Genomic DNA, 60948 nt, shown 5'->3' with positions numbered 1-60948 from the left:
ATTTTTCCGAATTTAGGGGGGTCTCCAAGGCAGGAGAAACCCGCGCAAAGCCCGTGAAAGGGGGGTTCGGAAATGTTGGCAGTCTTCAGATAGGGGGTGCTTTCAAAAAGAGGGAACAAGCATACGCGTACCCTAAATAACACTGAGTTGGGGGATCCCTGTGTCTTCTAATTTCTCCCTGTCTCTCTGTCTCTCTCTTTCTCTCTCCCTCTCTCTCTCTCTCTCTCTCTTTATCTCTCTTTCCCTAATCCTCTCTATCTCTATCAAACACACACACACAAGAACACACCCGTACACACATACGCACACCCTATCTCACTCTCTCTCTGTCTCTGTTTCTCTTTCGTTCTGTCTCTATTCCTCTCTCATATTTCTTTTATTAGGCCTAGATCATCATTTTAACTATCCTTTATTCAAACGCAATCGCGACCTCTAAACAATGTTTACTCGCCGGCCTGTACACAGCAGTGCGATTATCTACGCCCATGAGTGTGTATTTAAGAAAAAAAAAAAAGTAGATTATGATGAGATAGATTTCAGGGTGACATTATGCAAGCTATACCAGACTTTGGGTATACATTTTGTTACGGACTTACGTAATCCGGAAAGGGAAGGCTTGTCTGACCTTAACTGTACTTTGATTCATTTGCTTAGTTACGAGGGAGGCATGAAGACATCTGTCCCCACCCCCCATCTAACGAAAAGAGAGAGGGATAAAAATGAGAAAGAGAGAGAGAGAGGAAGAAGGGATACAGGGAGACAGCGTGAGAAAGGAGACCCCCATCCTATCTCCCTCCTCACTCGGTAGCTGTTTTGTTTCATATTGTATACCTCGAAAGACCGATTCCCCCCTCTGATTCCAGCCCACCTTAAATGCTGGACTCATGGTATGCCACTCCTTGCCATTTTATCACGGTTCATCAATTGGCTAGCCAACGCCTTATAATGATGAGTATATAATCTTGCCTTTTGAAACATTGCACATTAACTCGTCTTGCGGTTCCGATCGAATCTCCTAAAGGCCGATCTAGCTGGTAAGATTCATTCTACCTTTCTTTTCATTATTTACATGGCTTTCGTAATTTCTCAAATCAATTATCCGTTTTACTTGTTGCTGATGATTCTAATATCTGTTTTCCCCGTCGCAATCTGGCTCGTTTCATTTACCAAGGACTAGAACACGTCCTTTTTACCAATCATATTTTCTCTTTTACCGGATTGAAGCCGTTGAATCCCCCCCCCCCCCCCACCGATCTAACTCAACTGAATTATGTATTCCTTTTAACGCAAGCTAGTTAAAGGGAAAACTTCTTGTTAATCATACGTGATTTTTTTCTCGGCCTATTTATCGTGTCAATCTCAGCTCGGCCTATTCTTCTTATTTTGGAAACAACATTTTCTCGATTCTCTTTTTTTAATAGCACAACCTCTGTACGGTATATACTTTATGTTCAGATGGACCGATTTAATGTAATTGTTACTTCTTATGATCCAAGTCATGTTGTACATTTTTTATTTATTGTAAGATCTAAAAAAAAACATATTATCAACCTTTCCCTGTACATGTCATCATGTAACATTGCTTTATTTTGTGTTTCTAAATGATAGATGAAATGAAAATGAAATCTATCAATTAATTAATTAATTGATTGACTGATTGATTGATTTATCTATTTATTTATGTGTATATTCATATATTTATTCATGTATTCATTTATACAGTCAAACTTGCTTTAGTGACCACCTGTCTGCAAAAACCACATTCTTTGTTTCCTTTGAAAATGGATTCTCATTGAAATGTGTACTAAAGGAACCTGTTTACAAAGACCATCTGTCTACAGTTACTACTTTTTGTGTTTCCCTATGGTGGTCGCTATAGACAGGTTTGACTGTATATTTATTTACCTATTTACTTGCTTATAATGTTATTGTGTTACGTTTATCTCAAAACAAAGTTGAAAATTCGGGAGGGAGTCGGACAAGTTCGCCGACAATTTATTTTGTAATGGCTTGCTAGCCAGCATGCCTTTTAACTACCACTTTTTATCTTTCGTTTAAGTTCTGGAATATAGCCAGGATGCGTTTCGATGATATTCTTGGTGAGCTGGGCTCGTTCGGTCCCTATCAGAGACGCGTTTATCTGGTCGTATGTTTGATGGCAGCTTCCACCGCATTTCACTCCATGACACAGGTTTTTATAGCTGGGACTACAGATCATTGGTGTAAGGTAAGGAGAAGGGAGGGGAACTGCGAACAAACAAAAAATAATAACTTTAACAGGAAAAGGTATACGAAAAGGGGGAAAGATTTGACACGGAAAATAAGAAGGAGAAGAAGAGGTAATGGGAGGGGATGGAGAAGGAGGGGGAGGAGAACAAGAACAAGAACAAGTAGAAGTAGAAAAAGAAGTAGAAGAAAAAGAAAATGAAGAAGAACGGAATTTACAATTTTGTAACTTTTAGAGCTGGAATAAATGTTAAAATTGTCCTTCACTACATTACAGAGACATTTCCTATTCAGCCAATAAAAAGAGCCCATATCTGCAGTGATTACAAATTTCAATAATTTATAAATAAGTTCTTCTCTCTATATAAACTGATGACATCTGAAACATACCTTGTAAATATGATGGTTCATTTTATAGTTTTGTTGGGGGAGGGGAGGGGAGATTTCGTATTGAACTCAAAATTGTATTAAACTCAAGAATGAAAGATAAACATGTCGAATTAGGGCCTTTGTTGAATTCTTTTAAATGTAATCTTTAATGTGTCACATTCTCAAAAAACAATAATCAGGACAAATAATATGTTTTAAATACATAAACTAATACAAAACTCGGTAAGGGTATGAATAATTCAGTTCTTACTTCATGTGTGTGTGCGTTGTGTGTGTGCGTGTGTGTGCGTGTGTGTGTGCGTGTGTACGTGTCTGTGTGTGTATTTACGTATGTTACAAATATTACAATGAGCTTTATTTCGATAACGCATTCTATGTAAATTCACATATCTTAGTAAATGACTGATACATATTTAAAACTTTTTCTGTAAAGTGAAAACAATTCGAGTATCTGGATAATGGTCCGATCTGTTCACCCAGCCAAAACTATTTTGTTTTAAAGCCAGGTGATGGTGTGATGTTTTGAGAGGGAGGAACGTGTTGGGATCCGGTATGCATGCTTGCCTATCATTATGTCGGGCTGACGTTTAGTGTTCTTTCGAGTTGTCGGGAACGCCCTTTAGGAGTTTTTTTTACGGAGTGCATACAAAACGATCAGGTGTGTGAGCCTATTCATTCATGGGTGAGGCTTATTATGCAAATTATAGAACTTGGTAAATGATAGCATGATGGGTTCGGTTTGCACGAACAGTTTATTAGGTTGCCGAACTGGTGTCGTTTGGGGGAATTTGGTTTATTGGGATCGTGTTTTTATTTTTGATTAGAAGGTGCGTATTGTAATTAGGTACGCGGGCCGGTCAATTCACTGTAATGCATTTTTAGGAAAATCATTCAACTTAGTTATGACGAGCGGGTTCCGTAATACAATTCAAGGCATTTGTTAAGGGATAAAAGCTCTTTGTATTTTTTTTTTGTTTTGTTTAATTAGATTACGGTTATATAACAATACAACGTATTTCTCATCGACTTGTGCAAGAAGAAATGTTCATTGGTTTATTCTGTCATTGGTCTAGTTAAATTGACAGGGAAAGGGGGAGGCTCTTGCTCTCGGATGTTTACGTACACCGAAGAGCAGATTTTGGTTGTTTTGTGTGGGGGTGTTGTGTGTGTAGTGAATATGCTTGTGTGTATGAATGCGTTGGGTTGTGTGGTACGGGGTGGATTCTGCTTGCATTTTTTATATTATTCGACGATAAGTATGCATATATGTTTGGCTGCAGATAGTTTTTTCTATACATTTGCTCACGGTGGAAATAGATTGTGTGGAAGTTTCTTTGGAGTTTATCGATGTAAGGTTTTGGATACAATTACACATAAAATAACATGGCAGTGAAATTATCTTTCATGACATTAAATGTAAGAGGAATAAGAGATAGGTTAAAAAGAGTGAATATTTTTGAATGGTGCAAAACTAAAAAGAATAGTATAATTTTCTTACAAGAAACATATAGTACAGTAGAGATAGAAGAGCGGTGGAAACAAGATTGGGGAGGGCCAATGTTTTTTAGTCATGGGTCAAACCATAGTAGAGGGGTTCTTATTTTATTTTCTAATCATTTAGATTTTGAAGAAAAAAAAATTAAAGTAGATGAAGAGGGGAGATACATTATTTTTAAAGGTGAAATACAAAGGGTTAAAATGCTATTGGTTAATGTTTATTTTCCAACGAGAGATAAAGAAACTTTACAAATTGAATTTTTGAAGAAGTTAGATGAAAGTATTTTTGATCAGTGTGATCGGGACTATTTAGTTTTATTAGGAGGTGATTTCAATAGTATATTGGATGGAAAATTAGATTATGTGGGGTCAAAAACACCGGTGAAATCTCGGGTTATTGATTTGATTAAGGAATTTTTAAATAAATACGATTTAGAAGATATATGGAGGAAAAAAAATCCGAATGTAAAGCAATTTACTTTTCGACAAAATTGGCCGGTGGTGCAAAGCCGTTTAGATTATTGGTTTATACCTTGTAGTGTTGAAAAATTGGTGGGTACGTGTGAGATTTTGACATCTATTACGCCAGATCATTCTGGCGTTAGGCTAGAATTTAATGATCTTGTTGATAAGTTTGTTTTTGGGAAATCATATTGGAAATTTAACAGTAGTTTATGTATGGATAAAGATTTTGTTGAAGAGATGAATAAGGAAATACAGGAATTAAAAGCTGAATGGTCATTACAGATTTTGAATAAATTAGTATTTTGGGATTTTTTAAAGATGAAAATTAGAGAATTTATTATAACATACTCGCGGAAAAAGGCAAAAGCAAGGAGGGTTGAAATAGAACTGTTAGAGAAACAAATCAAGGATTTAGAAGGCGAACTGGTAGTGGGACCCACTAAATATATTGTTGATTGTATTGAGGAGAAAAGGGATAAACTAAATAAATTGTATGATTTTTCTCGACAGGGCATTAAAATAAGATCAAGAGCACCTTGGTTTGAAGATGGAGAAAACAATACGCAATATTTTGAACAGTTGTTAAAATCGAATAAAAGGAAAAGTGTAATTAGGGAGGTGTACAAAGAAAATGGGGAAACTACTAGAGATAAGGAGGAAATTTTAAAGGAAATTAAACTATTTTATAAAGATTTATATTCTTTAAGGGCTGATATAAATCAAAACGACCCTTTCTTTTTCAATGATATTTCAAAGTTAAATGAAGACAATAAGGAAATCTGTGAAGGTAAATTAACTAAAGATGAATGCTTGAAAGTTTTAAAAGAAATGAAATTGAATAAAACCCCGGGAAATGATGGGTTAACAGTTGAATTTTATTATACTTTTTGGCCAGCTTTGGGTGATTTGTTAGTAGAAGTATTGAATGAAACATACGAAAGGGGGGAATTAACGGCATCTCAAAAACAAGGGGTAATTACCTTAATTGAGAAGGAAGCGAAAGATACTCTCCATATAAAAAATTATCGACCCATCACGCTTTTGAATGTAGATTATAAAATTGTATCTAAAGTTCTAGCAAAAAGAATGAAAGAGGTTTTAAATGAAATAATTCATCATGATCAAGTTGGATATATAAAAGATAGAAATATTGGGGAAGCTGTACGATTGATAGATGACATGTTATTTTATTCTATGCATTATGGGGAACAAGGGAAAGGGTTTTTGTGTGCAGTGGATTTTGAGAAAGCTTTCGACTCTGTATCTCATAGATATTTATTTCAAATATTGAAATTGTTCGGTTTTGGAGATTCATTTTGCTCTTGGGTAAAATTATTGTATAAAGGGATAAGTAGTTGTGTTATGAACGGTGGTCACTCCACGGGGTATTTTGAAATAGAAAGGGGAGTAAGGCAAGGGGATCCATTATCGCCATATTTGTTTTTGGTTGCCATCGAAATTTTGGCGCATGCAGTAAGGAGGGACAACGGTATTAAAGGGATTACATTTGGAAAATCTGAAATTAGGCAAGTGTTATATGCAGATGATATGACAATATTTTTGAAGGATATTGATTCGGTTAGAAGGTTGCAATATATTTTTGAATCATTTGAAAAAATTAGTGGTCTTAAAGTGAATAAAACAAAGACACATTTTATGTGGATGGGTGAGGATGAGAACAAACCTGATGGGCCTTTATTTGGAAATTTGGTTAAGGAAATACATATTTTAGGGGTTAGTTATTCATTAGATCGAAGTTTAAAAGATGATTTGAATTATAAAGAAATTCTAAGTAAAATAAAAAAATTGCTTGTATGGTGGAAACAAAGAGATTTAACTATTATGGGTAAAATACATTTGCTAAAAACTTATGCGCTTTCAAAATTAAATTATATTTCATCTCTCGTTATTGTCCCTCATTGGGTATATAAAGAAGTTGCAAAAATTTCATTTGAATTCATATGGAGGGGGAAAGATAGAATTAAACGGGCAATAATGTATCAGGATTATGACTTTGGAGGATTAAGAATGATTAATTTTGAAATGTCCGTTAAAATACAGCGCATAATGTGGATAAAACGTCTTTTATATGGAGAGAAAAGTTTGGGATGGAAATTGTTTTTTGATCATTGCTTACAGTTTGTGGGTGGTAGATTTATTTTTTTATGTGATTATGATTTAAACAAGATTAAACTCGTTTTAGATATTCCACCATACTATATGGAAATGTTGCAAGCATGGCAAGAGACAAGTAATTTAAGATATTTGGAGGGTTATATTAATCCAATTATTTTTAATAATCAGAATATATGTATAAATGGAAAAAGTATATTTGATAGATACTTGTTTGAAAGAGGGATTGTTCAACTGAATCATTTGGTTGAGAAAGGTCATGTTAAGCCTGTTAAATATTTTATGAACCTCGGTATGAAAGGTAATAATTTGCTTATGATTATTGATATTTATGATGCGATACCCAGGTTATGGAAGGATGATTCAGGGTTAATAGAATTCCTCGAGGTTGATTTGATAAGCTTTAATACTTATTTCCATATTTCTAGTAAAAAAATACAGTTTGTGGATGTGGGTTCAAGAACAATCTATGATTATTTCATCAAAGCACTGCAGCGAACGTATGATTTGCAGGTAAGGGATGGGCAAAATGACTATGATTTTATAGATAAAGAATTAAAAGAAATATTTGTGAGACCAAGAATTACTATACTCATTAGAAAACAACGTGAATTTCAATTTAAATTATTGCATGGAGCCATATACACTAATGAGCATCTTCATAGATTTGGTTTTGTTGGTGATAATTTATGTTCGTTTTGTAAGCAGGAAATAGAAACATACAAACATTTATTTTTATCTTGTGGGAGCGTTCAAAGGTTATGGCAGGCTTTAATACAACTTTTTGAGTTAGATGAAATTAAAGATTTAGAATGGCGAGATATATTTGTTGGGTTGGTAGGTAGTTCATATAGAATAAAAATGTGTAATACTATCATTTTCATGGTGAAGTATGTTACATTTATGTCAAGATCGGGGGGGCGAGTACTAACTTTAGAAAAGATGAAAAAAAGCATTTTTAAGTATAGGGATGAGGAAAAGAAAATAGCAATTAAAATGGGAAAGCTAGGATCACATTTTTTAAAGTGGGAGCAGCTTAAGATTAATTAAGATTTGCTTTCTTCTCCACCGTGAGCTTGTTAAAAGCGTAACTCGATTTTGCGGCCTGGATAACTTATTTAGTATATTTTTCTTAAGTTGAGAATGTTGGCAGACATCCACTGAGTGAGTACTGTGTGTGTGTGTGGGGGGGGGGGGGGTGGGTGGGTGGGTGGGTGAGTATGTGTGTGAGTGGGTGAGTATGTTTGTGTGATAGAGGGTGAGTATGTCTGTGTGATGTAGGGGGCAGGGAGGGGGCAGGATTGTTTCAGTAAAATTATCTCCAGATTTGTTTTTTTTTGTAATATATAAGTAAATAACATTTACAATTGACATATTATGTTTAGGTACTTATACGTTTACTTTGTTGTTAAGTTATATTATACTGCAAATAAGTTTGTGTTTAATTATGTTTATGTAAAAGCATCAATATTGAACACGTTTATTTTATTCAATTGTATGTCATGGTTTGTGTTACACATCTGGAGAAATAAAACAAAATTGTTAAAAAAAATAAAAAAAGTATGTGCGTGTGTATGTTTAATAGACAGATTATTGGGACGCAAACTGCAGCGAGTGGAACTTGTCACCCACGGATTGCAAGGAGGCGAAGAAGAACGGCAGCATCCCAGTCAGTTACGGGGACGATAGTGAACTGGTCTACGATCAATGCTATATGTATAACATCACAGGTAAATTCAAGTTCAAATTAAAGTTTTATTTCCACATCTGATTTTAAAAAACACAAATACAATTTATATGCATATATACAATAACAAACGTTAAAATGAAACATCTTCAATTTAAATCCTAATGTATTGGGGGAAACAGAGGCCAAAGGCCTATCAAGGTTATTCCCAAAGATAATACAATTTACATAAAAAGTTTCTTAAATACACTAAAAACGAGATAGAAATACAGAGATTAAAATAACACAAAACATCAATATCAAGAATAACACTAGACAAATCCATTACATTTAAAAAAAAAACAGAAAAGGCATTCATGTAAAAATAATCCTAGTTATACATATTCATTAACAAGATATTTCTTTAAATAAGATCGATTGAACGATCCGTAATTGAAAAAACAAGTCAGAAAAAATCCTGGAACCAGCGGGATTTGAACCTGCCATCTACTGCTTGCCGGGCAGCGACTCTACCACCAGGCCATCACTGGTCCATGGCACAGTCACGATCAATCGATCTTATTTACTGGGTGTAAGCCACAAATATGTTAAAACTATTGAAATTTCGCCCAGGAAGCAATACATTTATAAAAAAGATATTTCTTAAGCTTTCTTTTGAAAATTGACACTGTTGGGCATTTGAAGTTGTTTGGTAAACACAAAATGGTTTTGAAAAAGCGGTTTCCTGTCTTAATTCGAAATGTCTGTAATATTGCTGTTTGCAAATGCCTCATATTGTTGAATACGTTTGCGATAATCATGATTGATTGATTTCGTTTATCAGCGTCAACGTGGAAAATATATAGAGGTCATGGTTTTTTTTATTATCCTTTTTAACTTATGAATATAAAGACCGTTCTTGATGTGAATTCACTTAACGTAAAATTGTGGAATACAAGCTGATTGATGCTTCCTTTCAATCAAAAAGATCTCCCCACTTATTGTCTATCATATTATTTTCATTTTTTCCTTTCATTCTGACATCAAGGCATAGAGTTTGATCCTTCCTATGACCCATCGATGAATGGAACCGCCAGGACTATCCCGTGCCAAGATGGTTGGGAACACGATAAGAGTCAGCTGAAGTCATCCATCATACAAGATGTCAGTTGTTCCTATTAAATGTTTGTAACATTCTATCCCTCTCATGAAAGCATTTTTCTATCCCCCTTAAATTCAAAATGTTGAAATGCTTACATAGTGCAGACATCTGTCGCCAAGAGTTGTGTGACAACTCTACTGATGGTAGAAAACATCATTGATTTCTGTTTTTTCTCCTCAGTGCCTTCTCTATCCCTTCTCAAAATATATCCTTCCAAAAAACAGGCCATCCTAGTACATTTTGAAACATTGACATTTGAGTCATTGTGTGTGTTGAAACAAATTGGAAAGTTAGCCGGCACTACATCACAGTGATATTACCCATTCAGCTAATTTGAAGAGCTCACACGTATAGTGATTACAACTTTCAAAAATTCATTCATTTATCTTTGGTGTTGTTCTTCGATATTGCTTAAACTTTCACAAGGCTCCTTCTTTTATTTTCTACCCCTCTCTTAAAGTAATTATCTATTGAGGTTTGGATTTCCATTTAATCCTGACCCTAAATCAAACATTGTCATTATTTTGCAGTGGGATCTAGTATGTGACAAGAAACACTTGCCCGACTACGCTCAATCTGTGTTTTACTCTGGCTATTTATTTGGATCTATTTCCTTTGGGGTCCTTGCAGACAAGTAAGTCCACAGTTGTCTTTTTATGTTTTCAATTTTAGTGTAGTTCATATCTAAATCCGTTCAGTCATGATGGTATTAAAATAGCTAGTGATACAGATCTTCATGCGAGACATGCTAGAAAATGCTGTGACTGATTGTTATCTAAGATAATGTTTTGTATAGCCTATGACTATCGGGCTTTTCTTCTTTTTACATGTGATATTTAACAGCAAAGAACGTGACTATACGTATTTTTGACTCCGTATTTTACAAGGCTACAACCAAAGAGGCCGATGTGTCAATATCGCTGTCCTTGAAGGTAAAGACCAGTATTGGAAACGCCCCAATTTCAAAAAATGAAATGGAAGCTTTTATTACCACTGACGTGAAAAAATATGTTTTGAATAATACACGATGATGAAAATTTTGCCGGGAAGCCGCCTACTAATTGATATATTTGGTAAATTAGTTTATCTATTGGGATGTGAGAGATAAACGCACGTGTCGCGCACGTGTGCGTAGTCCCATATAACTCTTCTGTGTACAGTGTTTGTAACTTTACGAAGACTGGGCCAAATTTCTTATCATTTTGATGATTCCAGAACCTTGCAGTACACACCAATACTTATATGCTAGATCAACCTTTTCTGATCGATTCCACAACGTTTCTTTCACAATGCAATCGCATGACCATAACTGGTCTTTATCTTTTATTCTGACAGTTTATCTGTAAGTTCGGTAAACAAACCTTGCCGTTATCGTGGATTGTCGGTATCATGTGATATCAGCTGTCTACTGAGAATGTCCCGATATTTCACTTGATCGTGTTCTTCCGATTTCTTGATATCGCTGAAAATGTCAAAACTAATGGTTCACATGTACCCTTTAAAATCTTACCAATCCATCATTAAATCGAGATGTGAAGTACACCCTCAGATAATATCAATGATTTTGATATCGTTACCTTTTAGTTTAAAACCCCTTCACTTCCCTTTTTATGCACCATTGTCCCCTTAGAATTGGACGATACCCTACTCTGTTCATTTGCCTTGGTATCCAGGCTGGTTTTGGTGTTCTCGTCGCTTTCTCACCCAATTTCTGGGTGTATAATGTCCTTAGATTCTTCCAAGCGGCTGGCAACAAATCTGTGGTACAAGTTGCCTTCATCATAGGTAACGTGCTATTTTCAAAGTGAAGCCACATTGTTGGGCTTGTAACGAACACTCGCGTGATCACGTTTTCACGTTTTGAGTACTTTTGTTGATACAAACTTTTTAATTTACGAGTTTCCGAAGAGTAGGGTTGCCATTTCGTTCTTTTACAGACCGGTAAATTACGAATACTCACGCGTTTGCGAGTACGAGCCGTGACTCTCCTCGTATTTTACCACTTGAAAAAGAAACAAAAGTGTTTGTTATTGAAACTAGTAATGACGTACATTAATTTTGTAAAGATATAATATATGCATATATATATATATATATTCTAAATTAACATATAATCTAGGTTATCGTCAGTTCCGGCCAGAGAAACTGTAGCCGGATCGACGACCCCCCCCCCCTTCTTAAAGGGGGGGGGGGTCTGGTCACAGTCTCGAAGGTTGATATTTCTTCACAATCGTTTAATGTTCTTTTGAAAATGAAAATAAAACTGAAACTGAAATTGAAACTGTAATACTTTGTAGATCAGAAAGTGTGTTCAACGAAAGCACTCAAAACATGATAATTAACGTTATTACTTGAGTGATCGTTACAAGCCATGTTGTTGTGTTATCATGTCTATTTATTTATTTATTTATTTCTAATCTTTTGACATGGTAGCCCATTCACATATGTGTCAAAATCGGAGGGTCAACTTCCGAAATAGACTCTTTACAGTGTAGCCCTATAACATGTATGGCGTTCAGCACGATTTAGATTCAAGAACAGTACAACTCCCGTGCGGAACCTTTTTTTTTTTCGGGGGGGGGGGGGTTAAAGTGCTCACATTATCAGGGAGAGGTTAAGGTCCCATTATGTAGATTCCAAAGATTCTTTTTTTTCGACTAATAAAGCTGTTTTGCTATCTAAAAAGGTTAAGAAAGGGATTTGTGGATGCCATTCGTCTATGATTGTGCCATCGGCTCATCTTACAGGTATTGAGTTCGTTACACCAAAATGGAGGACTGTGACCGGAATTACCATCCATATTTTCGTCGCCTTGGGCTATATGACTCTTGCCACCATTACATACTTTGTCCGCTACTGGAGGACTCTGCAATTGCTCATCTCTGGACCCCTGTTTCTATTTTTCCTGCTCATGCCGTAAGTTCTGCCGTGTGATCACGAATCGTAAAGTCTTGTACAGAATGCAGCGGTATAAACTGCGGCAGTCTTTTGTTGTTGTTTTTGTTGAAGTGATGACGTAAAGTGCGAGTGTAATACGCTTCAAAGTTTTGTATATCATAACGGTGCCAGGTAAAAATGTCAGAGGTAAAAATGTCAGAGGTAAAAATGTCAGAGGAAAAAATGTCAGAGGTAAAAATGTCAGAGGTAGAAATGTCAGAGGTAAAAATGTCAGAGGTAAAAATGTCAGAGGAAAAAATATCAGAGGTAAAAATGTCAGAGGAAAAAATGTCAGAGGAAAAAATATCAGAGGTAAAAATGTCAGAGGTAAAAATGTCAGAGGTAAAAATGTCAGAGGTAAAAATGTCAGAGGAAAAAATGTCAGAGGAAAAAATGTCAGAGGTAAAAATGTCAGAGGTACAAGCAAAACAAATGAGTGCCGTCATAATATCTCAGCACTTTTATCACTCAGAATGTCGAGACGTACAGCTACTGCATGGGCTAGTCTATTATATTCCTTTCTAAATGGATGTGTTGTATATCGTACATGTCCTGAGGATAATATAATGTGGAAAATAGATTTTGAAATTTATTTTTTTGTGGAAGCAATCAGAGAAGGTTAATCATCTAGCATAAACATGTAAGTATTGGTGTGTAGTGCAAGGTTTTGGAGTCATCAAAATGATACAAAATTTGGCCCAGTCTTGGTAAAGTAACAAGCACTGTACACAGAAAGATATTGATATGGGACTACACAAACATATGGCATACAAATCGGGCAGCCATACAAAGATGTTACTTGTTATATCTGGGATATGAAGTCATTTGTAATAGATTTTCAGGGAATGACTTTTTTCTTTGATGTTCTATCACACTTGCATTGAACGCTCACAAATATTTTTTTTTTACCTTTCCCCAGAACTCAACCTTCTCTTTAATTGATGTAACATGTGCGGCTTTCTGCTTTGTATCGGAGTAACAAAGCTGCTTATTGATTTTCTCCCAGACTATTTTATACCGCAATGGTAATCGACAATATTTTATTGCAACTCGCGCACTTCGGGAATGTGATGGTGCGGTTAGCATTGATAACATGGCTTTCTGCTTGTTTCAGAGTATCAAAATACCAAGCCCTCAAGAAAGTGGAATTGTCGGAAATATGCATTTATTGGAAATTACATATAATAGTAGACATTGCCACGCAGTTAAAATGTCCAACAATCTTCAAATATGAAGGAGAAGTAGGAGGGGGAAGGTTCATAGATATCTGATCCTATTTTGGGGGCTGTACTGACTTTTCTTTTTATTTAATGATTACACCATGGAGCGACAACTCAGCCTATAAAACATGGCCAAACTTCTCGATTTTAGAAATCTTTTTCCCCAGTTTGCTCAGTGTACCAGTACCATTTGCTTATACAAAAACATAATATACCGGTATATAAATATTGAATAAGGCAGACTAATGGGACATGGATGGTGTACTCCGACTTTCACAGCTTGCCAGCGGTCATCAGACAACTGATAGCATGCTTCAAAGTACAAGATTCCTCTACAAAGACTACAGCCTTGGTATACGCTCAAAATAAGACTTAACTAATACAATAAGACAGCGGTGAAATAACGACTGCAGAATATCCCTCGCTGTTCTTTTTCGATAAGCCTGATATATAACCGGGGTGTAAACATAACAAACTTGTCACATGCTTTTGTTTTTATTTTATACCTCTAACATTTTTACCTCTGACATTTTAAACTCTGACATTTTTACCTCTGACATTTTTTCCTCTGACATTTTTACCTCTGACATTTTTACCTCTGACATTTTTACCTCTGACATTTTTACCTCTGACATTTTACCTCTGACATTTTTACCTCTGACATTTTTTCCTCTGACATTTTTACCTCTGACATTTTTTCCTCTGACATTTTTACCTCTGACATTTTTACCTCTGACATTTTTACCTCTGAAATTTTAAACTCTGACATTTTTACCTCTGACATTTTTACCTCTGACATTTTTACCTCTGACATTTTTACCTCTGACATTTTTTCCACTGACATTTTTACACCGAGCCATTATAACTAAACACAGAGCAAAATTAAAACGTTACACCCGACCCTTCGGGAAGGGCTGGATTATTCATGAAAGTTTGTGTACCCCCACAACCCGACCCGACGCGAAAACCCAGTTGAACGAAGTGAGCCACTTTGGCTTATTTTAAATTAAATTTTGTTTTGTCGTATTTATTAGTTAATATTACAAAACATTGTTTATTTTGTTGTGTTTTACTTTGTCCGACTTTATGAAAATATTTGCTAAGAGTCCATGTGTGTCCATTCGAAAGTTTTAAATCGAAAAATATGTTTTCAGTATTACCAATCATCTAACGAAAACTATATATTCGTCAGTTTCATACCAGAATCGGCTCGTTGGCTCCTATCTCACGGTAATGGCGAGAAAGCTGAGAAGATTATTCGCAAAGTCGCTAAAGTCAATAAAAGAAAACTTCCTGATCCGCTCTTCACAGAAGACGAAATACAGAAACTGGTAGGTCTACAATAAACTGTGTATTTTGTTTTGTTTTTCTTTTCTTTTCTCTTCTCTTCTTTTATTTTCTTTTCTCTTTTTTTTTCAGTTTTAAAGTGAGACGCTGAAACATCCCACAATTATATAATTGTTTTGTTGTGGGCCGGGGGTAGTATGTTGCTCTCATTAAGTTGAATACAATTTTATTGCATGATATTGAAGGCCTTATAATATCGATTGACAGTTTAATGCCGATTTTATATTTCGGCATTTTCCCAAGACACACACACAAATATAGTTTTAAGAAATACAGTTCCACATTGTTTTTTGGGGGTATCACTCTTTTCTTGTTTTCAAGGAAGTTGTCAGTATGGTGCCGAAAGCAAGCATCTTCGATCTTTTCAGAACGCCCGTACTCCGCTGGAGAACCATCAACTTTATATATAACTGGTAAGGTATAATTTTATGCATGCTGATACAGTGAATTGATTTTAAAAGAGGTAATAATAATGAAAATAATAGGCATTTATATAGCGCCATCTAGATAATTCTATTCCGAGGCACATTTATTGACCTCTTATACTCGTAGAAAGTTGACTTTTGTAGAATTTTGTAAAATCATCTACAGAAACACTTTGAGAAAGGAACTAACAAAGATGGCCGACAAAAACTATGAATTGTTATAAATGTTTGGAATATATTACTCATGTGTGAGCTAAAGTCAGCCAATTAATGGCCATGCGGCCATGATGTGTGATACAGCAAGGTAGCTCTTCCATTTCTTGTATAACTAGTTCATAGAGTTATCCCCAAAACAGCCCAAGACGAAAATCTAATTGAACTAGGGTTAAAAGTTTAGTCAATTGTTATGGCATGTACAAATCGCATCTTGTTTCAAGATACGCAACTGTTTTTTTTTAAAATTACTTTCTCCGTTTATAGGATGGTGAATAACATTGTGTACTATGGCTTGACCTATAGTAGCGGTGACCTCGGGTTCAATGTCCACCTGAACTTCTTCCTGTCTGGAGCAGTCGAGATCGTCGGTTACGTCTTAGCCATCTTTACCATCGATTTCTTTGGTCGTCGTCCAAGTATCGCTACTTTCCTCATCATTGGTGGTTGTTCTTGCCTGATCAACATTGGTATACGTACGTATATTCATTCACTCAATTTTTGCTAAAAAAGAAGTAAATAAATGTAGCTTTCAGAAAAGGGAGTTTCTTACAGAAAAGTAGGTCTATATACATAGGGCACTATGGGCATCGCTCAAGGAAAGTGTGATAATGTGACACCTCTCCCAAGCTTTCATAATATTTCGTTTAATCATTAATTCCTTTAATTATGTATTTTCTTGAATCTCGAATCTTCAATTTCTTGCGCTCCAAAGAGTTTCGAATCGTAGAGAGCTATCAAGGGTGTGATAAAGCCGATAGTGGGTGTGTGGGTGTTTGTGTGTGTGGAGGATGGTGAGTGAGGGTGTTTGGTGTGGACGTGTGTGTGCGTGTGTATTTGTGTGTGTGTGGTGTGTAGGTAAGAGAAGCCTGATATTTTGTAGGTAAAAAAACCCGTGTGACAATATCAGTTCATTGATTGGGTGTATTGACCACCATACATTCTGGAACATCAAGAAAAGCATCAATACGGGGATCATTCAGTCTATAAATGTAGCCAGAACTCAACTAGTTTCTCTCTTTAATTTTAATCAGCAATTGGTACTTGGAACACAGTAGTTGCCCTGACAGGGAAATCGGCAATATCGGCTTCCTATACCATAGTCTACGTCTACTCTGCAGAGTGTTTCCCAACGCCAGTCAGGTAGGCATATTTATCAGACATACAACCGGCTTCACACGAGGCGTTATTCTTTACCTCCCAAATGAGGACATTCAGGCCTAATGCCTGTTGCATACCGGGTGCCATTTTTTCGTGACATGTACGACCCTTCCAGCAAAATTGAAACCCCAAGTGATTGTGTCATTTATAACATTTTTTATTTTAATTTAAAAAAATGGAGAAAAAGGTAATAAATGAAAATGTAAAGAAAAGGGGGGGGGACATGCAAAATGAAGTATTCAAACAGTGGGCTTGACTAGTGTATAGGTATCGAAGCATTTGAAATTACGCCCCTTGTGCAATGGGCATAAGAATGGTGGAGGTGTTGTGATAAAGTGGTTAATTCACTTGACTACAAATCAAATTAAGGGTCGAGGGTTCAAATTCTAGGCCGGCACTACCATCTTTTTGCAAGAAATTTGCCACGTTTGCAGGGCCCTCAGTAAAAAAAAAAGTTCTTCTATAGTGCATCACAGGACAGTAGGCCCTCGTAGTGCGCTTTACAATGTGCAATTTACACTAAGTTTTGTTTAATGTATTTTGGCTTAACAGGAGCATTGGTATCGGCATTTGTTCCATGATGGCTCGTGTGGGGACCATTGTCTCACCCATGATACTCATCCTGGGGGACTACTATTACCCCGCCCCTCTCATCATCTTCGGCACCACCGCCATCACGGCTGGTTTCCTCTCATTTCTCTTCCCCGAGACGCGCGGCATGAGACTTCCGGAAACCATCGAGGAAGGGGAGACTTTGGGAACGTAAGTTTCGGATCTTAAGGTGGCCTTCACTTCAAAATCCATACAAGACATGATCTTAGGCGTTACCTATTTATCTCTGGTCAGCAAGGTAGTATTGCTGTGATGATGTTGAATAGAATGTTTAGGACAACGACAGACTAGGGGGAATTAATAATCGTGTTTAATTTACATCCTCACTGTTTCCCAAACTCTCATGAAAACACTATAAATGTTTCAACAAGATCGCTATTTTCTTTAACAACCTGAGGCAATATCAAAAGCGTTGTGCTCCATCTTTAGAATATAAAATTATGGCTGAGCAATGGAATATTGCGCATGCCAAATATGATTTCTGACATGGTTGAATTGTACCCTTTAGTTGATTTCTTAATAGTCTTTGTGATCGTATTCATATTAACCGATTTCCTACTAGAACAGGGTTTTTCCTGTAATCAAGCGTTGAGGAATATGATAATTCATAATTCAATAGGTTAAATGCAAAATAAACGTATAAGAGTCTTTAATACCTCGTCTCTAATGACATTATAAGATACAAGATTTTTCTTTTCTTCCATTTTCATGCAACATTTTATTATTTCCATTCTTTAGGAAAGCAAAGGACGACAACAGTGCTGGACTTTGAACAGGAAGAAACAAAACGAAGATGATGATACGACCCGGAAAACATTTTTGACGTTAAAATGGGAAAACTGGACAGTATTTAAGAAATTTGAGCATAACTTTCAAATGCGTCGGTCCCTCGTCGAATCGTTAAAAACGTAAACATTATGCTTGCACTCAGCCCTTAAGACTGCACTAGGGTTTTGTGTTGATAATATAATTCAATAATGATTTGATATTATGAAAGTACTTTTTTTGTCTGAAGGAATTCAAATTTGAACTGTTCTCGAATTTCAGATACCTGTAATATATAGTAGAATGTTTATAGTTATGCATATGAATAAAGGAGAGATTTGTGTATAGCCCGCCCCCCCCCCCACCACTACAACATATTCGTTATACGTGAGAAACACGTGTTCAGTTGGGCGTTATTTTTTCTCCATTCTTCTTCTTTTTCTTCAGTTCCTTCGCTTCTTCTACTTTTTCATCTCCTTTTATTTTCTTTCTTCCGTTCTGGGCACTGACGGTACTGTGTCGTTAAAAGGGCCTAAACAAGGTATGGGAAGCCGAGACAAATTGCGGCTAATGGATGATGTCAGCAAACCTGAACAGTCATGTAAGAGTGGAATATTGGGATCATCAAAATCTTTTCTTTTTTTTATCAACTCCTTCTTTAACTTTTTTCTTTCTTCCAAATGAAAAAGAGCAGTATACCGCGTCATATGTGAATGTTAAATAAACAGTAAATTACGGTAAAATAACCTAAATCGATGGCGTCATCATTTGCGGCTGGTCATGGAGGGTTGGTGGGTGGGGCCCTCATCGTCGTAGTCTTCTTCTCATTTCCTTTCTTTAACGAAATGAATAGGCGGTTTTACCGCGTCAATAATTTTAGGCAGTAAATTACGGTAATAGATGACGTCATCACTCCTGGACGGTCATGCAGGATTCGTAGGTTGGGACCATGTACTTGATGTTGACGAACGCTTCTGCTCCTCCGTTTCTCTCGAGGACTTCCAGGGTCTCCTGGATCATGTCTCCGACGTTGAAGCCCTTCTGCTGACCGTACTCGATCCCATCACCAGAATTGACTGGAGAGAGACAGAGAGAGAGAGTGAGACAGACGGAGTGGGAGAAAGTGGAGTGGCAGAGGAAGGAGGAGAGGAACAGGAATAGGGAGAAGAGATTGCTAAGATCGAAGAGATATTTCTACTTCTACTTCTACGAAGATACTCAGCAGGATCCATAAGTCAGGATGTAGTGCTGAGGAATAAACTATATAGTTCTTGGTCTAGATGCTGGGTGGAAGCGCTCCCTTGAAGCCCTCCAGTGAAGTAGCGTCAAGGGTGATCTTCGAAAGTGCATTCCACGCAGTTACTGTCCGAGGGGAAAATGAGTTCTGGTAGAGTTGGGTGCGGAATGGGACAGCCAGCAACTTCTTTGAGTGATACTGTCGTGTGTTGCTGGCAATCATGGGTGCTGTGTAATGGTGTGCATTGATGGCTACTGTGTTGTTTTGGATCTTGTACATGAGGTGGAGGCTTGCAGCTGATATTGAAGTACACAGCGAGAGGGAGTAAAATGATAACTTTGCTCGATGAGATCTATCTCCCCTTTGAAAATAAGCACATACATGTACATCCTCTTTTTATATCGATTCTATAATTAAAACAATACCATTTAAGGTTTTGACTTTTTGATGTATCACTTGAACACGATGAGATAAATAAATAACGGGGGGTGCACGCTACGTTATATTTTGGTCAAAAAAAATTACGCGTATACATGCAGTAGTGAATAAAGATACTGATAGAGAGAGGGAAAGAAAAGAGATTATAATACAAAGAAAAATAGGGGAAAGAAGACATAAAGCTATGATATAGAGAGAAAGAATGAAAAAAACAATTATACCACCCAAAATAGAGAGAATTGTGGAAGAGAGCGAACGAAAAGAGGAATGAACGGGGAATTTTTTTAATACAGGCAGAGAGAGAGAGAGTGATTTTAAATATGTACCACAGAGTGAGGAAAGGTACTGTATGAGTGATAGTGACGACCATGAATAAACATTTCAGACTATTTTAAAGGAAACTGTAGTATGAAATTCTCGAAACTCACAGTTCATTCCGCGGAAAATGTTGAGAACGGGTAGGATTTGGCGGTAATACGGCACAAGAGCCTCGCCGACAAACTCGCCCGATACGGCCAATTTCTGGAGGGCCTTCAACGTGCTGCAGATAACTCGTCTGTCGCGAGTGTTGAAAGCATCTGAAAAGCAAAAAGAAAACCGAAGAAACAAATACAAATTAAAAAATCTAAATGATTGAACGTAAAACAAGCTGTTACTGACCAGGTAAGTGAGATCTGTTTACTTGATTATTATCTGGTGGTATATGTTGCAGGGGCCGTGATCCCGGGGAGACACCCCCCCCCCCCTCAATGTTTTGGGTGGGTATCATGGACTGAGGAATAACTGGTGGTAGTTTTTACATAACCACCATGCTATATTTATGAATACTGGATGCCCCTGCTACTCCAAACCCCACCCCACCCATTTTATGTTATATTAGACTATTATCATTATTATCATTATTATCATCATTATAATTTGGTTGTTTGGGCGTAGTTGGTATAGATAATACTGACCCTTGATAGGTATGATGAGCTGAGGAATGACTGGTAGTATCTTACGGCCTCCATGTTCCAATATGTCATTGATGCCTCGGCTGGCGAAGAAGTCAAACGGATGCTCAGTCTCACGGAGTCCCTCGAAGAACAGAGGAAGGTAGTGGTGATAATCCAACCTCTCGATTTCTTTCTATGGTTACAAAAAATCAGAACTGTCACCTTCGTCGTTGGATTTCACAAACAAGTAATTACTATTAAACTGTTGACATGCCATGAATATTTGCGAAAATGCATCATTGCTAAGTATTTGATCAATTTCTGGAGTTGGTTTTGCGGGAGATTTCATTTAATTTATTTATTTTACTCTGTTTTCAAAAACATCAAAAGTATTTAGACTCTATGTAGACTATACATGTTTGTTCATTATAAACATAAGATTAAAGGAAGTGGGAATCATGAAAGCCAAAATTGGCTTGATGAGAATGATCCCCAGATAGCAAAGAGAGCGAGAAAATTAGCAAAATATCAAAATTCCAAAGTAGACCCTAGGGCAGGCCTTCTCAACTAGTTAATTAGAAGTGCCAAAACAAAAATTTATTGAGGTTAAAGTGCCAACCTGTATGTTTGGTGACTGTGTTGCGAGGGAGCGTAGCGACCGAGCCGATACCGGGTGGTGTCCAGGGGGCGAAGCCCCCGGAAGCTAGTGGATTGTAGGGCTTTTTAAGGCCCAGATGTGGCATTTTTAACACCTTTTTATTCCATAAAACATCAATCATAATTTCATACAATCCCTGGCTAAAATCTACACAGGAACTTAATTTACATGTAGTTATTTTCGTGCAATAAACACGGAAAATGTCAAAATCAAGTGAAAATCAAACAAACAAAATGGCTTGCTTAGGGTCTACACGTTGTGCTCAAATTTGACTGCGACTTTTTGATTTTGCTGAGTTTTTTAATTTTAAAATATCATTTTTTATTTTTTTCTTTCTTTCATTTTTTGTTTTTCATTTTTATTTATTTTTTATTATTTGTTTGGAACAGCTGCGCGCCACTCCGACCAATCGCAAGCGCCACAAGTGGCGCGCGCGCCGCCAGTTGAGAAGGCCTGCCCTAGGGTCCCTTTTCATTACAATCCTGCCCCACATGCTTGAGCATCCGAACATTTATGAACCATTGCATGTAAACTTTTACAAATTAAAATCTTTGAAATAGACTCTTCTAAGTAGGGCCTAGGCCTAGACAGCTATAATAAGCAACCAGTCCGATACATATCGTGTCGGAAAGGGGAGCGAGGCTATAATATAACCCCCCCCCCCCCCCCGTTGCCTTAGTCGACGCATGCTAGGGGGGGGGGGTATGTTACGTCGCCTCCACTCTTCTATATAGTCTAGGCCTACGCCAAACTACATTCTTCTTACCTTCCAAAATATTTTGTTGCCCATTCCATAGTGCTCCATTGCTACCGGCAGGTCGCCCCTCATGTAGAGTTTTCGGAAAATGGTGGGTCTCATCTCTCGCGTGCTGGTCGCTGTTTCGATCGAAACAGGCTTGTTCCTACCCGCTTTGGGTCGCTTATGCGGACTGAGCTTTATCCTTGACATTACTTTGAGACAATTGTATCCAAACAATGAATAATTTACTTAAGATAAATAATTTATTTCAGATGGAAATAATATTGAGAAAAGCCTTTTTCGTGCCCCATCAGCTCAGCTCCTTAAAAACTATAAGAGGCGCTGCGTGTTGAAAACAAAGTGCGCAGAGTAGGCCTAACCTGCAGCGCGCAAGGATAAGGCACGCGCGTTGAGTCCAGAAATTACCCCGTGAAATGAATGCCCTACTTATTCCCGTTAAAGCAATCAATTACTGACAATTTACAGTCCATTTGATTGTACAGGTTATTTGTATATGACAGAGTACGCTCGACACACGTCTGTGACGTAGGAATTAATGCATATTCATATATCCACTAATCAGTGGCGTACCTGGGGTACTCCGTCAGGGGGGGCAAGCGACCAAAACAAACAAAAAAGGCGATGCTAATTTTCACTTCTGGCGAGAGAGCGAGCAAAAAAAAAAAAGGTTTAAGTAACGTTTGGTATATAAACTGGTATTGTTGCAAGTTGGGGGTGGGAACATTCACTTGTTAGCGACGTTAATTTCATTTTTTTGCAAACGAGCGTAGCGAGCAAGAAAAAATCACTTCTTTTTTAATAATTGCCTCTTAAACTTGGTTCAATTGTCCCATGCAGGGCGCGGGAACAATATTGTGTTTAGGGTGATTTTATACCCATTTAGCTCGCGAGCGAAAATACATCTTTCTCTCAATGAATTGCTATATAAATTTGTTTCATTGTTGCAGGTCGGGGGCGGGCACAATCGTGTTTAAGGCAATGTCAATCCCCTTTTGGCGGGCAGGCAACCCCCTACATTTCTCTTTTTAATGATATTGTAGCAGGTTAGTGGTGGGCACATAATTCCACGAGCTAGCGAGCGAAAAAAGTCACTTCTCTTTTATAGGGAAAATATGGTACATAAAACTTGGGTTCATTGTTCCATGTCAGGGACGTGATTATTAAAAGCGGTGTTATTTCTATTTGGCGAGCGAGCGTAGCGAGCGAGCAAAAAAATTACTTCTCTTTTATAGGGAAAATATGGTACATAAACTTGGGTTCATTGTTCCATGTCAGGGACGTGATTATTAAAAGCGGTGTTATTTCTATTTTAGCGAGCGAGCGTAGCGAGCGAGCAAAATTTTTGTAATGACAATTGGTTCATAAATTTCGGATTTTTGTTGTTGCAGGGCAGGGCTTACACAATCATGTCTAAGGTGATGTTAATTCCGTTTGGCGAGCACGAGCACATCAAAACTTCTTTGAATAACGCTTGGTACATAATTATTAACTGGTTGTTGCAGGTTGGGGCGGGCACGTTAGCGGTGTCAATTCCATTTTGGCGAGCGAGCATACCGAGCAAGCAAAAAAAAAAAATTCTCTTTTAATAGAAATTAATAAATAAACTTGTTTTTATTGGTGCAGGTCGGGATGGACGCAATCGCGTTTAACGCGATTCAATTCCTTTTCGGCGAGAGGGCGAAAAAAACTCTTCCATCCATTTCCAAAGCAAAGTCTATTCATTTTATTCGCGAGAGAGTGTAGCGAGCGAGAAAAATGAATTAGTCTCTTTTAGTAACATTTGGTACATACATTGTGTGTTATTGTTGCCATGGTTGCAGGTCGGGGCCAGTCGGGGCAGGCACAATTGTATTCTAGGCAATGCTAATCCTTTTTTTTTCAGGGGGACGAGCAAGTGAAAACATTTAATACAAAATAGGCTAGCAAGCAGTTCGCGTCAGCGAAGAGTTTCGAGCGACCGAACTGGTCATGAGGGTATTTTCATTTTCAAAAGTAGAATTGAAGGATTTGGTATAGGCCTACACTACATTTTCAGGAAAAAAACTGTACGTTTTCAAAATAGCTGGGGTCAACTGCCCCCCACCCCTGGTGCGTACGGCCATAGTCTTTTTTTTTTAATTTCCCCATTTTTTTCCTTTCCTTTTCTTTTCTCTTTTTCTTCCTTTTCTCTTCTTCTTCCTTTTTTCTTTCCTTTTCCTTTTTTCCTTTTTTCCTTTTTTCTCTTTCTTTCCTTTTTTCTCTTTTTTTCTTCCCTTTTCCTTTTTTCTTTTTCTTTCCTTTCCTTTCTTTTCTTTTCTTTCCCCTTTTTCATTTTTTCCCCTGGAGCCCGTCAGGGGAGGCACTCTGCCCCCCCTGCCCCCCCCCCATAGGTACGCCAGTGCCACTAATCTTGGTTCCAATTATGCTACCGTTATGCCCCGTTATGATAGCTTGTTAAATTTATGGTATTGGTAAAAGTAAAGTGAAAAAGTAGTCCTGTTTATATGATGGAGTATAAATAATATGTCATCATTATTATCTTCCTTGCTTGCTGTAATATGCGAGATGCAAGCAGGCGCGTACGCAGAGGGGGGGGGGGGGGGGTCGAACACCCCCCCCCCCCCCAACGGGACGAAATATCGATCGGCCGAATTTTCAAATTCCCCCTCCCCACCCTCTTAGAAAATCCTGGATCCGCCACTGTGTCAACCCCCCCCCCCCCCCCCCCCCCCCCTTAGCAAAAAGCTAGACCCGCCCCATAATCCCGGCGCCATCCCTTCGGCACCGACAATATTCCCTTGTCAATGGTTTGGCGGAGGGGTAAGGGGTCGCGGCCCCATCCTCCAATACCTACCGCCTTATGTCGTCCCTTGCACTTCACGGCCTTGCTGAAAAGTAGCTTCTAGCTGATAGCAGGCATTTTAACCATGATTAAATAAATAAAATACAAAACTAAATACAAATACTTAAACCAAAGTTGGAGTTGAGTACAATCTTCTGTTCTACGGGATTTAATCGGATGAACCTTGAATCTTTATGTTGATAATCCCTGCTATATATTGCCATGATTTGAGCGGACCCTGTCAGACTCGCCTGACCTATTCAATTTTGAGCTGCTGAAACATATAGAAGCTGGTAAGTTTTTATTTCTCACATTAACAAACTGACTAAATTTTATTCTTGTTTATTGTCGTATGTTGGAAATCTGTCGAATAAAAATCATTCAATCAATCAACAACAACAAATGTTTTAAAAATCTCTAAATATTTCTCAATTTCAATAGCCTAGTTTAAATTTTCATTAGTATGATGCTTGTTTCTTGTTTGTATAACATTATTAGGCGGACGATCAATTAACCACACCAAGACGATTGAGTAACGAATATGAAAAGTTAGAATGTTGATCAACACACATTTTTAGCACAAAAATAATTAATAGCTATTTGCATCTGTAAAAGAGAATATGAGGATTTTATTCTGGGAGGTTGCTTATTTTGGTCTCTCTTTCTCTCTCTCTCTCTCTCTCTCTCCCCTTTCTCTCTCTCTCTCTCTCTCTCTCTCCTCTCTCTCTCTCTCTCCTCTCTCTCTCTCTCTCTCTGTAACATTTCTTCTTCTCTTTTTCTCTTCTTCTTCTTCTCCTCCTCCTTTCCGTTTCTTCTTCTTTTTCCACTTTTTATTTTTCTTCCTATTCATTTTTTCCTTTCTCCTCCTTCTTCTTCCTCTTTTTCATTTCTTAGTATACTTCTTCCTTTCCTCCTCCCCCCCCCCAAAAAAAAAAATCCCCAATTTTTCTTTTTCCCTTCTTCTCCTCCTTCTTCTTTATACAGAAGTATTGTTATCGTAATTGGGACAGTATGTTTCAGTTTTCAAGTATGATGAGGCATCAAGTTGCCATGATCTTCATCTTTCGTTTACCAAACGAGAGTATGAGGGGGTGGGGGAGCGGCAGTTTTCTAATCAGCGCGAACTTTTTTCTCTTTCAAAGTGATTTGGGGGGAAGGGGTTCCTGACCCCTCTTTTGATTGGTCAGGTTATGTGATAAAATATTTGAGTCAGCGAAATTCCAAACGAAGATAAACATTCTAATTCTGCGTTATCTAGAAATAATCCGATGTTCTTTGAACCAATAATCCATTTCTTTAACTGCAAATGAGACGAGCAAAGGTCATTCATGCCAACTTATATATATTATTACAAAAAATCAGAAATTAATGCTGGTTATAGGTGCTGATAAAACTTATGAAATCGTATGATACGTTTTTTCTTCTTATTTGCTTGTCAGGGATTTTTTTTCTTGTTCTGACATGTGTACCCCCTCCCTAGCTGCAAGGAAATCCTTGATCCGCCACTGAGCGGCATACTTCAATGTGCCCATGAGTATTCTGTAAACCGGTCAAGTAGATAACAGTTATCAGTTAAACGACTCGACGGTGTCACTTCAGTATTAAATGCACAGCACATGATCGTCAAAGGGGTCGAAAATGTCCCCTATAGTATTTTAGGGGGAACGGGGGAAGGTGCAGTTGTCTTAGTGGTAATTTTGTTTTAGGAGTAGGAAATTGAAAGGGTGTATTAGCCTTGTTCTGATCTTCTTCTTCTTGTTTTCTTGTTTTCTTGCTTTCCCCTTTTCTTCCCTTTTTTGTATTCGAGGAGGGGGGGGGGGGGGGGGTATATACTTCATTGGACCCGTCTCGAGATTTAAATCCCTTTGAACGTATCATTTTGTCCGGTTATTTGTTTGTTAGTGATCATCATTCAGGATGCGTTTCGACGATATTCTTGGTGAGCTGGGCTCGTTCGGTTCCTATCAGAGACGCGTTTATCTGGTCGTATGTTTGATGGCAGCTACCACCGCATTTCACTCCATGACGCAGGTTTTTATAGCTGGGACTACAGATCATTGGTGTACGGTAAGGAGAAAAGGAATTTTTTTTTATTAGAATAAAAATGGATAGAAAAATACATATAAATTGAAACACTGAGAGAAAATGAAAATTAACTTCGAAAAGAGGGATGGAGAAAAAAAATGACAAACAAGGAAAAAACTAGAACAACAAAAAGAACCAGAAGGCGAAGAAGGATAACTTATCTAGTGAAACTGATGATGACGCTGGTGATTATAACGATTGTGATATTAGTATAGAAGTAGTCCCACTTCGTATGTCTAAGGCAACGCCCCTAGATTAAATCCCAAGCCAATGTTTGGAGGTTCAAATCCCAACCCGACACTAACGTCCCCCCCCCCCCCCCCCACTTAGGGGTCGGAATGACCGCATGCGTGTTGCCAAAATGTCCGGTAAAGGGGTACTTTTCGTGCGACAAAGTCCGGCCAGAGCATTGTAAAAAAAGGGGTGTATATGACTTTTCACCCGGAGATTTCTTTAAAAAGGGGGTGTTTTTCCTTTTTTCTCCTCATCTCTTTGGACTCCTGAGAAGTTATTCCGAATTTAGGGGGGTACATTGAGCATTTTTCCTGATTTAGGGGGTCTCTAAGGCAGGAAAAGCCCGCGAAAAGCCCGCGAAAAGCCCGCGAAAGGGGGGTCCGGAAATGTTGGCAGTCCTCAGATAGGGGGTGCTTTCAAAAAGAGGGAACGAGCATGTGCGTACCCTAAATAACACTGAATGGGGGCCGGGCTGCTATGACGGGCGGATCGTGCCATAAAGATGACAACTATACAACTATACATCCATCGAATGGATGTAGGGTTTTAACCAATCAGAACGCAGGAAACTGTACAACTATACAACTATACGACTATACGACTATGCAACCATACAGCTATAGAACGCATGTACGGTTGTTACGTTTGCGGGCCAAAATGCCATAATTGCGAACAACCATACATCCATTCAGCTCTATGGCTGTACGGATTTAACCAATCACAATGCAGGAAACTATACAGCCATGGCGGCGAGAATGTCTGTATAGTTTTACGGCTGTATAGTTGTATAGTTGTATAGTTGTACAGTTTCCTGCGTTCTGATTGGTTAAAACCTAACATCCATTCGATGGATGTATAGTTGTATAGTTGTCATCTTTATGGCACGATCCGCCCGTCATAGACGCGGCCGGGCTAACGTCCTTTGGCAAGACAAAAATCCACACTCGCCAGTTTCCGCCCGGCAGGTTGTTAAAGTTAATACAAAGTTTTGGTATGGGTTCATAAATTTGGTTCAAATGAACATATTCACCTAATACGGCATGATGAGGGCGTGATGCTCAGAGTCATATGTCGTATTCATGGAAAGAAGAAGAGGGGAAGACCTCGTAAAGGCTTTCTAGATGATGTTATCACACAATGTGGAGCAACAGGGTATGAAACGATGAAACGGCTGGCTCAAGACCGAGAAACTTGGAGAGAAACTTGGAGAGACACGTGATATAGAATTTTCAATGGGTCACTAAACCTGTCATAAACTGACAGATCACTATTGATGAACATATTGGAAGCATATGCAATCTTATAATATTCAGTGATCGTTGTCGCGGCTGAAATCGAGTCTAAATTTGTGAAATTGTAAATAATAAACTCTTTATGTTGTATAGCTCCCTCTCAATGTCAAGATATTAATTATGCAATGACTAAATTCGACCGATTAGCTTTTCCCGTTTGGAAATTATATATCACAACTACATACTCTGAGATTTTCATGGCCACAATTACCATTGTACGGCCGGAGCCGGTTGAAATATATCAAAATTGTAAAGAATCACTATCCACCCAATTTTCAAAATTTCCCAAAACTTTGTATTACCTTTAAATGGATATATACCCGGTAGGGTATGAGTGTCATTGTAGTTTGCTCGGCATTGTGAGCACCTGTAGAATGAAATAGAATGCTCCGCGGGAGTGGAGAATGTGCAGACATGCGGGCAAGCCTGAATGACCGGGGTAATACATTTTCAAAGGGCGTATACAGACAATGTCGGAGTGTAAAGTGCGATATAAACCAAGAATATTATCATTATTTTGTATGAACCAGGCCGAAAACTGGGAGGATGAGAACTGCACTGAGTGGAATTTGTCTGCTGATGAGTGCGAGGAGGCGAAGAAGAACGGTAGTATTCCAGTCAGTTACGAGGGCGACGGAGATCTTTTCTACGATCAATGCTATATGTATAACATCACAGGTAAAAGTAAAAATACAAAATTGTAGTATAATTATTTTACTTAAATAAATCCCAGCCACATAAATACACAATACAAGCACAGCATGACGCTCGAAACTCTTGGAATATAGGCTACCTATTATTTTATTGGCTTTATCATTCGCTTTATTAATTATTGAATGTCTTTACAAGCAACTGCACAATCTCCTGGTGTCAATCTTTTGACTTAGAACTATTTGAATGAACGAACAAAATGAACGAATGAATACATTCATAAATAAAAGAATGAATGAATGAATGAAAAAATGTCATTATAAATACAAGAATGAATAAACATTTCTTTCTTTTTTTTTCTTTCGCACAAAGGCGTGGATTTTGACCCATCATACAATTCGCCGACGAATGGTAGCGCCGAGATTTTGCCGTGCCAAGATGGTTGGGAACACGATAAGAGTGAGCTGAAATCATCCATCGTCCAAGATGTCAGTTCTCTTTATTATTTGCGTACAATTTAGCCTATATAGAAGGAAGCAGACTTGCCCATGCTTACCACAGAAGAGCAGATTGGCCTCCCTCATTTTTAACACCTCCGTACTTTTATGACCATTTGATAGTGCCTTCAATATTGTGTGGCATGATAAAAAAAATTAAAACATGATCCAGAATGATGATTATTAGCTTGAAACACCGTGTTGAAAAGGTTGCAATGAGTTCTTAAGACCGTTTAAGTTACGTGTATTATATCAAATTTGAATAATGTGCATGGGCTACAGCGGCTGTGTCACAAGAACAAACAAAAAGAATCAATACAAGAAAACAACAAATCAAACATTTTCTGGCCATGTTTGCAAAAATCTCGGAAAAAAACTCAGTTGCATGGAGCCCAATTTATTATTTTCATTACACTTTTATTTCAAATGTTGTCTTTGCAGTGGGATCTAGTATGTGAAAAGAAAAACTTGCCCGACTACGCTCAATCTGTGTTTTACTTTGGTTATATGGTTGGATCTATCTTCTTCGGAGTCCTTGCAGACAAGTGAGTCCAAAGTAATTTTCTTTCTTTCTTTACAAAAATCTGTTCTTCTTCTGTATTCTTTCGTTTAATTAGTAATATCTAGATATTTGTTTATTTTAAATACATACATTTATTCATCTCTCTTCTTTACCTGTTCATTCGTTTATTTTATCTATTTGTTAATCATTCAATTTAATAGGCTACTCATTTCCCCTTTTTATTTTCTCCGATCATCTCAGAATTGGTCGATATCCTACTCTGTTCATTTGCCTCGGTGTCCAGGCTGGTGTAGGTGTACTCATCGCTTTCTCACCTAACTACTGGGTGTATATTTTTCTTCGATTCTTCCAAGCGGCTGGCAACAAGGCTGTTTTACAAGTTGCATTCATCATAGGTATAATAATCAGTTTTAATCAGTCATTGTTTGTGTTATAAATGCTTTCTTAATTTGATGCGCATTTAGCACAATATCTTAACAAGAATTCATGAGACAGACTAACCTCAATTTACTGCTTTAATCTACGCCTCTCTATACCCACACCCACCCACACCCACACTCTCTCTCTCTCTCTCTAGCTTGTCCTCTTACGTCACTTTCCCTACTCTTACTCTCTTTCTCTCGTTCTCTCGTTCTCTCGTTCTCTTTCGCTAATTCTGTATTCCCTATCTCTCCCACGCACTCTTTCTCCCATCCTCATTATCACCTCCTCTCACATTTGCTTAATTTTACATGTATTAATTCTTGTCCCTAGTGTTTGCTTTATACGGAGTCTTCCCAAGTTTACTTTAAAAATATTCATCTTATGATAATATCCTTTTGATCATTATTACTCGTCTCTGTAAATAATCAGTAGTCTTAGTTGACTCAGTTGTGCTGTTTGCTTTGAAAACTAAAATCGTTAGAAGTGGAAGTCACTCAAAAGTAGCGTAACCTCATCGATTCACTTCGGCATATTTAGTTCTACGTATAGTGAGAATTATATTCAAAACCAAAAGCCCCTCCCATAAACATTGGTAGTTGCCTACAATGCATTTAATGTAAGGTTACTAAGTATACAATTAAAGGTGCGTTGGAGAATGTATGGTGAAAAAAAAATGTTTTACGTCTTTCTTAATTCTTTTGAATATAAATTATTAAAGGAGGTGTAGCATGGCAAATACTGGTTAACGCCATCTACGACTTCTTTTGGACAACTGCACGTGAACGAATGGACTTGATTGACGGTCAGCGCGCGCTAGCGTTTGCAAAACCGACCGAAGCACGCTTCGGTTTCGCGTATGTTGCACGCACGTGGACTGCATGCGGTCGCGTCGTCCGTAGTCGTATACCCGATTGGCCCCGAGTCAGGCCACGTGAAAGACACGTAGTCTCGTCATGCTACACCCCCTAATGTCATTATTGTACGATTATGTATTTTGTAAATGAATATTCTTCTCTATTTATATGTATCCTCAATAGTTGTAAACATATACATCTCAGCTTTTTAGCTGCAGCATATGCATCATATATGTTTTCCAAAATAAACCTTGAATTGATTTTTTACAGTTGTTGAGTTTGTTGGACCAAAATGGCGGACGGTGGCCGGTATTACCTTCCAGATTTTCTTCGCCTTGGCCTATATGCTTCTTGCTATCATCGCATACTTTGTCCGGTATTGGAGGACTCTGCAACTCATCATCTCTGCTCCACTGTTTCTTTTCTTCTTACTTATGCCGTACGTCTTTTTCAATTATTCTTGCAATCGTACTTTTGTAGGTGGCAGCACCAATAGGGCATTTCCTTTCTAGCTGCCTCATCATTCACATAAATACCCACTTTTCTCTATGTTGTTGTCCAGATCATCTAATCTTACACAATGTTTTTTTTTATTTTGACTATATATCTTGTGGTTTTGTATGTTATTGTATTTAAATGTTTTTTATGATGAATGGAATAAATTTGATTATCTTTTCTTATCTATCTTATCTTATCTATCTTATCTTATCTATCTTATCTATCTATCTTTGCTGTCATAATTATTAGCAAAAACTAAGTAAAAACTCAGTAAAACTAAAATATGCCCCCCCTTGATTATGACACCGTAGTTGAAGTTCTAGTAGATGTGATGAGCATTTTTGTTGTATTATTGGTGCTTTCCAAAGAATCTTCGGAACTGAATCAAGGTTGGGATTTGCCTTGAAAAAACTTGAGTGAAAGTGAATTGAATCTGTTCTATTTTTATTTTATTAGCTTCGTACCAGAATCAGCACGTTGGCTTCTGTCTCATGGTGATAGCAAGGAAGCCGAGAAGATAATTAACAAAGTCGCCAAAGTCAATAGAAGAAAATTACCTGATCCGCTCTTCACAGAAGAAGAAATAAAAGAACAGGTACATTTGGATCACGCTCAGAGAATTTCTCTAATCTTTTTTAAAATCCTGATTGAAGTAAAGATTGTTTTTTAGTCGTAGGTCTCGTTGTGTATCGGCTCCGTTCTATCAAATGCCTGTCGCAAAGTAACAGTATTTACTTTCAAAAATGCATGCAAACAGATGAAAACAAATAATTGTCGGAGCAAATCTTTGCAAGAATTCGTTTTATTATTGATAACACTTGTCATATTCCCCGCATCTCAAGATGTGTATAATATCTTCTAAAGTGTTGTATCTTATTCGTATTCGTTTCAAGGAAGCCGCTAGTTTAGCGCCCAAAGCAGGCATCGTCGATCTTTTCCGAACGCCTGAGCTCCGTTGGAGAACCATCAACTTAATTTACAACTGGTGAGCTATTCTGATAAAGATCATTAGGGATCTCCTGAATAAAACATTGCCATCATTCGAAGCTTATTCGGTTTTTATTCTGACTGGAAGAGTTTAATGAACTAAAATTCCCGTTGTTAATATATTTATCGTTATTTAGAAGCTTAAAACAAATCCTATCTAGTGCAAATTCCAATTCTTCGAAGTACGTGTGTGCAATGGGCCTAGGGACCCATTCTGTGTTTAACCATTCCTTGGTTGAACTGTGATATATACAAGCCACTCTTTTGCAAAAGGAATTGATCTCTAAAATATACATTTATAGTAATTAACAGCTGTATCGCAAAGCCTTTACTTTCTTCAAAATCATACCTCTTTTTTCTTCTAAGGATGGTTAATAATATGGTGTACTCTGGATTGACGTATAGTACTGGTGACCTCGGGGTCAATGTCTACCTGAACTTCTTCCTGTCTGGAGCAGTTGAGATCGTCGGTTACGTCTCAGCCATGTTCGCCATCGAGTTCTTTGGTCGTCGCCCTAGTATTGCTACTTTCCTTTTCATTGGTGGATCTGCATGTCTTATCAACATTGGTCTACGTACGTAGTCATTCACTGAATATTTTCTTTCTAATAATTTTTTAAAACCAATTTTGTTCCGTGTAGCACTCAGAATAGGGAGTTTCTTTCAAGAACAAAGGCCTATTCATGGTGACCCAAAGGTGTCGCTAAAGGTCATTACAGGCGCGCAGGTTATGAAAGAACAATTCTTTTTATTCAATTAGCATTCAATTATTTTGTTTTATGGAGGGGTGTCGGGGGCTTGCATTATCTTCTTGCATTAAATTCCTACATGTATATCGCTTTGATTTTATTATACATATATTACTTTTAGCCCCAGTCCCCCCCCCCCAAAAAAAAAAAACCACTATTGGCAAATGTAAATGATTGATACCCCTTCCCTGCATTTATTCCGTGACCAAAGTCCTTCAATTATTAGTTTTTTCTTCTGTAAAACTTCATAAATTGAATTGATTAATGTTCATAAGATACATAAAATGAGTACAATACATTTTTTTTTTAGAACTTTACGAAAAGTACAGATTCATATGGAGCGTTCCGTCTATAATTTAAAAGGTAGGTAGTATGGAAAAAAAACTGGTGACGACATTTACGTCTTCTTTTGGACAACAGTACTGCACGTAAACGAATGGACTTGATGAACTGGGTCAACGAGCGCTAGCGTTTGCGAAACAGACCGAAAATCTCCTCACGCTTCGGGTGAGCGTATGTTTCACGCGGTTCTAGGACACCTACCCCCTGGACATCCACCCCCGGATCACCACCCCCATTCAACTAGCCCCTAGGACAACTAGCCCCTAGGACAACTGACCCCTAGGGCAATTATCCGCGTCGTCCGTAGTCGTATTATACCCGATTTTCCCCGAGTGAGCCTTGGGGAAGATGCATAGTCTCGTAATGCTACAGCCCCTTTAACTCTAAATATACTAGTTCATCTCTTTTATTATAATCAGCCATTGGTACATGGAACACAGTGGTCGCCCTGACAGGGAAATCAGCAATATCGGCTTCCTATGCCATAGTCTACATATACTCCGCAGAGTGTTTTCCAACGCCTGTCAGGTAGGTCAAGTGACATAATTTATCCGAGGTTGCACGGGAGGGGAAGGAGGGGGGGGGGGGGGGGGGGGTACGTGAAACGCCCACATCAAATGCGATCATGGGGAGAGATAGGGAGGGAAAAGAAGGGAAGAGGAGAGCAGAGCAGCTGAGAGAAAGAGAGAGAGAGAGAGGGAGAGAAGACAAACAAAAACAAACAAACTAAACAATAGAGGGATATGAAATGTGAAAAGGAGATACTACCAATTCGTATATCATCCATCAAATAAGATTAGCGCCCCCCCCCCTCCACATCGACACGTAATGTTGTCGGTGTCCCCTAAGTTGGCAATGCCCCCCCCCCCCCCCACCCCCTTAAAATATCTTGACCCACGTTATGCCACTTAGTAAATCTGTTCAGGTGAAGAAACAAACTTATGAAAAAAGTGTGCCATAAAAATGTAGCCTTTAAAAAATAAATGAGTTTACGAGCTGGCTCACTGTTATTGATTTATCATGTGTTGTCTCAAATTGAACAAGAACAACACGCTTCTGCGAAATCACACAACTTAATTCTTTTGTAACGTGAATTATGGCCTTCAGTTTGGAAATAACATGTTGAAACCCGTTTGTGACTAAGGCAAAAGCTTGTTTAGAAATAAGTTCAGTATTTTCTAGTAGAGTTTTTGCTCTAGCTTTGTCATTTGCTATTCTACGCACCTATATATCTATCTATCTATCTTCCTTTCCCCTCTCTCCCCCTATATTCCTCTATATCTCTCTCTTCTACTTTTACATGTATTTTGTATAAGTTCTCTTTTTATTTTTGTCTCTGTATGTTAAGTCAGTAGTAATAATCCAGTTCATTAAACCTACACGCGACAAGCCTAGCTTTTAAGTAGAACCACTTTCAATTCCGTATTTAGTGGTAAACATAAATACTTTCGTGTCATTAATTTTTAAGATACAGGATTATTTACCTCCATATTACTTAAAGAAAATAATGTTAATGTTTATTAAAAGGTAAATTATGCTTTGTTAACTTTGCATGGAATATGAATGAAAGCAACCAATCAATCTGTTTGACTTGTATTGAACCACAGGAGTATCGGTGTCGGGACCTGTTCCATGATGGCTCGTGTGGGGGCCATCATCTCACCCATGATTCTCATCCTGGGGGAATACTATTACCCCGCCCCTCTCATCATCTTTGGCACCACCACCATCTTGGCTGGTTTCCTCTCCTTCCTCCTCCCCGAGACGCGCGGCAAAAAACTTCCCGAAACCGTCGAGGAAGGGGAGATTTTCGGAACGTAAGTATGATCATGATGACAATGTAATGACAATTATATCATTTACCCAGGGAAGCCGCTTTACTATTAATAGTCCTACCGTTCTTGAAAATGGCTCTTCAATTTCCTTATTAGCCCCAGCATTAATTGCTAGATACCCGTTTAAGATACCTGGGTCGAGAGGAACCGACATTAGCAAAATGCAGGTAAAACATCTTCCCGTGGTGTTAGAAAGATCGATCCTTGGACCTTTCGTATGGAAGTCAAGTGCCTTCACCAATATACCTCTGTTCGCCCACTATGCTACAGTGTCCCCTCATCAAAAGTGTTATGTCGAAGCTCTATTACTATCTAAATGTTCGATATCGTCGTGAAAATGTTGATTAATTTGCCTTCATATTTGAGAAAATATATCTTCATTTGCATCCATGTTGTGTTGTTCGAGGTGTTGGTGGGGTTCCATGACACATGCTCCGCCGACGATTGCTCCGCCGACATTTACTCCGCAAAACGCGACAATTGCTCCGCGACATTTGCTCCGCGACATTTGCTCCGACGTCAAATTCTCCGCCGACAGGTGCTCCGCCGACAGTTGCTCCGCCGACAGTTGCTCCGCCGACAATTGCTCCGCCGACAGATGCTCCGCCGACAATTGCTCCTCCGACAATTGCTCCGCCGACAATTGCTCCGCCGTCAATTGCTCCGCAAAACGCGACAATTGCTCCGCCGACATTTGCTCCGCCGACATTTGCTCCGCCTGAAGCGACACTTGCTCCGCCGACATTTGCTCCGCCGACATTTGCTCCGCCGACATTTGCTCCGCCGTCAATTGCTCCGCCGACAATTGCTCCGCCTGAAGCGACAATTGCTCCGCCGACATTTGCTCCGCCGACATTTGCTCCGCCGTCAATTGCTCCGCCGACAATTGCTCCGCCTGAAGCGACAATTGCTCCGGTGACATTTGCTCCGACGACATTTGCTCCGCCCAAAAAGTGTCCCATTAAATACAAATGCTACTAGTACTACGACAAATGCTTCGCCGACAAAATTTTTTTTTTCACGGGTCGTTTTTTTTTTTTTTTTTTTTCTTCATTTTTTGAATGCATTTCATGACATTATGTAAATGAAATGAAATGAATGAATGTTGATAATGTGGGAGGAAAAAGCAGTTGCCTAAAAGTCATTTCGAATATACTGAAATAACTTTCCATCTATCACTGTACGTCCCACATAATGTACACTAAACACTCATTACATGTCATGGGAAGTTTTTTTTTTTTTTAAGTAGAGCAGCAAGCCACATTCCCCAATACGCGCATACCTCCTAGTTAATTTCAAACAGCTCATCAATATGTAAGACCTGAAATTACCTCAATGAAAGAAGACTAATAACATGAGAGGAAAGAAAAGAGCAAAAAAGACAACCGTTTTTTGCTATTCCCCATAATGTTTGATTTAAAAAAATAAAAAATAAAATTATAGCTCCTTACGCAAGTTCTCCGGCGAAAGATAATTACTCCGCTCAAAATCTGTTTCATGTATTACTCATTAGCTGATCCAAAGCTCAAGGCTATCTCTCTCTCTCTCTCTCTCTCTTTCTCTCTCTCCCATGCTCCTCCTTTTCCTGTTTACACCGTTTTCTTGTCTTCTTTGCTCTTTTCTTTCCTCTCATGCTATTAGTCTTCTTTCATTTCCATCACTTCTTCTCTGCTCCCCCTCTCGAGTTTTATTTCTCTCGTGAAATTGAAACGTAAAGTAATACAATCATGTAGTACATTCTTGTTTAGAATAATATTTTCAATAATATCCAGTCCATTTTCTAAAGGTTTCTTTCCTTTAGTTAAGTGTATGTAGCTTTAATATATATATGTTAGTGTGCAAAACACTCCGTTTCATTCGAGTACTTTGTTTTCACTAAATAATTTAAGGGACTCACGAAGCCACCGGAAGAAGAGCAATTGGCTTATCATGAAGAACTAACATCAAACTGCAACAAAATGATTTGTATAAATGTGAATAAGCAGAAAGGCTGCCATCTCATTTTCCCGTCTGAATGGGTTCTCTTCCTTACGTATATAAGTGCCCTTATTTTCTAAACTTTTTTTTTTATATTTGTGTGTTTATTAAATTTTCAATCATATAAAAATTACATATTTACAAGTCATTGGTTATAATTAGACAAACAAAAAAACCAATATGTATAAGAACAACTAACAATAATGAAAGGACAAGAAAGTTATAAAAAAAAAACATTATAGTAAAAAAAAATACACTGTACACATATAAATCATAGTTTGAACTCCAGTGCATAAAGGGGAGTGAGGGGGCACAGGAATAAAAGTTAAATCAACATGAGTATCATAAGTCAAATCGCCATTTCTTAAAATGCGAAACAAGCTTGTTCCTTTTTTTCGCTGAGAAATATTCAATATCTTTTTGTTTCTTTATAAAACTCTTAAAAAGATCAACACTTGGTAAATCCCCCTTACTTATTTTCTAAACTTCCATGATGACCTATTACATTGTATAATGCTTTACCTAGTAAGATGCATTGATCGAGGTAATTTCAGGTATTACATATTGATGAGCTACTTGAAATTAACTAGGAGGTATGCGCGTATTGGGGAATGTGGCTTGCTGCTCTACTTTTTTTTAAAAACTTCCCACGACATGTAATGAGTGTTTAGTATACATTATATGGGACGTACAGTGATAGATGGAAAGTTATTTCAGTATATTCGAAATGACTTTTAGGTAATTCCTTTTTCCTCCCACTTCATCAACATTCATTCATTTCATTTCATCTACATTATTTCAAGAAATGCATTCAGAAAATGAAGAAGAAAAAAAGAAACGAAAAAAATAGGTGTAAAGAAAATATTGTCGGCGAAGCATTTGTCGTAGTACTAGTAGCATTTGTAGTTTATGGGACACTTTTTGGGCGGAGCAAATGTCGTCGAAGCAAATGTCGGCGGAGCAATTGTCGCTTCAGGCGGAGCAATTGTCGGCGGAGCAAATGTCGGTGGAGCAAATGTCGGCGGAGCAAATGTCGGTGGAGCAATTGTCGCTTCAGGCGGAGCAATTGTCGGCGGAGCAATTGTCGGCGGAGCAAATGTCGGCGGAGCAAGTGTCACTTCAGGCGGAGCAAATGTCGGCGGAGCAAGTGTCACTTCAGGCGGAGCAAATGTCGGCGGAGCAATTGACGGCGGAGCAATTGTCGGCGGAGCAATTGTCGGCGGAGCAATTGTCGGCGGAGCATCTGTCGGCGGAGCAATTGTCGGCGGAGCAACTGTCGGCGGAGCAACTGTCGGCGGAGCAACTGTCGGCGGAGCATTTGACGTCGGAGCAAATGTCGCGGAGCAAATGTCGCGGAGCAATTGTCGCGTTTTGCGGAGTAAATGTCGGCGGAGCAATCGTCGGCGGAGCATGTGTCGGGTTACCGTTGGTGGTGCCCCAGTTGGTACCTTTGGTGTTGGGGATGATTCTGATAAACAAATACACTCAACCATCACATACTCTTCGTCTTTTACATGTTGCAATAAACATTTACATTATTTGAGTAAAACATGTTGAAAAATTGTCTCATCTTAGGTATTTTTATTTAGGAGGCCAGAAAAGTTATCTCTCATGTGCCGAACGGGATGGAAAATTAACAAGTGCGCAGGCACAGGACATGTTTTTTGTTGCAATATCATTATGGCTCTCCCTCGCTTCCTTGTACAAATAATATTGTTCTTGCTTTGAATTTTAATGACACTTTTTGGAACGCTTGCTCAGTAGAATATGGAGAATGCTACAAGAGTAAACATTGGAGGATTATAGGAGAAAATTCTTGTTCGATTTCAAGTCAGATCTTAGTCAGTAGAATTGCGATATTCTTACATTTTTAGGAAAGCATACGATGACAAGATATCAGATGACGAGGCCAGGGAGAAGGAAGGCGATGACGTCACTGAAATACCACTCGATGACATCAACGATGGAAAAGCACACACGAACGAAGCTTTTGAATCTGATAATCGTGTTTAGACGCCGACGTGTGATGCCCGTCGAACTACCAAAAATTATTACCTTATCCTGTTATCGAGTAAAGATTGGTTAAAACATCATGGAAAATCTGATGAACGGCTGTCTGTTTATCACCGCCCGAAAAATGACTGAAATTTTCGATCAGTTGGGAATCGCAGACAAAAAGCACTGTATGATGTCCGCGCTCGCTCAAGGAACATTTTAACACGTAAACCAATGGGTATCGCAGCGAGATTTTTTATTATTTTCCCGGTAACTGGAATTTTTAAATGGCATTGGCATTTTTTGATTCTTTACGGGAATGGCTAAAATCACGACTGAAATTTCGACCAATCAGATATCTGGATTTCTTAAGTGAGGTATATATACCTCACTTAAGATTTTATAGTGAGGTATATATATACCTCACTTAAGAAATCTAGCCATCTGATTGGTCGAAATTGCAGTCGTGGTTTTAGCCATTCCCGTAAATAAACGAAAAATGCCAAACCCATGTAATAGTTCTAGAGTAAATCAGCAAAATTCCAGTTACCCGGAAAATAGTTCAGTCTTGCTGAAATATCCATTGGTTCACGTGTTAACAATTTCTTTGTGGAATGCGCATTGGTTTACGTGTTAAAGTTTTTTGTGGAATGCGCAGCGCGGCTACCACGCAGTTTTTGGGCAATTAATTTGGTTGCTACATTTGCACACAGTGCAGACGACCGCCGATCTCGATTGTAGGCCTTGATCTACATGTAACGACGAAATGACGCCCCTTTGGAAAAACCTGCTCTTTCATATGACACCTCATTTTTTGAGTATCACCTTTAAGTTCAGGAACACAAGCAAGAAAGGTTTGCATCTCGTTTTAAAAATAATTTTGTTAATGCACGTAGATCTAGACTGCATATTTATGCGTGATATCTCAATGGGAAGGATTTTAGCCCACAAACTCGAGTGGTGGGCGATCAGACACCCTATTATTAAGGCTAGGTCTCGATTGCGTAAACAAACTTGATTACGTATTGTATGACCCTTTGGAAATATGGAGATAAACCTGCTCTTTCATATGACACCTCATTTTTTGAGTATCACCTTCAAGTTCAGGATCACAAGCATTAAAGGTTTGCATCTCGTTTTGTGAAATAATTTTGTTAATGCACGTAAATCTAGACTGCATATACAGTGTGAGTCCAACAAAGCGTTTACACCTAGAAAATTGCTAATTATTTTTAAAATCATCTATGAACAGTAAATTATTATACATCTTATGAAAGAATGTTTTCTCCCAAATCATTTAGTATCATTTTTGTGTGGTATGTGTTGGATAAACAGGAGGCATTGTCTGCGAGATCGACTTGTGCCAAAGTTGCTTAGACCCTGCTATGTGATGTTTGAATAAAACAATTGGAATTTGGGTTTTAATTCGGTCTTTGCAGGTCCAAATAACATCCCTATCAAAATTATCATGTCACACATATCAAATATCAACAAACACTTGTGCGCGTGCGCGTGTGTGCGTGTGTGTGTGTGTCTTTGCTTCTGCAAAAAGCATATGCAATGCATTTAATTTGATACATTCAATTCATTACCTCATCTCTCCGCTAATCCCAACATAATACATACTGTAGGCCAGGCGCGGATCCAGGATTTCTTAGGGTGGGGGGGGGGGGGGGGGGGGGCAAATTCAAAATTATGCGAGCCAAATATTGGTACGTTATGGTGACATTGGCAGTGGCAAAAACGTTGGGGGGGTAGACCAAAAAAAATCCCCATCACTCTTATGTGCAGGCCCCGCTGAACGTTTCTCGGCGGGGGTCAATGGGTGGAGCCCCCAGAAGCTCAGGGGTATAGGCATTTTAGTAAGATGGGCATATTTTTATACGTTATTTCTGACTCTGGGGTCCAGAGGGCGGAGCCCCCAGAAGCTCAGGGATTATATACATTAAATTATCATCAGATGAGCATACTTTATACCTTGTATATGACACTGGCAGGTCACGAATTGGCGTGGGGTCCAGGCGGCGGAACCTCTGGAAGCTCAGAGGTTTTATACATCAAATTATCGTCAGATGAGCATAATTTTATACGTTATTTGTGACACTGGCAGATCACGAATTGGCGTAGGGTCCAGGGGGCGGAGCCCCCCGAAATTCAGGGGTTTCATACATTCAATTAATACCGTCAGATGAGCATATTTCGATACCTTATTTGTGACACTGGCAGGACACAAATTGGTGTTGTGTCCAGGGGGCGGAGCCCCGGAGGCTCAGGGGTGTTGGGCTATAAATTACGGTCAGATGAGCATAAATATACCTTTTTTTTTGTGACACTGGCAGGTCACTAATTGGTGTGGGTCCAGGGGGCGGAGACCCCAGAAGGTCAAGGGTTTTAGCATTTAATCATGGTCAGTTGAGCAACAACAAAAAATTAAATAAATATTTGGGCCCGGAAATTAGAAAATTACGTCGTCAAATATTTCGTTCAGTGGCTTTGGTGGGGGGGGGGGGGGGGGGGGGCGAAGGGAAAATTTCTTTGTTCTTGCTTTCTTTAGCACCAACAAAAAAAATATATCTTTCCCCTTTTTTTCCCCTTCTTTTTCCCTTCTTTTTTCCATTCTTTTTTTTTTTTGCCAGGGGGGGGGGGGGGAAGGTCCGGCCCCCCCGGATCCGCCACTGCTGTAGGCATCACTTAGGCGCAAACAATGCTTCCTGTTCATCCAAGCGTGATACCATACAAATATGATACCAAATGATTTGGGATATAAAAAAACTCAGATAGCGTAAACAAACTTGATTACCATGATTGGTCGCACATGTATTCTATGACCCTTTTCGGTATATAAAAGTAATAATGACTGCTTTGCCTCGGGCAATAGCTCGATTGTAACCTCCCCTTGAGCGTATAAAAACAATAATGTCTCTCAAAGCAGTCATTAGTACTATAATACTTTATTTCAGATCCTTAAAAAGTGTAAGAGGAGCTGCGTGTCATTTTGAAAACATAACGTGCAAAGTAACTTGCAGCGCTTAAGGATATTAATGATGTGCGCGTTGAGCCTAGAAATTCGAGAAATTCCCATGAAATGAATCATGACATTTTTAGATCGATTTTAGGGCTTAGTGAATCACCCCCCCCCCCTGTTTTCCCCTTCCTTTTACTTTGTATGCCGCCCCTTTTCTATCTCTCTCTCTTTCTCTGTCCCTTCTCTCTCTCTCTCTCTTTCTCACCATACATGCCACTTTCAAATTTCCCTCTTGAAAAATCACTATTGATAAATAACAGATAATGTTTGAGGTTTGGGGTTATAGGGCTTGACAGTTTAATGATAATGCTTGTTTTTTTCAACACGGACTCACAAATAACCATATCATGAATTTATAAAAATATTATGAAAATATAATGATTTATACAACAATTGTATTCCATTGTCATCATATTTAACTTTTCACCTTAAATCGTGATTTAACTCATGGCCTGCCATGAGGTTGCATGCACGCTATCGTTATCCTGCTTTGTCCATGCGAGAGAGCTATCGCTTGAGTGCCATGTGCGTGCAATGCACCATTTGTAATAGCAGTTATTGTTCATGCTCATTGGACTGTGCTGTGTATTTTGCACTCGCAATTCATAGAACCGACGCGTTAATGAGATTATCTCCAAAACAACCTGACACGGGGGGATTTGGGGCTTGGCACAATGGGGATTAGCCCTGTGGCATGATAAGACTTAAAAATAATTAAACCCGGTGCTGTAAATGATGATAATGGTGATGATTTTGATGATAATTTTTTTTTTTTTTTATTGTTTATAAACGTTTTAGCCCTCTATAAGCTATTTTATTGAGTCAAACAAATATTTGTACAATTCAATGAAATTAAGTCTTTCCTTAACTCAAACAAAACAGAATACTTTCACATTTCTCTCCTTGTTGTTAATTCATACTAACAAATGTTGAAGTGACTGCCATTCAGTAAAAAAAAATGTTATACATACCAGATATAGAATGAATATATCTCTCGTCTTTGAACAAATTTTTGATGCTTAATCAAAGTCACCATTCAATTTAAAGCATTGTTTCTTTTGTCTTCAAAACCAAAAATTACATTTTTCTAAATTGAACTCTATATGTAATCGAGAACCTTCATTCATCCATTTCACCGTTTCATTCCAGATTGATTTACTGATTTCACAATTGTAAAAGAAATGTACAATATCTTCCAGCTCTTTGTTACAAAACGAACATTTATCATTACTCACTATTTTCATCTTATACAGTTGCTTGTTCAAATACAGAATCCTATTTACTATCTTATACTGAAAATATCTTTAACCGATATCTGGAGTAAAACGAAATATCATGCTATGATATTTCTGCATTCCTGGACATTCAGGGGTGTAATCTAAATGTCGTTCCCATTTCAGACATATTGAGTGCATACAATATGTTTGTCCCAGAACAGTTTTGTAAATATATTGACAACCTTTTATGTCATGTACTAATATGTTGATATGTGACGGCATTAGAGGATCTACTACATTTTTTCACATTTTTCAATATCCATTTGATATCGACACTTTATAGCTTCAGTTACAGAATAATAAGACAAATAATATAGTTTCAAGCAGAATTTTTGTTCACATTGCTCACGAGTCAGAAGTTTTCCCTTATCATCAATCAAATCATTTATACATCTCATGCCTTTTTCATACCAAGATTTTAAAAATACAGATTTGTTGTCCAATTTTGATTGAGCTATTTCTCCACAATGGATAAGTTAACCAGTCATCTCCCTTTATACGACTCAACAAAGACAGAGCGTGAAACACATGTCTCCAAAAAGGATTAGCAACTTCATGAGACAATGCCAAAAAATATTTATCACCAAACCCTACTACGAATAGTTTTGTTAAAAACGATTGCATTAAATGACTAACATCATTACATGTTCCTAAAACCATTCTTCGATACCATGTTAACTTTAGTAGCATGTTAAAAAACTCAATATCTGGCATTTTAAGTCCCCCTTCTTCATATGTGCCAACAACCTGTTTCCTACTAATTTTATCTGGCTTATTCTTCCATATTAAGTTAAAGAACTTAACTTTTATGGTTTTCATAAACTTAGCTGAAGGATCTGGGATTGCCATAAAAAGATGATTAAACTGTAGTAACAGTAATGATTTAGCAGCTGTAACTCTTCCAAGAACCGTAATGTTCCTTTTGATCCAAGAAATCATCTGGCGTTTTTCTTTGTCAAATTTTCTATCATAGTTATAACCTGGTATTTTGTCAATAACAACCTGAAAGTCAGCACCAAGATAAAGAAAAAAAAAATCATTATGTACAAAATTCACTTGTCTTCCTTCTCATTCTATATCTTCATTACATTTTGAGGCCCCAATTCAAATTGCGATGATAATGGTGATGATTTTGATATTAATGATGATGAAAATGCAAATGAAAATGAAAATATGTTGATGTAAATTATGTCTGACACAGAAAACTTATACAAGTATACGGGAGTTATAAAAATTGGACACGAGACGTCATTCGATTTCTTTATTATCTGTGCTAATCAAGTCTGTCGTACGTCAAGGCAATTAGCACATGCATCAGTGATTGAAACGTAATACGTGTACGGATTAAACGCAACGTGTGCATCCTTTAAAATTGGCCCTTTTCAAAAGTATTGTTCTCATCATCATTATCATTATTATTATTATTATCATCATCATTATGCCATTTCATTCTCAAATTAGGGCGTCAAAGACTATTCGCCTGTCTCTGACATAGCCGGCCTACGTCAACAAAAATGATCCCCCATGTATAACGGGCATCACACGTCGGCGTCTAAACACGATTATCAGATTCAAAAGCTTCGTTCGTGTGTGCTTTTCCATCGTTAATGTCATCGAGTGGTATTTCAGTGACGTCATCGAGTGGTATTTCAGTGACGTCATCTCTTTCCTTCTTCTTGGCCTCGTCAGCTGCTATCTTGTCATCGTATACTTTCCTAAAAATGAAAAGAGGTCGGAATTATGACTAAGATTTGCTTTGAAATCGAACAAGTATTTTCTCCTATAATCCTCCAATGTTTACTCTTGTAACATTCTTCATAATTATTCTACTGAGCAAGCGTTCCAAAAAATGTCATTAGAATTTAAAGCAAGAACAATATTATTTGTACAAGGAAGCGAGGGAGGGTCATAATGACATTGCAAAACAAACATGTTCTATCATCTCATGCATGTGCGCTTGCTAAATTTCCACACCGTTCGGAACACGAAATAATTTCCGTATAGACTCCTAAATGAAAATAACTAAAAGGATTCAATTTTTCAACATGTTTTACTCATGTAGGCTACTGTGAATACTATTGCTACATGTAAAAGACGTAGAGTATATGATCGCTGCGTATATTTGTTAATCAGAATCATCCCAAACACCACCGGCAACACAAATAGCCCCAACAACACCACTAGGAAGCAAACGAAGATATCTTTCCTCAAATACTAAGGCAATTGATAAACAGTTTCACGACACTGTCGAAAGAGTTAGATACTAATATAGCTTTCACATAATTTTTTGACAGGGGGACACTGTAGCATAGTGGGGAAACAGAGGTATATTCGTGAAGGCCCTTGACTCCTATACGAAAGGTCCTAGGTTCGATCCCGTCTAACACCACTGGAAGATGTCTGTTCCTCTCGACCCAGGTATATAGTAAACGGGTATCTCGCAATTAAAGATGGTGTGAAAAGGATTGCAGAGCCATCTTCAAGAACAGTAGGACTTTTAATAGGAATGAGGCTTCCCTGGGTAAATGAGATCATTATCATTACATTATTAACATGATCATACTTACGTTCCGAAAATCTCCCCTTCCTCGACGGTTTCGGGAAGTTTTTTGCCGCGCGTCTCGGGGAGGAGGAAGGAGAGGAAACCAGCCAAGATGGTGGTGGTGCCAAAGATGATGAGAGGGGCGGGGTAATAGTAGTCCCCCAGGATGAGAATCAAGGGTGAGATGATGGCCCCCACGCGTGCCATCATGGAACAGGTCCCGACACCGATGCTCCTGTGATTCCATAGAAGTCAAACAGATTGATCGGTTGCTTTTTATTCATATTCCATCCAAAATTAACAAAGCATAATACATTTTACAAAACATTAACAAAATTCTTTAAATAATCTATTCCCTCTATTCTTTTTTTTTTTTTTTGATTTTGTTTTGTGTTCTCTCTCTCTCTCTTTCTCTTTCTCTCTCTCTCTCTTCTTTCCTCTGATCTACTCTTCTCTTCATTTCCCTCCATATCTCCCCCTTTCGCATTCGATGGAGGCGGTTCACGTACCCCCCCCCCCCCCCCCCCCCCCGTGCAACCTTAGTTAAGTGTTACTTGATATACCTACCTGACAGGCGTTGGGAAACACTCTGCTGAGTAAACGTAGACTATGGCATAGGAAGCCGATATTGATGACTTCCCTGTCAGGGCAACCACTGTGTTCCAGGTACCAATGGCTGATAAAATCAAAAAAGACAACCTAGCATTATTAGAGTGGAATTATATACAGAATGCTCCATATGAATCTATGTTTGTCGTGATATTCCAGACCCGTTAGTTGATTATTTCGTTGGAGAAAAAAAAATGTACTGCTCTCATTTTTCAGTTGTACATAAATAAAAACAATTTATTAAGTTTTATAGGAGAAAAAATTAAACGATTTTGGTCGCGGAATTATTGCATTCACTTTTTTCCAGTAGCGGTGTTAGTAGGGGCCTGGGGCTACAAAAATACCTTTAGAATAAATCAAAGCGAGATACATGTAGAAAAATAATGCAAGAACCCAAAGGCCCTTAAAGCACAAAAGCCCCCGACATCCCCCCTCCAGAAAACAAAAGAATTAAATAATAATTGAATAAAAAGAATTATTCTTCTATAGAACTGGTGCGCCTGTAATTCCCTTTAGCGAAACCTTTGGGTCACCATGTTTTGGCCATTGTTCGTGAAAGAAAACCCCTATTCTGGGTGCTACACAGAACTAAGTTGGTTTAAAAAAATAAGATAAATAAACTAAAATTAAGTGAATGACTACGTACGTAGACCAATGTTGATGAGACATGCAGATCCACCAATAAAAAGGAAAGTAGCAATACTAGGGCGACGACCAAAGGATTCGATGGCGAATATGGCACAGAGGTAACCGACGATCTCGACTGCTCCAGACAGGAAGAAGTTCAGGTAGACATTGACCCCGAGGTCACCAGTACTATACGTCAATCCATAGTACACCATATTATTAACCATCCTTTGAAGAAAATAGAGGTAAGATTTTAATGAAAGTAAAGGCTTTGCGATACAGCTGTGAATTACTACAAATGCTATTATCATATATGTTCAATTCCTTTTGCAAAAGAGTATAGCTTGTATATAGCGCAGTTCAACCTAGGAACTCCTTGGTTCAACCCAGAATGGGTTCTTAAGCCCATCGCAAACACGTATTTCGAAAAATTAGCAATTGTATAGATAGGAAATCTTTTTTTTTAATTAAGTAATACCCTGAGTTAGCTTTTAAATAATGATAAATATATTAACAACGGGAATTTAGTTCATTAAACTCTCCAAGTCAGAATAAAAGCCGAATCAGCTTCGATTGATGGCAACGTTTAATGCAGGACGTCCCAAATGATCATCAGAATGGCTCACCAGTTATAGATGAAGTTGATGGTTCTCCAACGAAGTACGGGTGTTCGGAAGAGATCGAAGATGCCCGCTTTTGGCTCTAAACTAACGGCTTCCTTGACACGAATACGAATAAGATACAAAACTTTAGAATATATCATACACATCTTGAGATGCGGGGAATATGACAATCGTCATCAATAATTGAACGAATTCTTGCAAAGAATGATTTGCTTTGACATTTCACTATGATCTGTTTTCAGGCATATATTTTGATAGTAAATACTGTTGTTACATTGCGACAGGCAATATGATGGCACATAACTGATACACACCGAGACCGGCGACTAAAAACAGTCTGTATTTAAATCAGGATTTTTAAAAAATAAAGAAGTTCTCTGAAGTTCTCTGTACCTGTTCTTTTATTTCTTCTTCTGTGAAGAGCGGATCAGGTAGTTTTCTTTTATTGACCTTGGCGACTTTGTGAATTATCTTCTCGGCTTTCTTGCTATCACCATGAGACAGAAGCCAGCGCGCTGATTCTGGTACGAAGCTAATAAAATAAAAATAGAATAGATTCGATTCACTTTCACTCAAGTTTTTAAAAGCAAACTCCCACCTTGATTCAGTTCCGAAAATTCTTTGGAAAGCAGCAATAATACCCCCCAAAAATGCTCATCATAGCTACTAGAGGGTCATCTCAGTGTCATAATCAGAGGGCATGTTTTATTTTTACTACCCACCCCCCCCCCCTACGCCACTGCTGGTAGCAATTTGCTCTAAATAAGTGGTAAATAAATTGGTTTGAACTTTAAACGTCAAGCTCACTACAATAATGGAATTCGAAATAAAAACCGTAATGTTTTGTTGGACAATTTTCCAATCTGCTCATGATTAACAGCAGATGTAAATAATCATAGCTGAATGAAACACGTCTTTTAAAACCCAATTTACAAAATATAGCCACTCTGGTGGTGCCCCATTATGCGTCCTCTGCCGATTATGCGTGGTCAATAACGACAAGCTCTATTTGGTTAGGTCGTGGAAAATTACAGCAAAAGTACGATTGCAAGAATAACTGAAACAGACGTACGGCATGAGCAAGAAGAAAAGGAACAGTGGAGCAGAGATGATGAGTTGCAGAGTCCTCCAATACCGGACAAAGTATGCGATGATAGCAAGAAGCATGTAGGCGAAGGCGAAGAAAATCTGGATGGTAATACCGGCCACCGTCCGCCATTTTGGTCCAACAAACTCAACACCTGTAATAATGACATTTTAATAATTTATATTCAAAAGAAAAAAAACGTGAAATTTATTCCTTTTCACCATACATTCTTCAACGCACCTTACATATTTGTTTTAGTAGTCTAATATACAATGCATGTACGCAACTACCAAATTGATTGTTAATGGAGGGGCTTTTTGGTTTTGAATATAATTCTCACTATACTTAGAACTAAGCAGCCAATACTATGCCGAAATGAAACGACCAGGTTACCGGTACGCTACTTTTAACTGACTTCCTGTTCTTACGATTTTATTTTCCCCAAAAAACATCACAACTATAAGTCAACCAAAACTATCAATTTTATAGAGACAAGTATCGGAGTAATACGATCAAAGGGATCTTATTACAAGATGAATACTTTCAAGGTAAACTTGGGAAGATTCCGTGGAAACCAAAAATAAGGACAGGAAGATGCATGCATTTAAGCTAAATGAAGAAGAGAGAACGAGAGAAAGAGAGTATGGTAGGGAGAGTGAGACGTAAGAGGACAATCTATAGAGAGAGTGTGTGTGCGTGTGGGTGGGTGTGGATATAGAGAGGCGTAAATTAAATCAGTGGATTGAACCTAGTATCTGTCCCATTCATTTTTGTTACGATACTATTATGTTTACTTTATTTTTTTATCATTTTTATTGTACATTTCTGTTTTTATGCACATTTTATGTAAACATTGCATTATTGGTCCCTGGACTACTGCATTGTACATTGTATATGTTGATATTAATACACCGAAACTGAATTGAATGCTCAATGCGCATCAAAATCAGAAAGCATTTAGAACACAAACTTTGACTGATTAAAACAGATTATTATACCTATGATGAATGCAACTTGTAAAACAGCCTTGTTGCCAGCCGCTTGGAAGAATCGAAGGACAATATACACCCAGTAGTTGGGTGAGAAAGCGACGAGTACACCTACACCAGCCTGGACACCAAGGCAAATGAACAGAGTAGGATATCGCCCAATTCTGAGATGATCGGAGCAAATAAAAAGGAGAAAGGAATAAATAGATAAATAGAGAGATGAATATATATCTTTAAAATAAACAAATAACTAGGTAAATAAATGAATGAATAAAGAAATAAATTAATTATCATATTTTTTTTTAAAGAAAAAAAGAAAATTACTTTGGACTCACTTGTCTGCAAGGACTCCGAAGAAGATAGATCCAACCATATAACCAAAGTAAAACACAGACTGAGCGTAGTCGGGCAAGTTTTTCTTTTCACATACTAGATCCCACTGCAAAAAAAACACATTTGTAATAAAAGTTTATTGATAATAATTGGGCTCCATCTAACAGAGTTTGTAAGAGATCGTTGCAAACATGGCCAGAATTCTTTTTTGATTATGTTTTCTTATTGATTCTTTTTGTTTGTTCTGGAGACACAGCCGTTGCAGCGCATGCACAGGAAACAAAATTTGATTTAATATTACACAAAACCTAAACGGTCTTAAGAACTCATTGCAACCTTTTCAACAGGGTGTTTCAAGCTAATATTAACTATTATGATTTATTTATCATGAATTTATTTATCATGCCACACAATATTAAAGGCACTGTAAAGATGAATGGCCATAAAAGTATTCAATTCTTAATGGCGGTGTTAAAATGAGGAAGGCCATTCTGTTCTTCTGAGATAAGCATGCAAGGCTGCTGCTTTCTAAGCCAAATTATATGCAGACAATTAGAAAAAAAAACAAAAAAAACTGACATCTTGTATGATGGATGACTTCAGTTGACTCTTATCGTGTTCCCAACCATCTTGACACGGCAAAGTCTCGGCGGTACCATTCATCGACGAGTCGTATGCTGGGTCAAAATCCACGCCTTTGTGCGAAAGAAAATAAAAAATTAATCATTCATGTATATTTATCATTTATTTATTCATGTACTTATTTATTTATGTATTTGTTTATTTATTTATTCATGATATTTATTTACTTATCTGTTTATTAATTTTAATTATTTATTTATTCATTCATTCACTTTTTCGTTCATTAAAGTAGTTCGAAGTCAAAGATTGAAACCAGAAGATTGTGCAATTGCTTGTAAAGTAGTTAGACATTCTAATATTAATAAAGCGAATGAACAATTTTCATTCGCTTTTAAAGCCAATAAATAATAGGTAGTCTATATTGCAAGAGTTTCGAGCGTCATGCATGTGCTTGTACTGTGTATATGTATTATGTGTATGTGTATATAATTATGTGGCCGGCATTTATTTATGGAAAATAACTTTTATACTATAATTTTTTAATTTCTACTTTTACCTGTGATGTTATACATGTAGCATTGATCGTAGACGAGATTCCCGTCGTCCTCGTAACTGACTGGGATACTACCGTTCTTCTTCGCCTCCTCGCACTCCTCAACAGACAAATTCCACTCAGTGCAGTTCTCATCCTCCCAGTTTTCAGCCTGGTTTGTACAAAATAATGATAATGCTCTTGGTTTATATATAGCTCTTAATACACTGACGATGTCTGTAAGCCAGTTGTAGATGTATACATGTAATATGACCCCTTTCATTCAGGCTTGCCCACGTATAAATGTCTGCACATTCTCCGCTCTCGGGGAGCATTCTAGCATTCTTTTCTGTTCTATGACCTTTTTGGCCCTTTTTCCATCTCTCTCTTGGCTTAGAGACGGTATTTCGTATCAAGCGCTGTATAAATCCAGATTATTATTATTATAATTATCTGTAAGTTTCTCAATCTATCTATATCTTTCTAATCCATTTCTTTCTAATAAAAACAATTTCCTTTTCTCCTTACCGTACACCAATGATCTGTAGTCCCAGCTATAAAAACCTGTGTCATGGAGTGAAATGCGGTGGTAGCTGCCATCAAACATACGGCCAGATAAACGCGTCTCTGATAGGGACCGAACGAGCCCAGCTCACCAAGAATGTCGTCGAAACGCATCCTGAATGATGATCACTATCAAACAAACAAACGTACAAAAGACAAAATATTGTACTTTCATAGGGATTCAACTCTCAAGACTGATCCAACGAAGTATATACCCCCCCCCCCCCTCCTCGAATAAAAAAGGGGGAAGCAAGAGAACAAGAAGAAGAAGATCGAAGAAAAACAAGGCTAATACACCCTTTCAATTTCCTACCACTAAAACAAAATTAAAAGACAACTGTCCCTTGCCCCGTTCCCTCACCCTAGTAGGCTATATTCGCGTTGTCATTTTTCGTTCCCGCCCCAACCCAAACACCGCCGGCTTAATCGACTATCAAACATTCTGCACCCCCCCCTCCCCCTCTTGGTCTCATGGGCTGTTCTTCGCCTAGGATACTCCAAGTTACCGTTTTAAAGGCCGTGCACCCCCCCCCCCCATTCATAGCTCAATAGTGAATAAATTATGACGTGCCCCAGGGGCCCGTTTCATAAAACTTGTTATCTATAACAACTGCTAAATTTCTATGATAAATTTGCCCTCAGCCAATCAGATGCCAGGATTACAGTAGCTTATAACAGTAGCTTGTAGCTTGTTATTGATATCAAGTTTTTTTAAACAGGGCCCAGAACGTAACCTCGATACATATTTTCGTGTCAGCCGCCCCACCCCCCCCCCCTATTTGTTTTTGCTTGTGAGTCATTTTTTTTGTTTTTCATCCTCCCTTTTCCAAAGTTCCTGGTTCCGCCCGATGTCAGAGCTCATGTACAAAGCAAATACAAATTTAAAAAAAAAAAAAAAAAAAAAAAAAAACTGAAGATAATATGCCTACATAATATATTTCAACATTGTTTACTGATGACTACGTGATACTTATGGCTAACAACATACCCTAAAATGAACCCACGTTTTTTGTTGAATCCAGTGGTAGGTATAACATTACCATTACCATTTGTTTAAATATGAGAAAAGAGGTACATTGTTTAATTGCTATTTTGTTTGTTTGTTTGTAATTTCGAAAAAGCTAGAAATTTAGTGGGAAAGGGTCATAATTTTACGAAGTTCGCAAACATGATTGTGAATTCATACTTACAATGCTTTCATGAAAATAGGGTACTTTTTGTGAATATATGTAAAGGATAAACAAAAAATTGCTATTTATGTAAATCCTATTTCATACCTGCTTTCAAGCAGAGAGAGAGGTCATATTTTGTGGAAACGTTTCTGAAAGTATGCAAAATACTAGTATAGGGGGATATTTTCGACCCCTCTGGCGATCATGTGATGTGCATTTGATACTGAATTGACACCATCGAGTCGTTGAACTGATAATTGTTATCTATAATGACTGGCTTACAGGATTCTCAAGAGCACTTTGAAGGATGCCGATCAGTGGCGGACCAAGGATTCTCTTGCAGCTATATAGGGAGGGGATATATTATAGATAAATTTGAGTTCTGGTTTAAAAAAAAAAATGAATTGTCACAGAATCAAAAGAAACTTACACTGAATGTTCAAGATTACAAATAAATCTCATTTGCCAAACAATTTTGGTAGAAAATGTATACTGGCTGAGTAATTAGCATAGAAAGATAGGGAAATCTTGTTAAGCAGCCCCGACAACATGTGTGTAGTCCCATACACATCTTTCTGTGTACAGTGCTTGTTACCAAGACAGCATGGGCCAAAGTTCTTATGATTCTCACTCCAGAACCTTGCAGCACACACCAATAATTACATGCTACTTGATCAACTTTTTCTGATTCAATCCACATCTTTCTTTCACAATGCAATCGCATGACCAGAACTCCATTTTATCTTTAAGTCATAAGACAAAGATTTCTGACAATCAAATAAGAAAACGAAATTGATCTCACGGACCTCACCATCTTGACCATTGCTGCATGAAATTAATGTATTGAATGATTACATAATTTTCATGAGCACCTATCCAATATTAATGTCTGTGTTTTTTTAATAATAAATTTAGTATAAATGACCTTTGCTCATTACTTTATAGAAAGGTTTTATTGAACAAATTCCATCGTCGCAGTCTTACAACTGAATTGCCATTGGAATACAATTGAAAAGTACATGTATTTACAAGTTAAAAGTACAATAGTCTTAGGACTATGACATAATATATATATATATAAAAATATCATATTAAAAACTCTATATCAACTTCAATGAGTATGGAGAGAAAGAAGGGATGAATGAGGAATATGAGCAAGGAGCAAGAATCAACTAAAGGTGAGAGAAGAATGAAAGGAAAAGAAAGGAAGGGTAAGTAAGAGGAATATAATTATCAAGAAAGATGAGGTGAAAAACATGTGTAATGAGCCTTCTATTAATTAGCTTTAAAATGTACAGATCCTCATGGCGTGTATGAACCACCAATATATAAAACGTATACAAATTATTTAATTAAACGTTTGACAGGAAACATCAGGTATTGTAGTATTGTAGTTATGAAACTCTCCAGGTGGTCAAATTCAAACATAGTACAATTGTGAAATTAAGTATGATCAAAGATATCAGTCGTGCTAAACGTACAGTAAATTAAAAAGACTCGAGGCTAGTGAATAGAAAGTCCCGAAATAGGCGGAGGAGGACATTAGGATTAGATTACAGTGTAAAGATTAAAGCGTTCCAGTATGAATTTTAAAAAAATCTGCATATCATTTATACTGTCCATTTCTTTTGAGATTCATTTCATTATAATAACTATTTAAATTTGAGTGTAATCAATAATCATAATTTAGTCTTTCATCAAATAACGATTCACTCGGAATGACGATTTATTAGACTAACAAGAAAAGGCAGAGCACTGTTTCTGAACCTTTCCGTTCTGCATTTGAACTGTCTCAGTCTATTGCTACGTCGGAGACGTTGGTTTTGTGCTTCAGGCAACCAGTCTTTGAAGTTTCTTTGAAGCGATTCTGCAAATTTTAAGGATAGTTTGTCCCTTCTTTCGCTCAGTGTTGCAAGCTCAGTCTTCTGGAGGGAATTTCTGTAGCTCACATATTGGTCAGAGAGAATTATGCGAAGAGCCCTTTTCTGGATCATCTCTATGTCATTGCTTTGCTGCACCAGAGTGCCGCAGAGGTACGCAATACTCCAATGTAGGTCGTATGTACGATGTATACTGTCAACAAATCTTTCCTTGGAGCATTTAAGCGCTTCAGAGATCTAATCAAATAGAATTTCCTCGACGCTTTCTTGATGATTTACAGTTTACGAAATGGATTATTGGATTCAAAGGACATCGGATTAAATCTAGATAACGCAGAATTAGAATTATTTTCTTCTTTTGCAATGTCGCTTACTCGGACACTGATTCCACATGATCTGACCCACTACGGAGGGGTCAGGAACCCCCCCCCCCCCAAAAAAAAAAAAAAAAATCGCTTTGAAAGAGAAAAAAAGTTCATGCTGATTAGAAAACTGTCGCTCAATTATATAGGTACTGCCAAATGAAGAAAAATAAGCATAATTCACATATTTTAGTCATGTAAGGGGGGGGGGGGGGGTCATGTTTTATTTGGGCATATTTTGTGTGAAGGTTATCCGATCAAGTATAAAGGGGTTGTACCGAAGGTTATATTTGATAATTTAATGAAATTAGCAGATGTGTCGTTTTACTAACTAGTACATAATGGTCTTCTTATAATTATGTGTAAGTACAGAGAAGATATTCGCCAAGGCAGAATTGTGTATTTAGTTAATTTCATTACATTTGAACCGATACGTCCAGCCATAAGTTAGTTCTTACAGTCTGCACTTGTGTTGAGTTCACACTAATTGTTGTTTAGGTGTAGATTTAGTCCCCACAGGGTGTGGAATCGATCATAAAGGGTGTACAATTCAAAAACCAGTTGAAACCAGTACATTCAACTGGTTTTTAATATGGAAATGTAAAACAACGCTAACTGGGACTAGTTGAAAAACCAATTGAAAAACCAATTGACATCTGAGACCAGTTTATATTTCCAGTTGATTTACCAATAGTTTTACCAGTTTCTAGTAGATTTACCAGTTGAGACCAGTAATCAACTGATATTATGATAATCAATAATCCATATTGGCATGATCTGGCCACGAACGAGACCATAATTAAATAACTCTTGCAATTATGCCATCACAAAGATCATTTGAAGTGGATGACAGATAAGTATTGTTTGAAATAAATCTGCAGAGTTCGTATATACAAAATGATACATATTGTTTCCTGGTTAGTAATTACATATATCAATATATTTATTTTTACGTCTTAGATTAGATGAAAAAGATGGTCAGAAATATATAATATATTTGTCAATGCTTGAATAAGAAAATATAAATCACAAAGTAGATGTGCATTGTCACATTTGCTTGACAGATCATGATAATTACATTTTCTGTGAAAACATGCAAATTAATCATGAATATGCATAAACATACATTCAACTGGTTTTTCAACTGGTAAATCAACTGATATTCTATTGTTTTCAAATGGTAAATCAACTGGTAATCATCTATTGGTTTTCAACTGGTAAATCAACTGGTAATCATCTACTGGTAAATCAACTGGTAATATGCCCAGGTCGAAATTACAGTTGATACCAGTTGAAACGAGTAAGGATTTCCAACTGGTATCTACTGGTTTGAACTGGTTTTAACTGGTCTCAACTGGTTCCAACATGTACCAGTTTATACCAGTTGATAAAATTTGGAAACCAGTAGAAATACCAGTTGACAGTACGGTAGTAGGCCTACAACTTTCCCCAGTAAATGCCACAAGAAAGTTGAATTCCTCCGGTTAAATTTAAGATGGTGTAGGTAGCTTAAGGGTTTGTTAAAACTTCGATGAAAGCTTGGTAAAGCTTTCATTTTGTATTTTCATATCCCACTTTATTTTTCCCGTATTCAAATTGTCCAAACGGGGGTTATTTCGGACTGTTACGAGAGGGCATGATTTGATAAACCAAAGATGAAGATCAAGGCATCTTGATGCGTCATCTTACTTGAAAACTGAAAAATAGTGTCTTAATTACGATCAAAATACTTTAGTGAAAAGAGGAAGGAGAAGAAGAAGAAGAAGAAGAAGAAGAAGAAGAAGAAGAAGAAGAAGAAGAAGTGGGAAAAGGAGGAGAAGGAGGAAGAGGATGAGGGAAGGAAGGAGAATAGGAAGAAAAGAAGAAGAGGCCGAGAAGAAGAATATTCCATATTGATGATCAACATTCTTATTTGTTATTCTTTACTCGATTGTCTTGATGTGGTTAGATGATCGTCCGCCTAATAATGCTATACCCCCCCCCCCAAAAAAAAGGATTCGACTGATGAAATTGAAACAATATAACAAAATAATTCTGAAGTTACAGAAGCAGAAGACACACATGATTTAAATATGTCGCATACAGTATGAAAAACGTAATAAGTGTACGGTTTCTGAAAAATTAATATCTGACAAAATTGCAAGAAACACAATATTATCTTAAAATTTTGAGGAATTATACCCAATGCGTTAAATGTTGAAAATAATGAAAGATTGTCACTGAGAAAATAATAAATCAAATACAAAGCATTTAATTATTTTCATAGATTTGAAAAAATATAAATGATCAATTACGTAATTTCGAATGCAAACTTTTACTAGCAAACTTCAAATTTTGTCTAAAACTACAAGCTAGATGCAATATTGAAATTGAGAAATATAGAATTTTTTTTGTTTAATGTGAGAAGAAAAAAAACTTACCTGCTTTTACAGGTTTCAGCAGCTCAAAATTTAGTATGTCGGTAAATGCACAACGGACTAGTCTGACAGGATACGCTCAAATCATGGCAATAAATTATAGAAGGGATTATCGGCATAAAGATTCAAAGTTCACCTGATAAGAAAATGTCCATAATTATAACAGAACATTGTCCTGTTGATTAACTTCCGTTCGCTCAACTCCACAAGGCGGGATCCAGGGGTAGGTATAAATGGGCGGACTGGGGCCGCGACCCCCCCCCCCCCTCCCTACCAAACCATTGAAGAAGAACAAATGTTGGTGCCAAAGGGATGCTGGCGCCGGGATTTTAGCCTACAAGTCTCAAAAGTTTCATTAAATAAAACAAATTTTCAACTTTATGGACGGTAGAGGCATATTTTGGCAAATCATAATAGAGGAGGTACTTGATCGCCCCTTACCCTCTCCCTGGAAAATCTTCCTCTGTATGTACATTGTGTTGGGGAAATATTCCCTTTCCCTCTCCTCTCGAGAGAGAGAACCGGCGAGAGTTGCAAACTTTATATTCAAATTTCATATTGGGGAAAACATTATTTCTGGGAAGAAAGGCGTGAAACATTGTATTGAATTTTTGACACAAGTTGCTGAAGATGCTGATAAAACGGTGATCAAAAATTTCCGGCTCTAAAATAGCTATAGCGCTACCGATTGTGTTGCTCACAACGTTCTAGGAATCCCCCCTTCTTTTGGACAATGTCAAATGTACATTATTCAATCTTGCCACAGTGACACCGGAGCCACACCGAGGCTTGAAACCATGACCATCGCAATATAATCGTATCTCCAGCAACAAAAGTGTTTAATCCACTAGCTCGGCGGCACCAACCCTCTTATTTCTTCTGACTACCCCCTCTCCTCCCCCCCCCCATGTGTCATGGTGAATCCCTCCTTCTAATTCTGACCTTCACAACTTCACAACTTCGTCGAGAGTAACTATCCAATTGGGAGGGGGCGGGCCGGGCCACGTGTCGGAACAGTTAATGATGTCTGAAGTGTTGGAGCCAGCAAAAACGAAAAGAAAAAACACACATTTTGTCGACTCAGCCATATAGGGTTGAGAACAATCAAAACCTTTATCCACAAGACAAATAAAATGATAAAAAATTGTTTTTTTTTTGTTTAGTTAGAATAGAATAGAATTTATTGACTCATTCGACCCCCTTCTGGGGTATGAGAGTACAACACATGTAGATGTCATGATAATGATACATAATAAAGAATACAAACATAGCTTAATAATACAAAGAATACAGAATACAACAAAACAACAATATATAAGTATAACGATAAATAGGAATGATCTAAAGCTAGCCTATGCTAAACATAAATACAATATTATACAATATGGCAAGCATACACGAAAAAAGGAGAATACCACATGAACAATCTGAATACAAACATGAAGAAAAAGAAAGATAAAAATAAATAAAAATACGTTATTGAACTCTGAACTATAAGAAATTATAAGTTTCATTTAGTTAGTTGTTTAGTTTGTTGGTCGGTTGGTCGGTTAGTCGGTTGAGACAATTAATTCTGAATGGGGGAGATATTAGGTTTTGGAACAGAGCTGTCAAAATAATCTGCAAATTAAAAAAAACAGATGGAAGCTTATTAGAATTTTTAACCCGACAAATTATAAGGGTTGAGAAACCCACAAGACACTGAAAAGAAATAAAAGGAATGTTATTTGGATGTTTTTTTTTTCTCCTTTAATATCTCTTTGTTTCAATTTTTTGTCTTGTTCTTTTGGTTGGATGGTCAGTCGGTTGATAATTAATTGTTTGTTTGGGGTTCGTTTTTAAGACAACTAAAGATCATCTTCCCCCGCATATAGACTAGTACACAGCTAATTTATACTCCATCATAACAGGAATACTTTTTCTTTTATAACTTTTCTTTTACCAACATCGTAAATTTAACAAGTGATCATAACAAGCAATCATTCAAGCGAACTCTATCGGAGCTGAGCAGAGTCGGTCAATTTCTGGTACATTGCACTGAATTTTATCAACATGGATGTCAGAACAGTGCTGCTTGATTTTCGGGTGGAATCAGAGATACTTGATAATTTGTGTAAGTAAAAAACTTGGATCATATGATCATTTTACAGACGTCGGTTACAGCTCGGCGCTCAGCGCAGCTCAGCTGGCACTGGACCATGCACTGATGCACGTGCTAACATGCTGGTAGTACGCCGAGTAATGCTATGCTACACACACTTGACTCGCAACAAGGCAAGCCACGCCCCGTGCCTGGAGCGGCTAGCGGCGACGCGGG

General features: G+C 37.8%; 5 protein-coding genes and 2 long non-coding RNA genes across 7 annotated transcripts in view; 5 read left to right on the top strand and 2 right to left on the bottom strand.

The window, feature by feature from the left end:
• The first annotated feature begins 836 nt into the window (after window positions 1-836).
• Window positions 837-8389, top strand: LOC115919273. The gene is made up of 3 exons (XR_004061776.1): window positions 837-1034; window positions 2060-2227; window positions 8297-8389. It is a non-coding gene; the product is annotated as an uncharacterized LOC115919273 (long non-coding RNA).
• On the top strand, window positions 8390-10173 carry LOC115919275. Its single transcript, XR_004061777.1, has 3 exons — window positions 8390-8441; window positions 9426-9541; window positions 10070-10173. It is a non-coding gene; the product is annotated as an uncharacterized LOC115919275 (long non-coding RNA).
• A 1002-nt stretch (window positions 10174-11175) lies between these two features.
• Window positions 11176-18226, top strand: LOC115919221 (organic cation transporter protein-like). The gene is made up of 8 exons (XM_030972465.1): window positions 11176-11324; window positions 12287-12455; window positions 14889-15027; window positions 15365-15456; window positions 15949-16157; window positions 16716-16824; window positions 17395-17604; window positions 18193-18226. The coding sequence occupies exons 2-8, from the start codon at window positions 12361-12363 to the stop codon at window positions 18224-18226; spliced, it is 888 nt and encodes a 295-aa protein (XP_030828325.1). The 5' UTR covers window positions 11176-11324; window positions 12287-12360.
• A 630-nt stretch (window positions 18227-18856) lies between these two features.
• Window positions 18857-22436, bottom strand: LOC592108 (parkin coregulated gene protein homolog). The gene is made up of 4 exons (XM_011685340.2): window positions 22254-22436; window positions 20851-21022; window positions 20323-20472; window positions 18857-19295 (listed from the first exon to the last, which is right to left on the bottom strand). Exons 1-4 carry the CDS (start codon window positions 22434-22436, stop codon window positions 19129-19131), a joined length of 672 nt encoding a protein of 223 aa, XP_011683642.1. The 3' UTR covers window positions 18857-19128.
• Window positions 22437-30687: 8251 nt separating this feature from the next.
• On the top strand, window positions 30688-36024 carry LOC115919218 (organic cation transporter protein-like; the record flags this gene model as incomplete). The annotated part of the gene is made up of 7 exons (XM_030972453.1): window positions 30688-30745; window positions 31898-32066; window positions 32582-32720; window positions 33019-33110; window positions 33479-33687; window positions 34623-34731; window positions 35811-36024. Coding segments are annotated over 7 exons (990 nt in total), but the record flags the coding sequence as incomplete, so codon positions are not given.
• An 8780-nt stretch (window positions 36025-44804) lies between these two features.
• Window positions 44805-53105, bottom strand: LOC115919215 (organic cation transporter protein-like). Its single transcript, XM_030972446.1, has 12 exons — window positions 52765-53105; window positions 52261-52408; window positions 51702-51817; window positions 51125-51228; window positions 50799-50953; window positions 49786-49954; window positions 49107-49245; window positions 48717-48808; window positions 48110-48318; window positions 47422-47530; window positions 46880-47089; window positions 44805-46027 (listed from the first exon to the last, which is right to left on the bottom strand). The coding sequence occupies exons 1-12, from the start codon at window positions 52912-52914 to the stop codon at window positions 45865-45867; spliced, it is 1764 nt and encodes a 587-aa protein (XP_030828306.1). The 5' UTR covers window positions 52915-53105; the 3' UTR covers window positions 44805-45864.
• A 7469-nt stretch (window positions 53106-60574) lies between these two features.
• LOC115919270 (spermine synthase-like) overlaps window positions 60575-60948 on the top strand; it is a 16539-nt gene continuing 16165 nt past the window's right edge. The window contains exon 1 of the mRNA XM_030972645.1: window positions 60575-60744. Within this exon, the coding sequence (XP_030828505.1) occupies window positions 60684-60744 (61 nt within the window). The 5' untranslated portion in view covers window positions 60575-60683. The remainder of the gene's footprint in view (window positions 60745-60948) is intronic.

This window comes from Strongylocentrotus purpuratus, unplaced genomic scaffold, assembly GCF_000002235.5.
Source record: "Strongylocentrotus purpuratus isolate Spur 01 unplaced genomic scaffold, Spur_5.0 spur5_contig_863, whole genome shotgun sequence".
NCBI lineage: Eukaryota > Metazoa > Echinodermata > Echinoidea > Camarodonta > Strongylocentrotidae > Strongylocentrotus > Strongylocentrotus purpuratus.
The sequence above is the reverse complement of the archived record's forward strand: the minus strand, read 5'-3'. Positions and strand labels throughout refer to the sequence as shown.

What these genes read in the sequence shown, in the direction of transcription:
- LOC115919215 (XM_030972446.1), bottom strand. Translation starts at nt 52,914, where the DNA reads ATGCGTTTCGACGACATTCTTGGTGAGCTGGGCTCGTTCGGTCCCTAT. An exon ending in CTTTTCTTCTTGCTCATGCC is followed by an intron (nt 49,246 to 49,785) that starts GTACGTCTGTTT and finishes TTATTTTATTAG; the next exon opens with CTTCGTACCAGAATCAGCGC. An exon ending in TCTCATCAACATTGGTCTAC is followed by an intron (nt 47,531 to 48,109) that starts GTACGTAGTCAT and finishes TGATTTTATCAG; the next exon opens with CCATTGGTACCTGGAACACA.
- LOC592108 (XM_011685340.2), bottom strand. Translation starts at nt 22,436, where the DNA reads ATGTCAAGGATAAAGCTCAGTCCGCATAAGCGACCCAAAGCGGGTAGG. An exon ending in GCAACAAAATATTTTGGAAG is followed by an intron (nt 21,023 to 22,253) that starts GTAAGAAGAATG and finishes TTGTAACCATAG; the next exon opens with AAAGAAATCGAGAGGTTGGA. An exon ending in GCTCATCATACCTATCAAGG is followed by an intron (nt 20,473 to 20,850) that starts GTCAGTATTATC and finishes TTTGCTTTTCAG; the next exon opens with ATGCTTTCAACACTCGCGAC.
- LOC115919221 (XM_030972465.1), top strand. Translation starts at nt 12,361, where the DNA reads ATGACTCTTGCCACCATTACATACTTTGTCCGCTACTGGAGGACTCTG. An exon ending in CTATTTTTCCTGCTCATGCC is followed by an intron (nt 12,456 to 14,888) that starts GTAAGTTCTGCC and finishes TATATTCGTCAG; the next exon opens with TTTCATACCAGAATCGGCTC. An exon ending in CCTGATCAACATTGGTATAC is followed by an intron (nt 16,158 to 16,715) that starts GTACGTATATTC and finishes AATTTTAATCAG; the next exon opens with CAATTGGTACTTGGAACACA.